Here is a 72,089-nt window from a genome sequence, read left to right on the forward strand (position 1 = left end):
AAATCCATGATCTGAGTAGAGCTCGCTGCCAATCACAACACACTGGGCCAGCTGACCAATCACAGCACGTTTCGTATTTCGGAAGGAGTGTCTTCATCTAACATTCAACCAGACTGGGGAGAGAAGAGCTGTAATAATGTAAAATATGTGAAAATTAAGGCTTTTTTTGAACAATCAAGCATGAAAACATTTAGTACACCCCAAAAACAAAATCAAGACTTTGTAAAAGGGCAAAATAGGACCCATTTAATTTCTTTCAACTTACTATCCCCAAACTTTTAAACTGTAGTATATGGAGAATGAAATTGTCAAATATCAATGTTACATACAATCTCTAAAAAGTACACAGGGAGTTTTTAAGTTGAAATGAACTATTAAGCCTAAAAAATAAATAAAAAATAATACTTGAATGCACTTATAAAAAGTATGATTTTGTCACGTTTTGGGTTTGTTCATGTCATGTTTCCATGTCAAGTCAAGTCAAGTCATCTTCATTTATATAGCGCTTTTAACAACGTAGATTGTTTCAAAGCAGCTTCACAGAGATAAGCGTATAATTTAAGGTAACAGAGATTGTTTTGGCTTTATAGCAGAGTTAAGTTATTTTCCATCTAAAGTTAGTTTTGATTGATTTGCTTCCGTCGCAACGATCATTTGTTATTAAATTAGGGGCCGCTAAGACGACACCATTCCCTCTACACAGACTTTAAACGCGAACCTGTGAGAAACGCTGATGGCGTTCACATGCGCATTTAGAACGGGTTCTATAGTTATGTGCATTTGAAAATACGCAGGTTTGGAATTCCCTACAAGCCAAGCCTAAACAAAGTACTTGTCTTTCCTTATAAATTTTGATAAAGAATTTTATTTTATTTTGTTGCTTTGGGGTAGGAACGCGAAACGAATTTCCCGAAAACGCCTTATCTGTAGAGTGGTAGAGGGATCCTCCATAGGGAGAGACTAGTTGGCACTTCAGCACTGCGTTGTCATCGGGTCCAGGCGAAGGTCCTTCATCAGATCTGGATACGGCCCGGATCCGGCAGGCTGCAGGAAAACCTCGGGATAAACACAGACACTAAAATTAGCGTAGATGCCATTCTTCTCATGATGTAACGAGTACATCAGGATTTATGGGAAGTGTTCCCGGTTCCGGCTGACCTAATCTATGCAGCCTAACATTAAATTATAGAAGTCTATAATGTATTATGTGAATGCTAGGTCAAAGAGATGTGTCTTTAATCTGGCTTTGAACTGACAGAGTGTGTCTGCTTCCCGGACAATGGTAGGAAGACTGTTCCAGAGTTTTGGTGCTAAATAGGAGAAGGATCTACCGCCAGCAGTCGATTTTGATATTCTAGGTATTATCAACTGGCCGGAATTTTGAGATCGCAATAGACGTGAAGGACAATAATGCGTTAAGAGCTCGCTCAAGTACTGCGGAGCTAAACCATTTAGTGCTTTGTAAGTAATCAGCAATATTTAAAAATTTATGCGATGTTTAATAGGGAGCCAATGCAGTGTTGACAGAACCGGGCTAATATGGTCATACTTCCTGGTTCTAGTAAGAACTCGAGCTGCTGCGTTTTGAACCAGCTGTAATTTGTTTATTAAACGTGCAGGGCAACCACCCAGTAGAGCATTACAATAATCTAGCCTTGAGGTCATGAACGCATGAACTAATTGTTCCGCATTTGTCAATGAGAGCATATGGTGTAATTTAGATATATTTTTAAGATGGAAAAATGCAGTTTTACAGATACTAGACACGTGACTTTCAAATGAAAGATTGGTATCAAAGAGCACACCCAGGTTCCTAACCGACGACGAAGACTTAACAGAGCAGCCATCAAGTGTTAGACAGTATTCTAGGTTATTACGTGAGGAAGTTTTTTGTCCAATAATTAGAAACTCTGTTTTTTCAGAATTTAGAAGTAGGAAATTACGAGTCATCCAATTTTTTATATCCGCTATGCATTCCGTTAATTTTATGAATTGATAAGTTTCGTTAGGTTTTGAAGAAATATACAGCTGAGTATCATCAGCATAACAGTGAAAGCTAATTCCATGTTTCCTAATTATATCTCCTAATGGTAGCATGTACAGAGTGAACAGCAGCGGTCCTAGTACTGAGCCTTGTGGTACACCATACTGAACTTGTGATCGATGAGACATCTCATCATTTACTGCTACAAACTGATAACGGTCAGATAAGTATGATTTAAACCATGCTAGTGCATTTCCCGTAATGCCAACATAATGTTCTAATCTATTTAAAAGAACATTGTGGTCAATGGTGTCAAATGCAGCACTAAGATCGAGTAACACTAATAGAGAGATACAACCACGATCGGATGATAAGAGCAAATCATTTGTGACTCTAACGAGAGCTGTCTCGGTACTATGGTATGGTCTAAATCCTGACTGGAAATCCTCGCAGATATCATTTCTTTCAAGAAAGGAACACAGTTGTGAGGATACTGCCTTTTCTAATATCTTTGACAGAAAAGGTAGATTCGAGATCGGCCTGTAATTGACTAATTCTGTAGGATCAAGTTGCGTTTTTTTAACAAGCGGTTTAATCATAGCCAGCTTAAAGTTTTTTGGTACGTATCCTAGAGACAAAGATGAATTAATGATATTAAGAAGAGGATCTAGGACCTCTGGAAGCATCTCTTTCAGTAGCTTAGTTGGTATAGGGTCTAACATACATGTTGTCGATTTAGATTATTTAATGAGTTTAGTAAATTCTTCCTCTCCTATAGCAACGAATGAATCAAATTTTTCCTCAGGGAGGCTACAATGCACTGTCTGATGCGATACTGTAGTAGACGGTTGCATAGTTATAATTTTCTCCCTGATATTATCAATCTTATAAGTGAAGAAATTCATAAAATCATTACTGCTGTGTTGCTTGGAAACTTCTGGGCTTGAAGCTTTATTTTTCGTTAGTTTAGCCACCATTTCAAATAAATACCTAGGATTATGTTTATTTTCTTCTAATAGGGTTGAAAAATAAGCAGATCTAGCAGCTTTTAAAGCCTCTCTGTAAGCAATCGAGCTCTCCTTCCATGAAATGCGAAATACCTCTAGTTTTGTTTTCTTCCAGTTGCGCTCCATTTTTCTGGCTGCTCTCTTAAGGGCCCGAGTGTGCTCGCTGTACCACGGCGTTGGACTATTTTCTTTAATCTTCTTTAAGCGCAACGGAGCAACTGTGTCTAAAGTGCTGGAAAAGAGAGAGTTAAAAGTTTCTGTTGCAATATCGAGTTCTTCTAAGCTATCTGGGATGCTGAGATGGTGAAACTGATCAGGAAGATTATTAATAAAGCAATCTTTAGTAGCAGAAGTGATAGATCTAACATATTTGAAACACGGAGTCGGCTTTGCAGCCTTGGCTAAATGCAAATTACACGAGACTAGATAATGATCTGAGATGTCATCGCTCTGCTGCAGAATTTCAACGGCATCAACATCTATTCCATGTGATAATATTAGATCTAGAGTATGATTACGGCGATGAGTAGGTCCTGACACGTGTTGTCTAACTCCAATTGAATTTACAATGTCTTTAAATGCCAATCCCAATGCACCTTTTTCATTATCGATGTGTATATTAAAATCACCAACAATTAGTACTTTATCTGCAGTCAATATTAATTCTGATAGAAAGTCCGCAAATTCTTTGATAAAGTCAGTATGGTGCCCTGGTGGCCTGTATACAGTAGCCAGCACAAATCTCAAATGTGATTTATCGTTTACACTATATATTTTTACATTAAGCACCAATGCTTCAAAAGAATTATATTTGAAACTTGATTTCTTAGTGGTTTTGAAACTATTACTATAAATTACAGCAATACCACCCCCTTTGCATTTCAGACGAGGCTCATGTTTATAACAGTAATCTTGCGGGGTTGATTCATTTAAAGTAATGTAATCGTTTGGTTTTAGCCAGGTTTCTGTCAAACACAGCACATCTAGGTTATTATCTGAAATCATATCATTAACAACGAGTGCTTTTGAAGTAAGCGATCGAATATTCAGCAACCCAAGCTTTAGCATTTGCTCATCTGTATTATTGCTGTTTTTTATTTGTTGAACATCAATTAAATTTTTAACCTTAGATGGGTTAAAACGTTTTTTGGACTTCCAAATTCGGGGAACAGACACAGTCTCTATATGATGATAGCTAGGTGAAAGAGGCTCTATGTGATGGGATTTATCTGACCTGGGTGACGCGAGGCCGCTAGCAGACGGTCGGTTTTAGCCAGTCTGTCTGCTTCCTGACCTGAGCCCCAGATTGTCATGTTTGAGCTCTAAGACTATGTGCCATATTACTAGAGAGAAGAGCAGCACCATCCCAGGAGGGATGAATACCATCTCTTTTCAACAGGTCAGGTTTGCCCCAAAAACTTTTCCAATTGTCTATGAATTCTATATTATTAAGCGGACACCACCGAGACAGCCAACCGTTAAGCGAACACAATCTACTAACTATCTCATCACTCCTGCGAACAGGAAGGGGGCCAGAGCAAATTACAGTCCTTGACATCGTACTTGCAAGTTCACACACCTCTTTAATATTAATTTTGGTGATCTCCGACTGGCGGAGTCGAACATCATTAGTGCCGACATGAATAATGATCTGTCATGTGATTCCCTGTTAGTCATGTGATCCTGCCATGTGTTCCCTTGTCTGATGTGTCATGTTGTCATTGGTTCATTGTTTCATTGTTCACAGGTGTCCCGTTGTCATTAGTCTGTGTATTTAAGCCCTCATGTTTGCCATGTGTCTTGGTCAAGTATTGTTTCCTGTAAACACTGTTGTCCATGTCCATGTCCATGTCCTTGTCCTTGTCTTGATTTTTCATGCCATGCCATGTCATGTTTTTGTTTCATGTTTGGTTTTGTTCTGTTTGTTAATAAACTGCACTTGGGTTCTTTACAACTTGCCTCCAGTGAATGCCCTTACAGATTTATACCTTGGAAATCTCAGTACAATACAATTATTCCTCAACTGTACTAAAGTACAAACTACAAAGTATGAAGTACAGTTACTCAAGTAGGCTACGTCACCTCCTGCGTACAATATAAAGTAAGGCTATTGTTTCAAAGAGTGGTTTATAAATCTATCGTAAAGCATTCAGTGTGGAAACTTTCATACTTGAGGCTACAATTTTCCTTTTAAAGGGGGGGGTACAATGGTGTTTCATGTATTCAGAGTTGTTTACAGTGTTAAAGAGATGGATTCTCATGCTAAACATGGGCAAAGTTTTAAAAAAATATTTTGGACGAATAACGGAGAATTTCTATGCTGAAAATCTTACTTCCGGGTTGGTACAAGTTTCGGCTGGTTTTTTTTAGATCGTGGATCTAATGACGTAGATCAGAGTGCAACTCCTTATATGAGCATTTCTCTCGGAAAAGCTCGCCCGCGAGCACGTCGACTAGAGGAGAGCGAGACCGCGCACATTAACGCGCTTCAACAGGAAATCATCGGCAGCGCTGCATAGGATTTGTTCAAGAATGTCTCCAAAAAAGTGTGTATTTGGATGTGAGGGAAAGCTTACCGTGTTCAGTTTTCCAAAGAACCCAGTGTTACAGGAACAGTGGATGCAGTTTGTTTTTCCGGGGCAGCAACGGAGTGTAGGAAGTGCGGTTGTGTGTTCTGGTCGTTTCAGTGATGAATGTTTTATTAACAAGGCTCAGGTCGACGCTGGATTTGCAAATCGTTTGCTATTAAAACGTGGAGCGGTCCCAGTGATAAAAGACCCCATTCATGTAAGTACAACTGGATCAGATTTCTGTCTTTTGCTGGAAATCAAGCACTACCGCTTGACTCTATAGCTCCGCCTCCAGGACCTCGGCTTTTTCCGGAGAGAATCGGAAAGCTGTATTTTTCTTTTCTAAATATAATAAAACTAAACACTTTTTTGAGATATTAAGGATGCACTACTACTCTATAGGTACTCAAGATTAACATGAGATTAGGTGAAACTGTGCATGTTATGTACCCTTTAATGTTGAGCTACTACAGTACAGTATGAGTATGTTATAGTATGAACAGCAAGAAGTATGTTATAGTCATTCCCTCAAAATAGCAGCACACTTAAATAGACTGTGTCACATATTTATTTCTCTCTAACACTTGTAAACAGCTGGAGAACTTCTGTTTGAACAAGCGCTCATGTTGCTAAGAAGACAGTCCCAGTGAGCGGCCTTTCTGTTCATTCCCTCCAGCTGACTTATCTTATCTGTCAGTTTATGGAGGACTGTGGACTGATCGTCTCACACACTCAGACCAGAGTCCTGGATCTCTCACACGCTTACGGTCAAGCTCACAATGGCATGTGTTTGGAAAGTTATTCTTCTCAACATTTTCATTGTTTCTGGTGGAAGTAACGTGTTGACAGGTATGTCTTCTACTGTTTTAGAGGTTAGATTTAACCTAAAACTAGTGCAGTGTGCGGGTTTTTTTTAAGTGACAAGTTGTTTATTTAAGAGCAAAGCTTTCGGCAGTGTTTTACCATTATGAATTTATTTGAGCATGATATAATGTTTGGTTTTAAACATGGAAGAAATAAAGCTGATTTTAATACAGTGTGAAGCAAACGTGCAATGAACACTTAAACTTGGTTATGCAACAACTGCTAGACTACAGTACAGTTCAGTGAAGTATATTACCACTGGATTAAAAAATGGCAGAATGCCTCCCACTAGCATGCTATGTGGACATTGTCTGGTCAACAAATATTGTTTTATTTGTATTCATTATTTTCGAACGATTTTTTATTAAATAATTTGATTTATTATTAAAAAAATATTGCAAAATTATTCATTTACTTTTTACCTACACTAGTGTTCAAAAGTGATGTCCGGCATAGGAAAATGTATTAAATATTATTAAAAATGTGTTGAATATTTTGTAATCATAAAGTATAGTCCATGCAAGTATAGTTGTGCTTGCAGTGCAGTCGACTGTTTTATTCCTAATAATAACGCAATGAAATGTGCCATATTGTGCCAACATAATTTTTGGCTTGGTGGTCATACAAAGAAATTATGAACACATGCAAAAAAGTTTTGCATTTAAAGAACGTTTAAAATGAGATTTGTCGTACCTCAGTATAGTCTTGAGATGCTCAATATATCACCAGCCTGATTATTATATCTATGATAATTATGCACTTGTTTGCCACAGGTCATTTCTGGCACATCTCAGACCTCCACTGGGATCCCTCTTATGATGTCGGGAGTAACTCGGCATCAAAATGTGCTTCTAGTGGAGGCCGTCCGACCCCGAATGCAGGCACATTTGGGGATTATTCTTGTGACTCCCCGTGGACTCTGATCAACTCATCAGTGCATGCCATGAGAGAGATCCTGCCGGACCCGGACTTCATCGTTTGGACGGGGTATGAGCCACATGCCCTCTAAACTCACACGACTCTACTGACGTATTTTTGTAGGCAAACCGCAAGTTCCCATCACCCTGATTCCCTTGAAAAAAAAAAAAAAAAAGCCAGTATTTTTCCAATGGCTTCTGGATTAGGCTTTTTGCAGAAACCAACAAAAGTTTATGATTTATGTACTATTGTTCATCGCGATAATCTTGAATTTTAAAGACTAAATGCAATCGGCAGATTTTACGAAAGCTAAACGTAGGCTCAACTACATCACGGTCATTTGTTAAAATGCAACTCCTTTCTGGCCTACAAAAACATGTCCTCCCTACATCACTCCATTCAGTTTTTACTGATTTTAAATTAGCACAATAGATTTTCAACATTATGGGCTCTATCATACACCCGTCGCAATGCAGCACCAAGCGCGACGCAAGTGTTTTTCGCTATTTTCAGCCTGACGCAGTTATCATTTTCACGTCCTGCGCCAAGTTGTTTAAATAGCAAATACATTTGCACCCATCTGTTCCCCCATGGGCTGCTGGTCTGAGAACGAGTGTGTGTTCAGGCGCATTGTTGGAGCGTTGCTATTTTGAGGAACTGAAATAGACTGAGCCACTGACCAACTGAAACCTGGTCTGAAGTCAATGGCGCTGTATTATTATTATTTTTTGTTATTTAAAGGGCACATTAGTAATATGAGCCTATAGGCGGGTCCAACAAGCACGTACACTCTGCTTATTACACACACACTCTGCTTATTACACACACAGTGCAGCAGCACACAAACATGCCAAATATTAAAAATAAAAGGATTCCAGTGTAAAAGGTTAATATTGTGTACATAAAGATATGGTGGAATCCGGCTTGTCCCGTAGATGGTCTGCTTGCGCTTTAACCTCACACAAACACACACACACACATCTTTAACCTCTCGCACGATCCGTTTCCTCGCTAGAGAAGCGTTCAGTTTTTCCGCTTGCAAATTCCTCCATGTAAATAGCGAATCCGCCATGGTGCAACTGGATTTTAAAGGGAATGGGAGAAGAGACTCTGATTGGTTTATTTCACGTCATGCCCAAAACACACCCATTACTCATTAAGAGAATAGGGAAACCCTTTTAGACAATACGCCGGGAGCGCCGACCATTTTTCCCATCGTTAAACTTGCAAAAGTGGATTCGGACACGCCATAAGTGCACTCGTTAAAATAGGGCCATGAGAGTCAAATGTCAAAAAATAATTTTCAGGCTTTTAAAGCAAAGTTTTGGAAGCAAATATAACATGTGTATGCATGTAAAATGATTATAGTAAGAGAAAATCAGCCAACAAGGGTCCAGTACACACAATGTTTAGTGTATGATAGCCTACAATCCCCATTCTTCCATAATATTATTATTATGGGGAAAAGAACAATACTGAAGAATGAGTTGGTGTCTTAAACATTTGACTTATGTACTTTCTTTTGACTGAACTTTTCCACAGAGATGATACGCCTCATGTGCCCAATGAGCAGCTGGGAGAAGAACCCGTCCTGAGAATAATCGGCAACCTCACCCACATCATAAAATCTGTCTTTCCTAGTATGTGTTTCATTAGGCCTATACTAACTGCTAGTTTTTAGGGTTTTTTTGGGGGGGTTTATGAAATTCATTAGGGCCCGAGCACTGATGGTGTGAGGAGAACCCTATTGGATTTGCTCTGTTTATTATTGTACTTCTGTATTTCTTTAGAAACCAAGGTGTATTCTGCGATGGGAAATCATGACTACCATCCAAAGAGCCAAATGCCTCCAGAAAAGAACAACATTTATGAGCAAACAGCAAACCTGTGGCACGACTGGCTGCATTCTGCCTCCAAAGAAACCTTTAAAACAGGTACAGACTAAAGCAGCTCATTATCAGCAATACACCGACACAAAAAAGACTAGAAGACGAGTTTGGTTTGAAGAAGGATGTTATATTAATTGTATTATATCATGAATGTTAACACTTTACAATAAGGTCACATTAATGCATTAACATTAAAGCTGCAGTCTGTAACTTTTTTGTGTTAAAAATGATCTTAAATAAATGTTTGAGCAGGAACATAACCAGCCAGTGTTCAACACTCTCTGCTTGCCGTAGCTCGACTCAAAACGGTAAGTTTGTCATAATGTTTTTAACTCCAGTGGAACTGGTGGATTTCCGCGGGAAGTTCGAGCATGTGTTCGCGTCGTTACGTCACATCTGTCCACATAAAGAAGAGTCTCGGCTAGTCGGCGATGAGTGTGAGGATGCTGGAGATTTATAGCCTTTTCTCACAGCACTGGATATAATTACACTTATCAATTTGATGGAGATCCAGAAAGGTTCAAACGACAATCACCAACTGGAGATTCACCCGCTGTAAAACGCAAAAGACTTCAGACTTCAGAGCGGCTACAGAATAAAAGAGACTGTAACCCTGACGGCCCATGCGAAAACAAGGATAAATATCGGAAGGGCATTAAATGTAGTCACGCAATGCTGATGTTGTTAACATTATCAATTTGATAACAAAGTATAATTTGCACGATTTGATGTGATATGATAAGCGATCGTTAGATTTAATCAGTGTGATTTACTGCTATGCTTTTTCCCCTTAGTTGGCCAGAACTAGTGGATGTTACTTGTTCAGATTTCACATTTTCCGGTGAAAATTCTTATGTTAACTGCAATTGCAGATTTCGAACAGAGAGGGCGACAAAGAGGAGAAACTACGGACTGCAGCTTTAACTAACATTGAGCAATTTATTTGTATTTATTAATCTTTGTTAACGTTATAGATTATACAAATTAAACTGTTCATTGTCAGTTCATGTTAGCTCAGGTCCATTAAATAATATTATGTATTTGTAAATACTAGAATTAACATCAACTTAAATGTTAACTAATGTTAACAAATAGAACCTTAATGTGGTGTTACCATAAATTATGTTATTTTGTACTAATTATATAGCTTTAAAGGATGTCATATAATAATGCTTGTTACTTTTCTGTCTTTCACAGGCGGATATTACACAGAAAAGTTGCTGAATCAAACTGGCTTCAGAGTCATGGTGCTCAATACAAACCTCTATTACGATCAGAACAAACTGACAGAAAACATCAAAGACCCTGCAGACCAGTTCAGCTGGGCTCATAAAGTGCTTCAGGACGCTGCCAAAAATAATGAGAAGGTCACTATATATATATATATATAGCGAGGGAGCTAAACCTTCAGTTTGGTCCTTTATCCACGTATTGTGTGATTCTGTGTTCTGTTTTACCCAGGTTTACATTATCGGCCATGTCCCTCCGGGGGTTTTTGAGAAGAAGCGAGATAAGGCCTGGTTCAGAAAGGAGTTTAATAAGCTCTACATCGATCTCATACAGAAGCACAGCGCTGTTATTCTGGGCCAGTTCTTCGGTCATCACCACACTGACAGCTTCCGCATGTTCTACAGCTCTAATGGTACTGCAAATTCTGCTGTATTTTCTGCATCTTTTTGGACAAATTGGCCATGAAATGCATTTCTCAAAGCATTTTTCTCCCCTTTATTATACATGCATCATTTTTTCATTTTTCTTGCCACAGTTGCCTTTGGCTGGCACACTAGGGACTAAATATATTATGTACTGTGTACAATGTGTTATGGACAATGCCACCGAAGAACCATTTTTGGTTCCCCAAAGAAGCTTTCAGGGATCTCTTCTTAAAAGAACCTTTTTTATTCTTAGAGTGAATAACATTTTAATAATCTAAAGAACCTTTTGCGGAATGGAAAGTTTGCATGGATGTTAAATGCTCTTTATGGAGCCATCGACGTCGATAAAGAGCCTTTTTAACTCTTTCCCCGCCAGCGTTTTTTTTTTTAAAGTCGCCAGCCCCCGCCAGCAATTTTGATCAATGTTTTTTTCTGTTTTGATTTATATGCTGTTTAATGTTGATAATCACGTTATTTTACATATGCATATGATTGCATATGAATGGAAGCTTGTTTCCGCTCCGAATAAAAAATAGAAAAAGTAATTACGACTTTTTATATCACAATTCTTTTTTTTCTCTCAGAATTGCATGTTTATATCTCACAATTCTGACTTTATAACAGGCATTTGGGAGATATAAAGTCAGAATTGCATGACAAAGTTGCAGTTGCGAGAAGAAGTTTATATCTTACAATTGTGACTTTATAACACACAATTGTGACTTTATATCACGCAATTCTGACTTTACATCTCTTTATATCACCTGTGTTTGGTGGGGAAGCGTTTTCTAACACATAATGAAAAATTACGTTTGGCGTGGAAAGAGTTAAGAGAGTATATAAGTATTATGCCATGGCTACTTTCAATGAACTCCTGAGATAAACTGCATAGGGGTGGGCGATATGATCAAAATATTTAACCCCGTCATTTATATGCAACACTTAACCATGTTAGTGATACACATAGCCAAATAGTAATATACTTTTTTTTCACCAAAACTGAACAAAATCTGGTCTCATAGTTCTCAATAATAACACCACATAACAAATGAATAACCCAAATAAACTATATAGAAAACCTCAACTGCTTGATAGTTACATTGTCATAAAAATAGGTATTTTAGCAATATGTTAAAAGTTGTTTATATAGTTCATCCTACTTTACCAACATACATAAAGTATACTCGTGTAAAGCAATATGTACTATATAGCAAATCTCAGCTGTTTGAATGCTTGAACAATATTATCGTCCAGCTCTTATCTGCTAAATGTGACAATAAGCCATGAAGATAAGATATTATAAACATTAACTCTTTCTGTAAAGCTGGTTTGAAACAATATGCACTATACAGACACAGGGGTTGGACAATGAAACTGTTAAACCTGGTTTCAGACCTCAATCATTTATCAGGGTGGTGTAGGGCCTCCTTTTGCAGCCAATACAGCATCGATTAATCTTGGGAATGACAGATACAAGTCCTTCCCAGTGGCCAGAGGGGTTTTGAGCCATTCCTCTTCCAGAACAGTGTCAGGTCACTAAATGATGCTGGTGGAGGAAGACGTTTTCTGACTCGCTCCTCAAAAAGTGGCTCAATAATATTCAGATCTGGTGACTGTGCAGGTTCACTTTCATGTTCATAAAACCACTCTGTCACCAGTCTTGCTGTGTGTATTGGTGCATTATCATGCTGATACACTCTTCAGGGTACAATGTTTAAACCATCAGGTGTACATGATCCTCCTGAACAGATAGTCCTTGGCAGTGATTGGCAGATAGCCCTTGGTATTCCTTGGCAGTGATTGTATTGATCCATCAAGCTCAGTCAGGAACACCATGATATTGCAGCTCAAACCATCACTGCTTCACTCTGAGTCGCAACAGTCCTGGTGTTGAGCCTCTTTAGGCCGTCTCTAACTCCCACGGATGTGGGAAAGACACTCATCAGAGAGCAATACATGTTCTCCCAAGATTTGCACTGTTGGCACCAATGAAACCGACATTTGGCATTGGCACAAGTGATCAAAACACACACTGCGCTAATTAGGTGCTGAGACCTATACATCAATACAAAAATGTACAAAAGGTCTGCGCTCTCAAAATATTTTATTGCAATCAGGAGATAAAGATAACAAACATTTCGGCACTTTGCCTTCATCAGTGTAACAATTTCACTTATTCTCAATGACTATATAGAAAGCATGCTATTAGTCCACAGACTCCAGTTTAAGTCCATCTGGATCAGTGTTGGGAACAATTACACATCAGGAAAAAATGCCATATATAAACATAATCTGCTTACACAGTCAAATAAACAGTTCATAGACTCAGTTTAATTCCATCTGGGACAACAAATAAATGATGGGAACAAAAACACATCAGACAAGAAATGCCGTTCATAACCAATGTGCCCATATAAAAGAAAGGGGAAAAAAAAGATAGGAAACAAGATCATAATCTTCATTTAAACCTAAAGGGGACATGGTTTGTAAATGAAACATCCATCGGCACGAGTGACCAAAGGTTTGGCTGTAGCAGCTCGACCATGATTATTGACTCCGTGGAGTTTCCCGATGAACAGTTTTGGTGGAAACAGGAGTCGAGGCGCACATTTAATTCTGCAGTGATTGGGAAGCTTGGGTTTTATGTTGGTTTTTTTTGGATACAATCCGGAAATAAATGCATTTCAGAGAAAGTTTTTCTCAATCTTTTCCACTGGACAAATAGTATTTTTAATTGCTTCATATTTTTAATGGAAACAGATATTGTGCAGTATTGATCATTATTTGCGCGAAAATATTTCCTCAGACCATGAGTTCTGCTATTATGAGCTAAGCAATCCTCGCTGTAGTTAAAACATTAAAACATTAAAACACAACAAGCCACAGGAAAAGTTTTCAACAGCATTGCATCCACTACAAATATTTCTATTTATTTCTGTAACTTCTCGGTAATGATTTCATGTAGCCTGGTTAAAACCAGACCATTCTCAGTAGGAACTGAGTTATGGTCTGGCAAAACTTCATTAATAACTCATTTCCAAAGGGGCGTCACCAACGGACGTCGCTCAAATGCCTCTGGGCGCAATTGGATAGACCTAAAACCAATCAGAGCGATCGTCATTGTGTAAAGCCCGCCCCAACGTTTCTGATTGGTGCCGCGATTTCGACGGATTAGAAATGGGCCTGAATGAGCTCTTTGCCAGACTACTTGCAGAGCAAATCTAAATTTGCCGGAAGTTGTCTGGGTTTTCCCAGGCTAGATTTCATGTAATTTAAGTGCTTAACTCCATTAATGAGAATGGCATATTTAATCTAAATGTGTATATCAGATGTAAAACATAGTTTAAATCATTCTTTTATTTATTTAAACTGTTATTGTGAATTATTTATTATTAGGACTCATAATGAAGATTTAAAGTAGTTTTCCTTTATCTGCCGTCAGTAGATCACCCATCGGTGTCGCAAAACTGATCTGTCTGCAAAATGTTCGTACGCAAAGCTCAGAGTTTGCGTGGAGGTGCGCAAATTTTCCCATCAAGTTTGTTTTTAGAAATCACAAGGTACTCGTCGGAAGTGGTGTACGCCTCTTTCAGGGCCTGTTTTGTGCGACGCAACGGTTATAAATGAGGCCCCGGATGTGGGCCGGATGTGGGCCGGATCTGGGCCGACACTATGTTGCTGTCTGGGTCTGCTCTACTGGTGTAATGTAAAATCAATGAGAGGATTGGTGCAAATATATAGGCGTGAAACCTCCAACACTATATTGGCCAGTGTTTCAGTTTCATTGTCCATCCCCTGTAAAATTGACTTTAGGCTGCTTTACTAACTTTTCAATATCCTTTTACACAGGATCTCCAATAAGTGCGATGTTCCTGACACCAGGAGTTACGCCCTGGATAACAACACTACCGGGTGTGACAGATGGCGGAAATAACCCTGGAATTCGCATCTTTGAGTATGACACCAAAACACTTGAGATCAAGGTAAGATGGAAAAAATCTGTATTTATATGACAAACCAAAATTTACACCTTCAACATTTCTCACATTATCACAGTTTATTCACTATAGTTTAGAAAATGGTGATAAAATATGAGAAGAACTTTTCAAATCAGTTGATATTTCACTGGTTTTGTCCGTCCTTCTGTTAGACTGTCTCACACATGAATTATGTTGAATATCTGTCAGCTGTTAAATTTAACTACACAATTAGATGATACCAGTTTAGCTCAACCAATTACCAAACAATGCTTCATTTTGTTCAGTCTGTGTGTAAAAAGAGCATTAGCAATTAAAGAAAACACTTCAGCAAAACATGGTCAGCTCAAAGTGTCTGAATAAATTTTGGTCCCAAATTTGTATAAATGATACTGGTAGTCACTGTATGAAGACTTTTTGGGTATAATATGTCACAGTTTACTTTATTTTGTTATCCTCACTTACATACATGAACTATAGTGTCCTGCACTAGTAAAAAAATATATAAAAAATAATATCTGGTGTTTGAATAATTTTTGGTTTGACTATATATGACAAACTTTAAACATATTTACACTTCTTTTCTTGGTGCTTTGCATTCCTAAAGGACATAGTTACCTACTATCTGAACTTGACGTACGCAAACATGGCGCATGCGCGCTGGGAGAAGGAGTACCGTCTGACGGAGGCGTTTCGAGTGCCGGACGCCTCTCCTGCCTCCATGCACCGCGTGATGGAGCGGATCACCAGCGACAAGTGTTCTCTGCAGAAGTACTTTGAGTTTAACTCGGTGGGTTACGACCTGACGGAGTGCCACGCGGACTGCCGCGTCGATCACGTGTGTGCGGTGAGAGAGGTCGACTTCGAGGCCTACGAGCGCTGTGTGCTGAAGGAGAGAGGATCATCTACAGGACCAGTGCTGTTGACTCTGCTTCTGTCTCTGATGCTGAGTCTGCTGTGTTTGAACTGATCACACCACAGCATCATTCTCATTACATTATCCCTCCAGACTGGTGTGTGAATGACGTGTTCTCACCAGTATTTAAAGTAGATGAATGACTTTACTATATACTAGGGGCCAGATTTACTAAACAGGGCAAGTTAGAGTGAGAGCGCAATCCCATAAAAGTTCTGCTCTTGATTTACTGAAGACGAGCAAATGAAAGAACACAGACTGGATCATTTCCATAATGACCAACACAATCCACCAAGATCAGCACACACTAGCGTCTGGTGTAAGACCTGCTTTTCTTGGGCGGTAAATAATGGTGCAAATACCAGTAAAGTGACGAGTGCAGACCTTAGTAAATCACCTTGATTTATGATTAATTTCATTTCATTTATGATTTATGAGCATGATTCATTTAAATTCTCTCCTCCCATAAATCTTGCTCTGAAAGGGAAACTCCTACAAATGCATGTGTAATAATATCAGCCCCAAAAATAACGTGTCTTTAGTAAAACCTGACAGAAGTTTTTAACACCAAAAGACGGTTTGCGCTGGAGCTGTTAGTAAATCTGGCCCCAGATCTATTATGATTTGCTTATATTTATTGAACAGTCTAACCCCAAAATGAAAATGCTGGCATCAAGAAGGTATTTGTGAAAAAAAAATTCAAAAGAATTGAAATTTTTTGGACCCCAACAGAAATTTGGAGTGACATGAGAGTTAATAAATGACAGAATTTTCATTTTTGGGTGAACACTCCCTTTAAAGTCGGCATGAAACTGAAGTTGTAATAGTCTTTTCTTTGTAAATTTTTCTTAATAACCTGTCTGTGGTGAACACAATAGTAATACCACCCTCTTGTGTTTTTTATAAAGCTTTTACTTAAAAAAGGCAGTTGTTATCAAGTGTCTAAATGGGACTACAGAGGTTGACGTGTTGTGTGGTGTTGTCTTGATGGATAACCCGTGTAAGTATCATAATTTTTTGTTGATCACAGACCTTTTTTTTTTTTTGCGACAATTCAAAAGCCTATGGAAAAATCATATTGGGTTTTTGTTGAGGGAATCAGTGTGATGCAAACTTAGGGGTTGGCCTATAAAAACACTTCATCACTGCAGAGCTCTATTGTGACGTATATCTGAGTGAAACGCTTCTGGAACAATAACAAATGTGGGCGGGGCTTGATTTATCCATGCGGAATTGGTTGTGGTTTGCTATTGGCTGATCTCATGTGAGTGACAGGTTGCCCCGCCCTCATCATCAGAGAAGAGATGTTGAATTGTCAATTTTGATTCTTTAAGTTGATGACTTTGGGATAGACTGTAGTTCACACTGGCAGTAACTTATATAGCAACACTTTTTCTTTCACTGTTTTGAATGAGTTGTCTAAGCCGCGTTTCCAGTACCCTTCAAATTGCGCAAATTGAAATTGCGAATTGAAAATACGCTCAATGGAAACATGTCAATTTCGCAAAAACTCGCTTTTATCGCAAAAAAGTTTTTACGCTCGCATGAGGTGGTTTTTCAGGCAATTCGAAAAAGAAATATTTCGCAAACCTGCAATGGAAACAGTTTTTGCGCATTTACAGGTCAGCTGACTTAGAAGGCGCGGTGTGTTTGGACAGAATACTAGACGGAGCTCTTTATTTAATTCATAAAAGACAAAAGAATGGCAGAAATACTGGATTCTAAACATCAAAGACATGCCACAATCAAGACCTCGGAGCAGAAATGAGACAAACCCAGAAACACTTCATATGTGCCGCTCACAGACACAGTAAGGTCTTTCCTTGCCATTAATGCTTGGATAACACGCATACGTTTCCTTCCATTAATAATAATAACGTCTAGTGCGGTACGTGGCTGTGATATAACTTACCAACGTCCGTTGCCATGATTTTTGGAATGACTTCGCGAGAGGAAAAAATGACGTTTTAGTCGCATAACATCGGTTAATGGTTAATCGCCGTCATTTCGCAATAGTTTTTTATCGATATTAAGAAAAAATCGCAAAAGTTTTGCGCGAATCTTTAATGGAAACGAGGCTTATCTATATATATATATATATATTTAAATTATGCATGGAATATTGACAAAAATTATAAATGTTTGATTTTTCTTCTTCATAATGTGACAAATGACAAATGCTTTCCAAAACATAATTTTAACTTTATTTTGGCATAAAATTACATGGATTGAAACAGCTAGTCACTCCAGAGATAAAAGCGCTTTCGATGTGAACAGGACACTGGTGTTAAAAAACATAAACTGCTTCTATCTGTCTATCTGTTAATGTCAATAAAAGCCAAAGAGAACGATCAGTTTTAGCAAACACTTTATATTCATTACCAGTCACAATCTGTTGTAGTAATTAATATTACAAAAAATGTTGTGTCTCTATTTCATTGTCATAACTGATTTATAAATGGCATGAGTGTGTATTTTCAACATATGAAGATTTACATGTTTGAGTCCATGTGTCAAAGCAACAATAACCTGACAAGATGCTCAAGATGAAATAAAAGCTCAGTCTTTGTTGACAACTACACTCATATTTTTCAGTTCGTGTCTGGTTATCAGTGTGTGGTCCATTTACTGTAAAATAAACTGGCATCTGACATACTGATAATCCTTATTATGCTCATAAAAGTATACCGTAAATGTCAAAGACAAATCTTCTGTGAAGCTGATAAAGCTCATTGGACTTTGATGTCACATTTATTGTGTGTGTGTTTGAGGTTGAATTAATGCAGAGCTTAACGAATTGAGAAAACGTGACAAGTGTGATCACATGACAAAAACTTGTTTGGTGGACACGTACGGCTTCATGGCATTCTCAAGGGCTTTTCCGAAGTCTTGAAGCCTGACTTCAGCGCAAGCCGGAGCTGACAGCTTCCCCGCACGGATAAGGACGCAGAGTTCATCCAGCATGTTTCGTAAGGCGTCTTCATCTATCACAAGAGGCCAAAGGTGTTAACGAGTATTTTAGATTAAACTCTGTATAGGTCCTCACACAACAACACAACTCAAGAAAGGCTTTTTCTGGGGGAAACTCACCATGTTTGTTCTCTCTCTTCCATTGGGTAACCCAAAAACCTCTTATTTTCACATCTTTAAAGATCAGTGCACTCTAAAGAAAGAATAATGCTCATATAATTGCAATGTACACCACATCACATTCTATTATAGTGATATAAAGCCAGATATCAAGGTTCATCCAGTGCCGATGAGTGAACGCAGTCACACTCACCACTGGGACGGTGACTGGTTGTTTGGCCATCCCACCGTAGGTCACCATACTCCCTCCATTTCTGAGGAACACAGATAACACTGAATACACACTGCTTATCAAGGGTCCCGTTGTATAGTTAAACATTTATGTCCTATTATGCTTTTTTTTACATTCAACTTTGAGCATGAAAAAGCTCTGCAAAGCTATAAAGCACAAAGTCCCTCCAGCAGGAGTTCTTCTCTATATCAGTGTCAGTGTTTCTGAACTCCCTGAAACGCCTCCATTGTAGTCTTGAGTTTCTTCCGGGAACGAACACATCACAATATTCCTCATTTAAATAATTCATATGCAGAATGAACTGGCGGGGCCTGGTTGAGTTAGTTAGTAGTGTGTTAAACTGGTGGTTATGGAAAGGGGCGGGACATTTCTCAAACACACTCGAAGCGCTCGACCAATCACAACACACTGATCCAGCTGACCAATCAGAGCACAGTGTGCTTTTCAGAAGGAGGGGCTTCATAGAGACAGGAACTAAACAGAGCGTTACTGACAGACTGGGAAGAGAGGAGATTAAACAATGGAGAAAATGAGGAAATACAGTACAATATTATCTATTTATTTTTACACCTTTAGACAGTATAATGCAATAAAACATACGACAAACAACCAATTTCAGATGTAACAAGGAATCTACAAATATTATAATGCATTTTAACTTTGGTTACAATTATTCACGAAAATATATAATGCATTATAACATACATTATGAATACCTTTAAAATGCATTACACACAAAGGCTTCAAGTAAAATATTACTGTTTATCTCATAAATTAGTGTGATGAAGTCTTCATGTTTTTTTTCCCTGTTTTTCAGACAAGTTTTTGCTTCAAATCATGTTTGTAATGTAATGCTTCAGAATAGTGGTGCTCAACCTTTTTGACCGACAGGGGCGGGTGTTGTGAGGTTTTGCGCTCGTGCACGGCTGCCTATGATGGCTGCACGTGAAAACCTTGCAACACCCGCCCCTGTCGGTGATTGGTTGGAACACTATTTATTTTGGTTTTGAGTGTTTGGCTAAACCGGGTGAAAACAACTGTTTTTGTGTGCAGATCTCAGAGCCTAGGCTGCCTACAGAGACGCGGTTTTTTGACGGCATGCTTATGGGACGGGCAGCTAGCGGATCGTTAGGTAAGATTAGATGAATGTGAACATTTATGTTTGGGCCTGAAATCGCTGATACCACCTTTAAGCACAATTAATATTATAATAATATAATACAGTTGTAGACTTGGAATTAAGCCTTTTCCCCGTTATTATTTGATTCACAGGACCGGACACCAGTTATCTTGCCAAGAAAAATCTTTATTCTTATATGTCAGGAGAGAAACTCTGAGAGGATGTTATATTCATGCCAGGTCTATGCGTTTCCGTGTTTCTCTGCCGTAGTAAAGTAAGATTGAGCTTAAATACACAACTGAGCGACTTTCAACTTCCTTGTCAGGTAGAAAAATATGTTGTTTAAAGATGGAAAGTATACATACCTTTAAGCAGAATATATAATCCTCCCAGCTACCCTCCTTGTGTCTAAAATATGTTCCTTAAACACATGTGTCCATGCAATCTATGGTCTAACTCATGCATTTTAAACTTCATAAGATAATACAACTGATTATGAATACTAATAAAGAATAATAATACAGATACATAATATTAAATAATGAAATGATATTCAAAGATGAAATTTTAGTCTTCAACAGTATAATATAATATAATATAATATAATATAATATAATATAATATAATAATATGGGCCATTTACTTTTGCATGCTTTAGAATAATGTTTTTTTTGTTTTTTTAAATCTCTATGGAGAAAATGAATGAGAAAAACACCTCTGCAACGAAGGCTGCTGCAGAAGATCATCATTTTGATGATCATTTCTGCGTATAGATAACTTACTGTAAAAGACGTAACAGCTCTGTGGCGCTCTTTCCTCCAACTCCATTCAGTGCCAGTTTAGGTCGAGGACACGACTGTTAGAAACAATCGCTGAACATGAGCATACATACAGAGTCTCTTTCAAACTCCAGAATGTTTTTGCATGTGGCTTCTATAACACAGATTTCACATACGGACAAGGCAAATACGGCTGTAGCACTAGAATGATCCAGCTGACCTTGAGAAGCTCCTTCTTCGTCTCCGGCTGCCTCAGCTTCTCCTCTGTAATGACGTGTGTGGCTCCCAGCGCTGTCAGTCGGTCAGAGAGATGCTGCACGTCAGGCCTAGAACGGTGAACAAGCTGCTTTACACAATCAACATAACAACAACCTATTTTACTTCCATACATTTCCAAGTGAAAGAGGATATTCAAAAAGAAACTGTTTTATATTCCAGCAGCCGGACTCATGCCTGCACTGAAGAGAAATGATGAACAAATATGAGCGGATTGAGATTAGTTTAATCACTTTAAATGCTTTAGATCTGCATTTGCAAATCACTGTCTGTATTGAGTACTTTGCACAACTTAATTGTAAGAAAATTATCAATAGTTTTGACATCCATGATATGACACTAAATTACACTGATAACAAAGAAACACGCATATTAATGTTTTTGTTAACCCTTTACTTGAAGCCTTTATGTACAGTGCTATGCATAAGTTTAGACACCCATAATAAAGTTGACTAAAAAGAGGAATAAAAAAATCATCTTTTGGAAACTGAACTTAATGCCTTAATTTAAAAAATTAGGAAAAATCCAACCTTTAAGGACACCAATTTTCTTTGTGAATGAATAATGTATCGTAAATAAATAAATGTTCTTCCTTAAAATACAGGGTGCATAAGTTTGGACACCCCTATGTTAAATTCCCATAGAGGCAGGCAGATTTTTATTTTGAAGTATTTAAAAAAAAATTTTTTTTAGGATACTATGCATCCTGATAAAGTTCCCTTGGCCTTTGGAATTAAAATAGCCCCACATCATCACATAGCCTTCACCATACCTAGAGATTGGCATGGTTTTATTTCAGTTAGCCTAATAGCTGGTTTGATTTGCATTGAGAGATGATCTGGAAAGTACTCCATGCCAATCTCTAGGTATGGTGAAGGCTATGTGATGATGTGGGGCTATTTTAATTCCCAAGGCCAATGGAACTTTATCAGGATGCATAGTATCCTGGATCCATGAAGTAACTGGCCTTTAAAAATAAAAATCTGCCTGCCTCTATGGGAATTTAACATAGGGGTGTCCAAACTTATGCACCCTGTATTTTAAGGAAGAACATTTATTTATTTACGATACATTATTCATTCACAAAGAAAATTGGTGTCCTTAAAGGTTGGATTTTTACTAATTTTTTAAATCAAGGCATTAAGTTCAATTTCCAAAAGATGATTTTTTATTCCTCTTTTTAGTCAACTTTAGCATGGGTGTCTAAACTTATGCATAGCACTGTATAACACATTATAAAGGCATTCATAATGTACATAATGCATTATATATTTTCATAGATAATTATAACCAAAGGTCAAATGCACTAAAATATTAGTAGATTCCTTGTTACATCTGACATTGGTTGTTTGTCATGTATTTTAATGCAATGTACTTTTTAACGGTCTATCAATTAATAGATTATGTATTATAACTGTGGTTACAATTATTCATGAGACCATACAATGCATTACAAGGCATAATTAATTCATTAAAATACTTTTATAATGCATTATACATAAAGGCTTTAAGTAAAGTGTTGTCTTATTTTTTATCTGAATAAAATGTAAATCAGTAGTGTGATCTTATACATGGCTCTATTTGAATGTGTTTTATATAGTGTGGGGATGATAAAGCGATCATTAATGATGTGAATGTTTTTTTTTTTAACTGGTTTGTTGAAACGAAGAGTCCGAATTATTTCTCTAATCTAATCAAGCAGGAATAAATAACTTTTAAAAACATTACAGAAAACCAGGATTTTAGAAAGGCTACATTAACAAGAGCCTAAAACAATACCTAACCTAAAGAGCTATTTTTTGGCTATTTATTAATATCTACAGACTCAGTTTTTACATATGAGAAAACATTACAATGAGAAAAATTCTGCACCGATGGATCATGCACAATAAAACCAGGCAAAAGTGCATTAAGAAAGTAAACAGCCTCAGTGATGAGTCGAGGTTCATGGTTACCTGTCTCTGATGACATTGATGGTTTGAATACCCTTAGCAGCAGCAATCTGAATAACAGCCTGTCCAACACCACTGTTAGCTGCGTTCTGGATCACTGTGTCTCCTGAAATACACAGTTAGACTTCGGTGCATGATGAACAGTTGAGCACTGGCTACTTGAGGTAAATGCAAAATGAAAGAACCTGGTTTGAGCTCCTCGAAGTCTGCGAGCATCCTAAAAGCTGTACAGGGGTTGACTCCTAAAGTGGCGGCAGACAGTACAGGAATGTCTTTCGGTAAAGTCACTAGATCGCCAGCCTTTAAAACAGCAGCTGTTCTCCATGTACCTGTGCGGATCAGTGCAGGGCTGTCACATCCTAACATCTGCTGATGACAACACCAGCCTTGTGAATGCACATGAAATGTTCACCTAAGCCAGCATCTCTTGGAATCACCCAGTCGCCGAGCTTGAGTGTTTTCACCTGCTCTCCCACCTCCATCACCTGACCCACACCCTCATTACCCCCCACGGCTGGGAGCTCAGGCAGGAGGGCATACGTACCTGTTCAAACACACTGGGTGAATATGCTAAAAGAAATCTCACTCAAAAAGAAAGAAATATGCCATTTTTCCAATCAATTTTCACTATGCAATGCAAAATGAATAACATTTTCTACACATCGAAATGTGGCAAATGTACATATCGCGATATGCATTTCTGAATGATTTTAAGAGGCTACTTCAAAATCTTGCAAAAAGTCAAAGTTTTAGGTCGACGCATTTAGCAGGACATAAACTGGGCACGCGACCGCCACTTGCTTCACATTAAAAAGAGTTATTAAGTGCAATAAGCTGTGGAAAACAACTCATTATGCGAGCACAGAGAGCCGCATATATTCCAGAGTTCAGTTCTCTTTCATTGCTTATTGCACTCGAAAGGTCAGATACACACACGTCAAAATGTCGGTCACGGCGAGTATTCATGTAAACACAGTCGGTTATCAGATGTGTGTCAATATGATCTGTGCATTAGGTCTTAAAGTGAGTGACAGCAGCCTAATACAGTAAACCTGCACTGTCTGTCAAACAACAAGAGAAAATCACTCACTGCTCCTGACTGAATAACCTTTGTAGCTTTAATATGAATCACTGTAAATTTAATTCATGCAGTGTTTTAGTTTTACATTAGATTATTCAGTTTCTGAACTGTTTCTATGCTATTGTTAAACAGATCAAATGTAGGCCTACCTAAAAAAATAAAGCACTGTTTATTTCATTTGCATCTTTGTTTTATTGTATTTGCCTATTGTTTGTGATTCGTCTCTTTATTCTTATTCTTGATAAAGAAAAAATCTACATAGCAAAAATAACTAATCGTCCACCCCTAGTTTCAGGTGTTTTTGTTTACCTGGATGGATGTTCTTGAGTTTTCAGGTTGATATATCTATATATTACTATATATTATCAATATATTAAGTTGACAGTTGTTGGTATTTACATAGTTAAGTATTTAAATATAATTTAAATTAATTTTACATACTTAAAGCAATATTGTATCGCATATCGACTATCACATTATTTTACAAGGTATCGCATATCTCAATTTTCTTCAATATCATGCTGCCCTACTTAAACTTATACATTACCGTAGTGTTTGTCACTTAAATTAACTTAAAAAACACATTACTTTCCTCCAAAATCGCACAAAAAAATTAAAATAAAATGAGAACAATGGGAATTATAAAAAACCATAAGTAAACCATTAAGACAAATTACGGAAATTTGAATTTGAAGGAACATGTTGTGAAAATAATATTACAATGCAAAATGATCAAAACAGCCTTCGTTTTCCTCAAGCAAAATATATTTTGATTTGCCCAAACATCCTGATTATGTCAATGACTTGTATTTGTCAACAGGAGTCAATGTATCTTTAAATGCATACATTTATGTATTTATTACACCTATAGGTCATGCATTATTTATTAAATTCAATAAAATCATTTGCTCTTGCCTTGAAGCATATTTAAATCCGAGGGGTTGATGGGAGCCGCCAGCATCTTCACCAGGACACACTCAGGGCCCACATGGGGCAGCTCCAGTGACTCCAACCTGTCAATCATTCAGGACACGCAGTTAACTTTATACAACTGTCAAAGTGTTATTATCTATGGATGTGACACGCTTACTGAACAACTTGTGAGGGCTCCCCGTGTTTTCTGTACAGAAGCGCAGTGCTGTCTTGAACTGCAGACACAGAGAAGTTGTTTTTAGTGAGGAAAGCTCCATATCTGACCGGTTCATTGCATGAAACAGGACCCAGAGCACGGTGATGCCGCCGGATTAAAAAAGATGCAACTCGTGATAGTTTCATTTTAAAGTTGTGATATTCAACGTCTTGAGGCGTTTAAATCAGCACACGAGAGCATCAGTCCGTGTTTACTATCAAGTAAGTGGCCATGTTGTTATCGTAAAGCCTGTAGTAAATGCGCAGTTCAATGAACAACACTCTCCAGGAATCCTACTATCCTGAAGGTCCTGCTAATAAATATTAATTAGCAATGGTCACGAGATCGCACACGGCCTGGACTGTCCAATCATAACCCAAGCCTGTGTTTTAGTATCCTAAACTTCGTTCATTGGCCATCCTAGCCAGCGCCCATTTACCATTATGGCAAAGCATATGGCAAGCTGTTTTAGCATCTAACGCCCCCTGGATCTACTAGTCGCAATTTAGATTTGACTAGTCAAAAATCCAATTCTATATCTATTCTGCAATTTTGACTCATCATAATAGAGTGGTGCAGGGATGACGCACTTTTGTAGGCTGATATGTCAATATAAAACATCTATGACGTCATTACATATATCTAAAATAGTATTTAGTCTAGTCAAAACTTTAGACATATCCCGAATTAAATTTCTTACCAGTCCCATTTATTATTGCAGATATCTCTAATTATCATTTTGATTAGTCAAATTATAATTATGATTCGTCGAAATACAATTGTAACTAGGCTATGTAAAATAAATGTATGGATAGTTTTATATGCAAATTTTGCCTGCCATAAAACTCCTTTTGGTTCGCGTTCCTATTCCATATTTGATATTCATGAGGTGATGCCAGAGTAGAATTGAAAATTTACCATTGTGTTGGCAATATACGCACACCAAGTTTTTTTTTTCTAGTTCTAGTTCAAGTCGCTGAAGGCTGATAGACTTTTCCATGACTTGATTATTCATTTTCATAACAGCTCGAGGGCTAGAAATTTGCAATCGTAATCAATAAATTTCAATTAATCAATTGCAATTGTTTTAATCAATAAAATTACAATTACAATAAGACGAGTAACAAACATTAAGAAAATAAATTTTGATTTAAAAATTTGCCATAGCTATGCAAATACTTGATGGAGCTATAGCTCCCGCATGCTTTTTTGTTTGATAAGTTTAAAACAATCAACATAATAAGAGAGTGAATAAAATGGCAAATGTAAGTCATCAGTCTAGCAAAAAAAAAAGTAAATCAAATAAACATGTACACCATTGAGGGAAGAAGTCACAACCAGTATTTTTTCTCACATTCCACTAAATTTATTAGATGACAAAAACCATTGAAAACTTCACATTACATTCAAGAAGTGATTCCCAAGTTCAACAGGATAGTCAAAAACAGCATTAGCACATCTAAATGGTGCAAAACGTTGTACGATACCTTATTTTATTAAATACTATAAAAACAAGAACTGAAATATAATTGCATAAAGGAATGGATTAGATAACGTCAATGTTTCCAGTTTGGAGGAGGAGGAGGCAACCATAGCATTCTAGTTAGGATTTCCCGTTTGATCCACAAATCACAGAAAGTTAATCATGATGGTATGGGACTATAATAAAATAATATCATTCTTATCACTTCGTGTGAAATCATGCTTGATACACTCCCTGAGTTCAGAGTCATGGTTCAACACAGCTAACGTAAAAGGCATTTATAGGTCAAATAGCGACTGAGGATAAAACATAAATCTGTCAGATGAGGCCGATTGCAGTGCCGTCTTTAGTACAGACAGAGAAATCACAATTCTCCACAAATGAAACTGCACGGAGCAAGAAATCAGTGCGATGAAAACAACCGTACGCAAATAAAGCTCATCAGTATCACATGATGGTTGAGGTATTTCGGAAATAACACTGAGAAGCTTGAGGTAGGAGCCGGAGTCTCTTTTACATTGTGGAGAAGATGCAGAACACGTTGCTATAAATAAATACTATAAGGATAATAATCGGATTACATAAACAGTATGCATATATCTATATATTAAATATGCTTTAAAGTCTTTCAGCTCCTCCTGTAAAATGGGAGTAAAAGGCTGTTAAATACATTCCAAAACAATACAGGCAAGCTTGAGAACGGAGCCAATGTCTTCAATGGGCAACATTTGTTCAGAAGAATAACTTATTTCTCTCTATCTCTCTCTCCAAGAAAACCCCTGAGGCCAATTGTCAAAGACAAATAACAAAATATATCGCTCGCAAACATACAGATCAGCAGCATTTAAGACCAGATAGCAAATATCAAGCCGAGATTTGACTGTGGACTGAAGCTTAGAGATAAAAGTGTGATTGATTATTTACTTTCATGTCTAATAGAGCGTGTTGTTGTTCTGAAGATAACCACAGATCACTAGTGACAGATCTTGAGCCGCTGGTTTACAAGAGCCACGTCAGCGGTTTTAACATTCATTCGGTCCCTGGTGATCAGGACAGTCTATTGCAAAATTGGCAATTGCCAAAATCCCCAATTCAAACCCACCACCAAAACATTTTCATAAAAGCATCAAGAAATACCAGAAACATTCAAATCAGTCAATCATCTGTAAGAATAAGACGTTTGCACCAATCGCCAACTTCATGAGATATGAGGTAACCACTGCAGAAATACACCAAACACTGAAATTCCTGAGAGCAGCTCTATTCCTGAGTGTTAGACCGCTAAAAAAAGTGACATTCTTCTTTGCTTTTATAGACCTGAGGAAGTTCCAACAGCAGCATTATGCATTAGTTTTTTCCAGTATAGTGTGATATGATTGGTTTTCTCAGTTGGCGGGTGTTGGGGAATGACTGTGCTCCTCTTCCTCCACTCTGAGACCCGCAGATGTTCCCTGAGAGCCCTGTGGCGACTGCTGGGCTTTGGCGGGACAGTTGGCAACCATGTGCGCGACACTTTGGCAGAAATGGCATCTTTTGGGTTGGGGAGGCAATTTGCACTCTTTGGCATGATGGTCCAGACCGCCGCAATTGTAACACCTGTGGAAAAATTATAATCGCAAATGTATTAGTGATTAAAAACAATCCCCATAAGAAAAATACTAATTAAAGGGTTAGTTCTGTCATGATCCTGCCATCTAGTCTTTAATTTTCCCTGGTCTTGAGGCAGGATCATGACAGACCCATGTTTTATGTGTAAGCACATGGCCATTTGTTTGGGCTGTGTGCTTGCGTTGTCTCGTCACGTAACCCCGCCCCCTTGTTACCCTTGTTTAGTCATTATTAATTAATCTGTGTCACCTGTTGTTATCATTAGTTTCTCCCTATTTAATCCCCTTGTGTTTGCTGTCCTGTGCCGGTTCATTGTCATTCTTTATGTGAAACCAACCGTGAGTAACCTGTTGAAAGTCTTGTGAAGAGTTTGATCCTGTCTTAGCTGTTAGTTTATTTTTCAGTTTTCTGTCTGAGTCTTAGTCTAGTCTTGTTAGTCTTATATAGTCGATCCTGTCTTGTTTTGCCCCCTCGTGGGTTTTGTTTTCCCTGTTTTTCTGTAATAAACGTAGTTCACCTGCATACTGTCTGCATTTGGGTTCATCTCCTTGCACCATCATAACAAGTTTACCCAAAAATGACATTTCTGTCATTAATTACTCGCCCTTGTGTCGTTCCAAACCTGTAAGACCTTTATTCATCTTTGGAACACAAATTAAGATATTTTTGATGAAATACGATAGCTTTCTGACAGCATTTTATTGACAGCAACATTATTTCAAATTTCAAGGCCCAGAAAGGTAGTAAAGACATTGTTAAAATAGTCCATGTGACTCCAGTGGTTCGCCTATTTTAACGATGTCTTTACTACCTTTCTGGGCCTTGAAATTTGCAATGACATTGCTGTGTATGGAGGGATCGGAAACCTCTCAGATTTCATCAAAAATATCCTAATTTGTGTTCCAAAGATGAATGAAGGTCTTACGGGTTTGGAACGACATGAGAGTAATTAATGACAGAAATTAAATTTTTGGGTGAACTAACCCTTTGGGCCCTATCTTGCACCCAGCGCAATTGACTTTGTACACAGATGCATGTATCATTCCTATTTTGCACCTGACGCACAGCGGACTTTTCCCTCCACAGACTCACGTCGGTAAATTAGGGAATGAACTTGCGCTCCCGGGGGCGGTTCAGCGAAAAGAGGCGTGTTCCGGCGCAAACGTTCCCTGGTGCTATTTTGCAGTTTCAGAAAACAATTCCGCCACTGACCAGAAAAAAACTAGTCTAAAGTTATTTAGCCCAAACCACACCTATGAATAATGAAACTACATCAGACCAACCCATTTTAGATTTGCGTCGGGCCGGTATAATAGCAACAGTGCCCGAGATCCGCCCACAAAGTTACTTGCGTTTCGTGTTTGATACTTGCGTTTCAGATCGTTAAAATAGGGCCCTTTAAGTGAAAGTGACTTACAGAATTACAAAACCCTAAAGGGACATGGTGGCGGGAAAAAAAATTGGGATAGAGGAAAAAGTAAAAACGCAAAACATTTGATTTCTTTGCGAGCGAATGCAGAATTTCAAGGGGAACACAAAACAACTGCGAGAGAGCACAAAAGCATTGACGTATTTTCATCATCATGTCCATTACTTTAAGGGCTCCGTAACTTATTGAACAGTTTGGGGCATATAAAATAGTTAGTGAGTGTGTTTGCATGTACAACAAACTGCTGGTGACCTTCAAAAAGCAGCCCTTTCTAAAATTTTCATTTTTATGAGATAATGATTTGTGTGTGTGTGTGGCTTTTATGGCTTATATTCATTTAGCATGATATAGTGAGAATCTGGAGCTCATATTTGAGGAGGAAAAAACACCTAAGTTTTATTCAGAGGCTCAAACTGAGCAAAAAAATACGTAATTGGGTGCAGCTGCTCTATATCTGACAATAATATGTCGTAGTAAGATAATATCTAAATGCTTAGTTTTAAATCAAAGATCTGTAGATTTAAAATATAATGCAATACAATGCAATGATGATTGAAAGATGAACTAATAAACTTTCCTTAAAAGCCTGATGGATCATCTTCAATGCATTTTAACATGATATAATAAATGATGTATGGATAATCAAGTAAGCCTACAATACGTGTTCATCTTGACATATTACTAACAATATATAAGTTATTCTTACTGTACGTTTACTTTATAAAAATCTGAAAAGATTTCACAGCAAAAAGACTGAAGAGCTGAAGGTGGACGTTTTTACAAATATCCTATAAAGTATGAACTATCAATCAGACAAAAGAAGGCATGTAGTATATTTAGAGGCCTTTGCGTATCAAATATGAGGGCTAAAGTTCGCTGAGCTGTGTGAGCACAATTCCAAATTTCCAATGAAAATAAAACGTGGCTCTTTTACTCTAATAAAGTGTATTGTGAAAGTGTTCAATTCATGGCCAGGCTGTCAGAGTTGACACAAGGAGCTCCCGGTGGCATATGGGTGGTTGGTTTGGGTCATTGATGTCCACTCAGCTGAGGTCATGTGGGCGACTGACCGCAGGGCACAGGGGGTTTACAGGCACTGACCCGAGGCCTTCATCAGCACAGTGTGGCACGGGCCGACAGCCGGCGCCGCGTGCAGAAGCCAATGACGGCCTTTGTTCGAGAAAAGCTGCAGCAGCAACCTATGAACTATGACCTTTTGCAGCCCTAACCCCCAAACACCCCACCCAGTCCCTAAACACATGCAGTTTCCATGGCGATGCTGACCCCTGACCCCTCTCGGGCACCTTCATCTGTTATCAATTAAACAAACTGCGGCGTCTTCTCTACATCCTGAGGTCGAAGCAGGAACTGAGTGTGTAAGACATTCACACTTCATTCTGGCGTGTGAAAAACAAGTGTGATTAATTGTAATGAAAGTGCACTTGTAATCTTCAAATCTTGTAATAATTGTGTAATCGTAGTAATACTTCAAACCTCTCTCTCTCTCTCTCTCTCTCTCTCTACATATATATATGGTAAATACAATTATTTTGATGTGTTGACTCACATACTAAAGCACATGTAAAGTACTTGATTATAATTTTATCTGTAGTGTGTTTAATATTAAATTTAAAGTTGATATATTTTAAATGTATCGAGCCTTCACTTCCTCATTAAAAATATACTGTACATCTCATACAACTTTCAATAGAAATTACTTTAAAGTATATTTTAGTTTACCATAAATGCTTGTCAGTAGTACATTCACTTTAACCATATTTTTAAAGACAATATAAATAATTATGAAATTAAATATAAAGATGTCCTTAAGTCCCACTTAAAAGGATCAAAAAAAGAACTTAATTGCATTAAATATAAATATAAACTACAATATATTTTCACTTGATTTTAAATAACATGCAATTAAGTGTCTAAAAAAAATCCATTCAGTTCACACTTAAGTATATTCTTAAAATGTATTGTTTCTGCAATAAGCACTCTTTTTAGAAGTATGCTCCTTCTTTTTTCACAAGGGCTGCTTCAGTAAAACAGCGAGGCTAGTCCACTGAGCTGATGAATAATCATGATGGACAGATGTTAGACCTTCTTAAAGGGGTAGCGCGCTTCAGGGACGTATCGAATGCAAGACCGTTATAAAGATCAGCGCGAAGATACTGTCGACGCAGAGTCTTTCACGATAATCAGAATGGACTGACCAAATCATACATCTATAACATCCATCTGGAATAAATCCCTCGCTTTATGAATGCAAATGGAATGACTAATAATTCTGAGGTATAATTCTTTTGCACATTAAATTGAAAACTGGGTGATCATCCTTGTAGCTAAAATTGAAAGTTGCTTTCAGTTGTAAGCATTTTTTTTAACAACCTCAGGATTGGGGGATTTCCATCAGGTATAAATGCATCAGTGACCAGGCGTTTTAACCAGTTATTGATCCGGGTCACATCGACGGCCCTAACCGAGGGCAGAGGTGGGGGAAGGGGGGAGATTACCGAAACACATTTTTTCTTTGAGAGATCAAAGAGAGGGACTTCAGGCTCTCCATTATGAGCTGCTAAAACAAACACACACACTATAGCACTACTCACTGAAGTGAAGTGACAACAGGCAAACGTTACCTAAAGGATCAGTTATTTCTACCTGTAATATAACATAGTGACAGTGTTTTTACATGTGCAACAAATACTGATAAATATAAAAAATCAGGTCATTGAAAAAAATGTTCCTTTGCTTTTTTCTATTTGAACAGTTTCATTAATTGCATGTGCACATCAACAATGCTGGCAGGGTAGCAATAAAATGATTCAACGTCAAAGCCAAACCGGCTAGTGGAAAATATGTACGGCCCTGAAATGCCTTCCAAAAAGAAGCAGGGTTTGACAGTAAATGCAAGCCTTAAGGTGTGGTCACATATCTGAATTTTAGCAAAATTTTGCAGTCAAACCGGTCCTCTGTCAATATTGTAGTGATGGATGAAGCACAGCTCGCACAAATGTCACTGCCAAACCAAGCTAATTTTGCCAAATTGAGTGATCAACTTGAACCCATTGCGAAATCTTTCACTCTAAAGGCACCGATATGGCCTTGTTTACACTGCAGGTCTTGATGCCCAATTATGATTTGTTACCTTTATCCGATTTTTTGACCGTCCGTTTACACGTTCTTTCAACTGTAACCCATATCCGATTCATGTGTTTACACTTGCCATACTATCTGAAACATCGCGCATATGCTTAAAGGGTTAAATTATCTTGCACAGATGGACGAACGTGAAATATGCTTGATGCTGCTAGCTCTGCGATATATGCGAAGTTCGCCAAACATCACCATGATTTTGAGGAGGAGGACGAAAAGTGCCATCATTGCAGCCAGTGCATATGCCTCAGTTATTGTGTGCAAGAGAGATCTCAGGACTGGTGGGAGCATATTGTGGCGGGCTTTAACGAGAAGCAGTGGGTCCCAAATTTTAGGATGAGCAAGCCAACCTTTGATATGTTGTGTCAACGTTTGTCCAAATTCCTCTCCTATGACGACACAACCTTTCATCCGTCCCTTTGCAGATTCGCGTCGGGATTTCTCTCGACATTAAACCACGGAGACGTTGCCTAATGCCTCCGAAAATCCGATCTGCCTGTTTACATGACAGTCGCATTGGCACATATCCGATTTATTTCCACATATGAATGAGGCCTGAAACCGATCTCGAAATATCCGAATGCATGCGTTTTTTTCCTGTTTACACGTTCATAGAACACATCCGATCTGTGTCACAAAAAATCTAGAAAATGAAAATGAGCAAAAAATCTGAATTGGGTCACATTCCACTGACAGTGTAAACGAGGCAGTTGAAATCGAAGAACGAACATGTGTGGTGTCATTTTAAACAAAATACGGCCAAAACAAAGTTTGTTTAGTGTTTGTTTCAGGAGTTATGAACAGCTTGCCAGAGCAAACTTTCCAGAAAGGTTCATTGCTGGTAAACTCCATTGCACTACCATTGGTCCACGGTGATGATGTAATAGGTAGGTGTGGCTCTGAGCCTCCACCTTGTTTGATGTGAAAATCTTTTCCGATTCATTTCTTCTGTTCAGATACAAGTAAAAACATGACTACACTCAGGGCCAAAAATTAACACTTGCCAAGCGCCAAATGCAAGTAAAAATCAGTGTTGGCGAGAATGTGAAACAGTGTCAATCGCCAGTTGGCCGGTAACATTTTTATATATTCTAGCAATGCAATGTTGTGAAAACATGAACGTGAACAAACGTGAACGATGATCTGGACAGTTGACAGGCCAGTGCAGCAGCATCACGAAAGTTTAAGCCTTGCCAATTGAAATATTCAAGTTTAAGAAGACGCGAAGAGGAACTCAATTTGTTACACGATATGTGGGAAGTTTTCTGTGCGCAAACACCCGAAATGTGCCTCAGACTGCGCACAAATACTAATTTTAACTTTCTTAAATCTTCTTGCGCTTGAAAATGCCCGTTTTGGCGAGTATCCTCATAAACAGTCAGTTATGTCTTAAGTGAATGTAAACAGTAGAGAAAGAAAATGCATGTGTATCAGTATATTGAATCCCGCATGAGGTCTTAAAGTGACAGCAGTCTAATATATAGGCCTGTCTGCTGCCGTCTGTGTCCTTACTGTTTATCAAACATCAAAAGACAGAAATATCTCTCACTGCTCTTGACTGAATAACTTTAATAAGGATTAATCTATGTTTAATTTATACAGTGAATAATATGCAGTGCTAGTTTACAATTGATTACTTTTTTTAAGTTTCTGTACCTGAAAATTGTACATTTTCACTGGTATGGCTGGTAAAATGTCTTAAGTCACCGGCCACCGGCAAAAAGTTCACTGGAGAGCCGCTTTAAAATAGAAACTGAATCTGTACTTCTAATTGAAAGAGACACTGACACTGTTTTCCGTGTTTAATACTGTAAAGCTGCTTGATTTGAAGCGATCTACAGTATAAAGTGGTATATAAATAAACGTGACATGTCTTGACTGCTGAATTGCAGAGCTGGTGCAAACATATCCACATCACTATGATCAGATGCTTTCTGAACTGCTGTTTTCTCACTGTTTTCTGCACCATTTAGGGGTAAGCAATATACTAAAGTGTACCTTTTAAAATGGCTTTTGTATCACTTTCTTCTGAGACTCAAACAAGGCATCCAAATGGCACAAGACTTAAAATAAAGATACTGGATTTTTGTTGATAAGAAAGACCCATGTTTCTCAGTAAAGCCCCTTTCACACAGAGATTCCGGAAAATACACGGATAATGTGTCTCGGGACAAATTCCCAAGATCGTTTGATTTTGGTTCATTCACACTGCCAGTGATTTTCCGGAATCTGTGAGTGCGTTCCCGTAAAGATCCCGTAAAGACACGTGACGTCAGGATGTGTTGTAGAAAGGCCAGTCTAATCTTCCGCTACGGCTCTTTCCACTGTAGTCGTGCACTTGGTGGATTTTTTTACCCAGCGTCTTTAGTTTGCTAATGATCTGCGCTTTCGATCTCGAGAATTGTTTTCCGGATCCGTTCGTACACTAATGCATCGCGTACCGCTCCACGAAGCTGGCGAACGATCTCAGCTTCAGTGCGGACAGTAAGGAGCTCCTATTCTCGGCTTCATTCTAGTTTGCAGACATTTCTTCGTTCTTTCTTTGTTGATGACGAACACAAACTTTCTTCTAAGAGCAACAAAATACCCTTTACGGCATTGGTTACGCATTCCGGGACTGATCCCAGCAATGTTACTAGGTCCCCATCCCAGGTATCAATCCCTGCATCAATCCCGGGACGTGTTTTCGTTTAGACAGAAGGCACTCTAGCAATTTTACGGCAATTTCCCGGGATCAACGCGCTGTGTGAAAGGGGCTTCACAAAGAGGAAAAGGCCCTTTTGCTCACTGCCCCAGCTGTACAAAGACTGTTTGAATGGTCATATTGTAGCTCTGAGACGACTCACCTGTCTCCTTTGGCTCGGCGCTTCGGGACGCTCTTGCCTTTGGGTCTCCTCTCACTGCCCACACAGTGAGCTCCTCCAGGACCCGTCACCCGCAGAGACTCGAGACCCTTGGAGGACTTCTTGAACGTGAACTCGACCGCCTCGCCCTCCTTCAGACTGCGGAAACCCTCCATGTGCAGTTTACTCTGAGAAAAGCAGCAAAACATTCTCAGCACTGCCACTACACCAAATCCACATTCATTTAGAAACTGAATTAATTACATGCAGAAGGCAAGAGATTGCTGTAAGGTTGGAAATGTGAAACGTCTGGTTTCAGCACTGTGTTTGTGTTTGTGTAGAGGACAGTATTTAAAGGAGAACTCCAGTCAATTTTAACATTGAGCTCATTTTTTTGTCAATTTGGAGTGCTGTCAATACAGAGAACAACAACAAAAATCGGTGTTGCCTACACCGTGTTATCCTCTTTTTAAAATTTGCACCCTGTTGACTTCAATGGGGCAATATTTAAACCTGCTTTTAGCCTCTTAACATCCTTGATGTGTCATTACAAGTGCCCAGCCAATGTGAGTGATTCCTTCAGAGTCAACACGGGTGAATCTGACTGCAGTAGATGTGAAAGATATGAATAAAAATTAAGTTAATTCGGCCAGCGCTCATACCTGTATTTACATCCTGTTTTCGGTTGAAGTCCATAGTAGTCGATTGTCGAGTTCGGGCGCATGATCGTACGTACTAAACCTATGCGCGTGAACTCGACAATCATCTACTGTGGGCTTCGACCGAAAACAGGATGTAAACACAGGTATGTGCGCTGGCTGAATAAACATTACTTTTATTCATATCTTTCACATCTACTGCAGTCAGATTCACCGTGTGTTCTTAATGTTAAAATTGACCGGAGTTCTCCTTTAAGCACAAAGACCCAGAGAGCACTGCATCCATGAGGTCACCGAGGTGGTCCGGACCTCGCTATTTTTCTGAGGTGTACATAATAAATGTTGTGAAATAATTGCCTAATATCGCATTAACACTACTTTAGTGCTGCAAGGATATTGCACAGAACCAAGATCACCAAGAACACCGCTCATCAATGCCGAAATATTGTAACTTTCTGGTTTGCTGTGATTTGGTATCAACACTAAGGTTTGCACTGGGAAGATTTGGGATTTGCATTCTTGGACATTGTTTCCTATAGTGTGGTCAATGAACTTTCAACGTCATTATCCTTGTCATCGTCGTCTTCGTCGTTATCATCAATCAACAACAGATAAGACTTTCATTTCTATGTTGCTGGTTCTTGAGTGGTAAAACATGTAAGATCTTCTGTGTGTCTATGAAAGGGTTTTTGAACGATAAAAAGATGCAATGAATGAGAAGTATTTATTTATTGTTTTCTGCATGTCACAGACTTGTTAAGGTTGGTAATAAACACTTCCAGAGTACCTTAAACAACATATAGTTAGTGATTCCCACCCTGTAAAAACAGATTTATAACTAGTTCTTTTGTGAGAAGGAAGCAGTTATAATATTTTAGATGACCAATCAAATCAAAGTAGACAGGCGCAAATTCTAGCGCAACCCAACGCTTCAGTAAATGGTCATAAAGTGCAATAAAATGTATGTAGCTAAACTAAACATTTCATATTTGACAGCTGTTTTAGGATAGAGATGGCAAACTAAAAACCTTTTGTCTAATTTGCCATTTTGAATTGAAAAAAGGCCTTTATAATTTACGTGATTCATGTAATGTAATAATTAGAAACTGTCAATGTGAGGGAACAAGAAACATAAACGAAGCCGTGTTCATCATGTTAGGCATGAGATTAATAATGAACGTGTGCGTATTGTAAATACATATTATAAACTTATTTACCTATAGTGTTCATAGCCTTCAGTAAATTAACTTGGCTAAGAAAATGATTCATAAAACATATAAATGTCAGTTTACTTTCTTCACGTGGTTTTAAAGCTATTTCTTTTCATTTTTTGTCTTTCAAACGTCTTGAAATGCACATGTAGATCAGAAAAATCAACATTATTTTGGGGGAGCCCCCCTAACTAGCCCAAATTTGGGACCGCAGTGATTTTAAAACGGCCCTGTGCGCATCTGTATGTGTGATTGTGTGATGTGCATTCTTATGGGATATGAAAGAGAAAGCGACTGATTTATGTGTGAAAAGCCCATGCTTCACCATCCCCCGACCCAGGTTACAGCATTCCTGATACACACACACACACACACACACACATCCCCCCACAGCACACACACGTCTCACTCACTGACTGCTGGGAAGGATGCTGAGGCAGGGGTCCACAAAAATTCTTCAAATGGTTGCTTGGCTTGAGGGCGAACATATTCACTGTTATGAATGAGCTCTTGGCAAAGTGTAAATGTAGAACCGGAACTAAATATTTAAAGTCCCCCGTGGTGAAAATCCAGCTTTTAATGTTGTTTATATGTCTTTATATGTTTTTAATGTGCTTTAAGACAAACCATGTGTAAATTCATAAGTCGACAGCATTGCTGAGTATTTTCTCCTTAAAACTGCAGTGAACCAAAGACAGTCTCAAAAACACACTTTGAAATCGCTGGTGTTTCTGACGTCACAAACTACCTTGTAACCAATCAGATCAACGTGTGATCGTCAACGAGTGGATCTCTGAGCTGAGTGAGTGAGTGGAGGCGGGGCTCATTTGCATATTCATAGAACCACATATACTAAATGAGGCAAGGGTGTCGAGTTACATTCAAGATATTTTTAAAACGTTTAAATATGTCATTTTGGTGATCAAAGATGAGTTTTTATAGGCCAAAACCTGGAAACGGCTTCGCATCTTAACACTTCCGCTTCCATCGTCCTGAAGTCAATGGGTTTTTGGTGAAATGCTTGAAATAAGGTCTGTGGTGAACACAAGCTCAAGATATTTTCACGCTTTATTCTATGACATTAAATACATCTGTAATACCCTCTTGTGATTATTTTTAATATTTTACTTGTCTATCATGTCTAAATGGACTGTCAGGGACATTAAACGTCATCGTGAAATGAGTTTATAGCCTTTATGTTTAGCTTTTTACTTCTGTATTCAGGCTTTAAAATCCAAATAAATTCACTCTTTTGCAAAGATTATCATGATGAACAAAAAATGTAAGAATCAAACTTGTGTTGGTCACAGAGCTTATATTCTGCAACAATCCTATTGTTTTTTTTTTTTTTGTTAAAGTCCCTGTGTAGTCAGTAATTCTGTTCCTTTAAAACTCATCTTTGATCGCCAAAATTAAATATTTAAACTTTATTTCCTTGAAAAAAATTCTTCATGCCTTAAAATAACTTGAATATAACTTTACACCCTTGCCTCATTTAGTATACGCGGTTCTATGAATATGCAAATGAGCCCCGCCTCCAGAAGTGGCTTGAGAAGGTTTAGAATATATTGCAAGAGTAGTATGGACCACTTTTGTGTTCTTTGAAGCTTGAAAGCCTATTGTCATCGCATTCAACAGAGCGAACAGCGCAGTCCTCAAACAATTCACCTTTTGTGTTCAGTGAAATAAAGAAAACCATACAACATGAGGTGGGTGAATGATGATGACTGAAATTTGAAGCCTTTTACAAGTCATATTCATAGATAACCTTGTAGTTTATTAGAAGTACAAGATATTATAAATCTACCGTCTGCACAGAATGGCATTGCATTCATGCATTAAAACAAATGCATTGCTGTTCTTCTTAATGTTGCCTTTCAAATTCTTCTGCCACCAACCAATGGCAGCAATGTTTTGTCATACAGTAAATGCTTTACACAACTGTAGACCTTATCGTGTTGATAAGCACAGCGAGCAGAAGTAGAAGAACATCTTCTAGTATATCATGAAACATCTAAGGGTCATATTTAAAAAAAAAAAATTATATATTGCATATGACCAGTGAGGTTGTTTGCATTATTTTCATGACTGTGAAATGCTCTTCCAACTGTCAATAGCTTACAGTTATGCAAAAACAACAACACATACATTCTCATTACTGTAATTCATTACATACTTTTGTAAAGTAATATTAGGTGTCCTGAAATGAATTGATACTCATTTGAATTAAATCATCTTAAAAGCCATTGTCTCAGGACAGGATGATTTTTATTATTGTATTACAGTAATGAGAGTGAGCTTTTTTATATTATACTAAGAGAGAATTTAACGACAAAATGCATACAGTTTTTATTTTCAGCAGGAAAGATAAAAACATTCAAGCTTCAAATGAACATAATCGGTTTGTCTATTCCTGGTTAACAAAAGTATTATTTTCCATGAAACCCCAAACGAATAAAAAGCATGGCCATCGAGCACAAGCATTATATCAGTTAGAGTTTATGCAGCTTAGTGAACATTTAGCTGAGAATTAAGAAACCATCAAAGTATTCTAGTTCTCTTGGATATTTTATATAGGATTTTAAGAAATAAGGCAGATAATTCAGCACATTAAATGTCTCAAACACCGTCAGTGGATCATTTGGCCTCAGATGACTAGCATTACAGGTTGATGTGATGTAAACGGCCCCACGAGGATCTGTAGTAGTGCTTGTTTTGAGGAAACACTGTTGGTTACAACTATGTTGTGACAGATGCGGTGTTCCCTTTCAAGTACGTCCATTGTGTGTGGGTCAAAGTGACCGTTAACGTATTTCCCTAGACACGTGTGACCCCCAACCCCCAATTTCCCTTCCTCCCACTGACATCTCACTGACACGCTTTAAAGCCCTTCCTACAGTAAAAACCCTAAGAAGAGAGCATGTCGACTGGATCTGTACTGTATGGACATGGATGATCCATTAGGTGACGGACAAATCACAAGCAAGCAGGTTTTGACATAATAAGAAGCAAAACGCCACAGATACAGAAAGGATCTGTCACGCTCTTCTTCTTTTGTTTGCGCTCACAAAGACCAGCAGCGGAGTTAATGTTGTGTAGCTGAGGCCTAACGTGTGTGCAGCACGTGTGGATCATCAATGAATCTGGACACTGTCGCCTTTGGCTTGCTTAGTTGGGCTTTAAAAGACACCTAACATTCAGTGATATTATCGTGTTGACCGCACTGACACTATTGGATGAGAACAAAACTTGAGCTGAATAATGCCACTATCGTCTTCTGTAGAGCTGCTTATTGCGGAATTGAACTTGTTTCATTATTGGATAACTTTCCACCATTATTGAACTGAACTGAATCAACACTGATCTGACTTGAGCTGAAAACTTCTTTGATGAAGTTTCATAATCATTAATTCTGTTGTTATTTTCCTGTTTATTACTGTGAAGATGCTTTGAAACAATCTGATCTCTGGGATTTAACCATATAGGGCCTTTAAAATGAAGATGCCAAAAGAAATGTTCGTTTAAAAGCAAAATATACAAGACTATTAAGATATCTTTTATATACTTCTTGAGTTACAGGCATGCAAACTTGAGGACTCGGTCAGCGTTGGCATACAATGCAACAAAGATTGCTAAAGTCAACAGTATTTTCACAACTAATAGACTTACCAATATCTGTGTAATTATAATATAATAAATTATTATAACATAAAGTCCTTTACCCCCCATGTAATTTGTCTCCAAATCTCAGGTGAAAATTGTCATTTTTACCCCCTCTACAAAATAGTTGATTACTCAGTCAATATACATCCATTACATTTAATATTTTGACTTTCATCACTATTTAGAATATCTAAAATTTGAGAAGTGTCTGAAGTTTGGTTAATTTGACATGGAAAAACCCTATATAAATAAAGGTGACTTTATTAACAGTTCCTACTTTGTCTATGTTTAATGGACATTTCATGTTCTTAAATATTTCTAATGAGTTTATACTCTGTGAAACAAATGTCCATTTAACCTCAATTTTGCATATGTATAATATCATTAAGTTGTATTCTGTAAATAAAGGTATTATATCAAACATCAGTTTTGGCCATTGAAAAGCCCAGTCATCCTCAGTTTGCTCACTGACAGGCATGAACAGCATGTCCAATACTACTCTTAATCTGCTGTTCATGGGGATTGTGATATGCTAAATGTGCCGAATAATACTAAATGAAGTTGCACGTTCCTGGTCTGTGTGAAGTCACAGCAGCTCTCGGGACACAAATGGCCACCCAGTTGGTCACTCGTACAAAGGGGCTCCTAAATGTTTCCCCACATATCTGTGGCTAATGACTTTATGACAGGAAACAAGATTAAAGGGGTCATCCTTGAAAGTGCTCTTGCTGACAGGCCAGACTATTGTTTTAAGACATGACACTTACATGGGAAATGAGAGGTGAGAGAGAAATACTAACCATACCAGGGTGGATCAATGCAATTACTGCAGAAGTTCAGATACTTTGGGCAGTGAATCTGTTTGCCTGATGTTTGGACAATCAGGAGTGATTGGATTTGCCATTTAAGAGCAGACTAAGCCATTGTAGATTTCAGATGTTGGCTTTCCAAAGCATAAAATGTAATACAACACCCATTGAAATAGAGCTGCAGGGATAACGTATATTTTTTTAAGCCAAAGCATTTTACCACTTTTTGTTGAGGGAACCAGGGTGATGCAAACTTATGGGTTGGTCTATAACATTATTATTGGGACCTAAACATTATTATCTATTTGATCTAGCTGATTTAAAACTAAATAACCTGCTGTGCATATGTTTCTCAGCACTTACCTGATGGACAAACACGTCAACTGGAGTTTCTAAAGGCACACCGTCTCGTCTGGTCATAGATAGGAATCCAAAACCCATCCGAACATTGAACCACTTGCATACACCCACACCATGGTAGGACTGAGGGTCTTCCTCGGCGGCCTGCCCCTCCTCCTCCTCGGTTTTTGTACACCCTCCTGCAAAACCATTTACATTTACCATCAGAGGGGAAATAAATGCATGCGGACATGTGTGTGCATGTGAAATTTCAAGATTCGAATATAACAGAAAGAGTATAAAACAATTGCCCTAAAAGACCTAGAAACCATCAGTGGTTGTATTAAAAAAAGAATGACAAATATTATTTTAGGCCTGGTTTCACAGACAGAGTTTAGATTAAGCCAGGATTAGGCCTTTGTTCAATTAGGGCATTTCAGTAGAAAAAAAACAAACATTACTGGTGTGCATTTTGACACAAAACAAAGGCAGTGACATATTTTAAGATTGCTTTCAATTAAAACAGTTTAAACATCCATTTTAGTCTGGGTCATATTTGCACGTTTACGATTAAAGTGGCGTAAACTGTAGGATGAAACACATTTTTATTTAAGCAGAATAGCAATGTAGTATTATTACTATATATATATATATATATATATATATATATATATATATATTCTCATATTTTTATTTGACAAAATAATTTAACCTACATCAGAACATGCTGACGTTTTATAGTGCAGAAAGCTGGAAATAGTTAGTAGTATGGCAAGCCGTTTTGACTTTTCTTCATTCTCCGGATATGAATTCTTGATATCAACAATTAAATTCTTCATATCTGTAATTGTATTTTCACTAGTTAAATGTCACCATAGGCTGCCATTCAAACTCAATTGTTGATATCAAGAATTGATTTTCTACTAGTTGAAATTCCAATTTCACATATCAGAAATACAATTTCTTACTAATAAAAATCATAATTTTTGATATCAAGGTTAATAGTGCAAATGTCTATTCTTGATATCAATAATTGAATTGCAACTATTAAAAAAAAAATCATTTTTGATATTAATTAGATTGTCATTAATCGAAATGTTAATTTCTGATATCATGAATGTGAATGTTACTGCTAAGAAAGCCATTTTAAATATCTTAAATTACTCTCCTATTTATTGATATCAGAAATACATTTTCAGATATTAGAAATAACAAGTGTAACATGCTGAACATTGTTACATGCTGAACATAATATACATTCCAGATAACGAATTAACATTTCAACTAATGAAAATTGAGTTCTTGATATTATTTTTGTTTACAAGTAGGCAAACAACGTAATTGTTGATAGCCTATATTATTGGTCTATATCAATTTAAAAAAAAAAAACTATTACTTTAATAATGCCCTCTTGGTCTCACTGGCAACACATGCTGGCTCTTTAGGTGTTTCTCTCCAAAGTGATGGAGACTTTCCAAATGTGCGCTAACATGGTGAAACCCGACGAAGAAAACACTCTCGCCCTGTTCGCTACTTCACCTGGATAGTCCTCTTGTAAATCTGAACCCATGGTGAGCGGAATGAAATCCTTCCCTTCTGCGACCAGCACGGGCCTTAAACCTTCCTCAAGTCTCATGTAAAACATACTCTCACAACTCAAGAAGAAACGGGAGCAAAACAAAGAGGAGCTCCACGATAACCTCACTTACACGAGTACACGAGGGAAACCACACGGAAACATGAAAGACAATGCAGGGACCCCCAGCCCCCCACGTCCCCTAAACAAGCAACACCTTGGTGTACCTTGATGAAGAGGGCCAGAACCTCGAAATTAAAATGCCATACCCTCTGCCATGGGCTCCACTCTGTGCCTGTTGAGTTCGGGATGTTTGCGTTAAATCTCGTTTCTCCAGGTGATCTCTCAGGATCGGTCACTGCTCTGTACTGATGCTTCTCATGCTCGACCCCCTCTCTCCCTCTCTCTCTCTCTCTCTCTCCCAGTTTCGGTCAAGTCCACGTGATTCCCAATCACTCTCCCTCCAGGATGACCAACACATTCCTCAATGGATCCCCCCAAATCCCCCCCACCTCAAGCCAAAACAGACCAATCACACAGAGAGAGTCCGGCCCCCAAATCGTCCACACATAGGTGACCACAACAACCCAACATTACATGTTCGTTTGACACTTTGGAAAAGGTGAACATTAATGAGCACGTTCTCAAGCCGATTATGCGTAATAAGCCGACAATGCATATGGTCATGTAAACCCGTTTTCCTTTAATCGGATAAGGTTAAGCATAAACCGATCGGCAAAGCTCGATTTTTGTCTTTTACAACGATATCGCCCGGCATGTAAACACTATTTCTTGTTCACTATTTCTTCTACCCAAGAATTTTTTTTTTTTTTTAAATGTGCTCTCATCAAAATACTGCATGAAAGGATATGAGTCCGTATTTTAATAAGCTAATTTATGGGAGTCAGCCTATATCGGTGTGCATGTAAACGTGATCAATGTTGCACAGACAGGATCAAATTTTGCATCGTCGTTCTTTGGATATAGGCTATATAGGCTATATGTCATACCGATATATTTTTTAAGAATTCTTAACAGTGTGTTTGTTTCATTAACTTGATTTTTTTAGATGTTTCTAAATGAAATGGTCTCAACATGTTCAAAAAGCCATGCTGCAGCTACTGATCATTTGGACCGTGGTTTTAAACACATGTAGGCTAGAAGGATTGCATCGTCAAAGCATAAACCAAAACTTTAAGTAGCCTAATTTAAATTGTCTTACGGCAAAATTAAGAATTTAATTTTAATGTCCAAACATTCAAAACATTCTAGTTGAGGATTCATGTGCACCACTTTACAAAATCATCGTGTTTACAACAATTGTATACCTTTAACATTTAAATTGTATGCAGTTCGTAAATATTCTCATTTGTTTATTAAACAATAGCATTGTGGAATAAAATCTAGGCAAATTATGAAATGTTGCATAAATTAAATTTAATTAATGCAACTTGTTTATTGTTCCGTATGATGTTCGTGCACGCGCAGAACAAACAAAACATAGTTTAGCCTACTGTCATCCACCGACCTTATTTATTCAATAGCCTATGATTAATTTCACAGTATTATTGATCAGTATAATAATCGCAATGAATTTGTGATCAGGATAAATGTAGGCTAATCGATCTTTTGAGTTTGATACATCTTTCGTTCTTAAATGCGACATTATCACGGGTTTTATATTGACGATGAAATGATGAAGATGGCGATGATGCACTGAAAAAAAAGTGGTAACCTAAAAATAGCATCTGCACTAACTGGTTTAATTCAAACTAAAAATAGGCCTATATTTTACATCACCGAACCAACCTATAAACATTTAAACTATTTTTCGGGTTGAATCAGATTTTTAAGGAAGCCTTACAATTTCAGAGTCTAACTTACACTTCGCCTACAATAATAATCAAACGAAAAAATAATTGCGCAAATGTATAGGATCTATCCAGATGTTAGTCGTTCTTTCATCAGTCATAACCGTTATTAAATCTCGTTTGCATATAGCTTTTTGCTAATTGAATAACTATCAAGTCTGTCATATAACGGGCATTTGAGCGTGTGTAGATCCAGCTCCAGCAACCAAATGAATTCCTTCTTTGATCAGAGATGCAGGGAACAGAAAGCACAGCTGTCCTCCCCCTCCAAACAATCAATAATCAAACAAGAACGCCAATTGATCAATGCACTGTTGCTATGGTGATGCAACAAATAACCTATCAATAACCCCTAATTAAGTTGTTTTTTTCAAGCTAACTTACTGATCTACTATATAAACTTCTTCTTCTTCTTCTGAGCCAAACTTTAGACTGTATCTCCTCCTAGAGCTTTAACTCTACAACCAGCAAATCTTCTATCTATCTATCAATTCTTTATTCCAGACCCTTAGGTCCATATCACAAAGTAAAAGAAACAGAAAGAAAATAATAACATACAAACATAGATTTACATATATACACCATCATTATTTAAGAACATACAAACTTGAGTTCCAGTGCTTCCAGAACCAGGAATAATACCTTGTATTACTTAATACAGGATCATTTAAGACCATTATGACTGTATTCCTCGAGTCACATCGACACATGAAATTATACATAATTCCTTAACACAGCATGCAATGAAGGAGCATCACTAGAAACAAACATCTGGCTTGCACTTGTCCACCTTGGGAGTTTAAGCAAAATTCTTAATGCATCATTCAATGCCACCTGAAGCTTTCTCATTTTAGCTTTACTATATCTACACCATAGATGTGCCGTGTAAAATGATGTACAGTAAGCTCTAAAAAGTGCTATTTTGACATCACCTGTGCACATATACAGTGTTCGAGCCAGCATATTTGCCTGTCCATAACTTACAGCACTGGCGCTGCACATCATCATCATCATCGTTTAGATCAGGGGTGGGGAACGTTGATCCTGGAGGGCCGCTGTCCTGCAGAGTTTAGCTCCAACCCTGAAAAAAACATTTGGCTGCCTGCAACTTCAGTAATCCTGAAGACATTGATCAGCTTCAGGTGTGTTTGATTAGGGTTGGAGCTAAACTCTGCAGGACAATGGCCCTCCAGGATCAACGTTCCCCACCCCTGGTTTAGATCATTTCTAATAATGTGACCCAAGTATTTTATTTTATTTTACCACATTTAACACTTGGTCACCTAAATAAAAAGATGGAAAGTTTTGCTTAATGTCCTCTTTAGTTTTAACAATCATAATCACACTCTTTTTAGTATTAAATGTAATATCATACAGACCATAGCTTGAATATACGAAGCAACTGTTGTAGTCCAGGACAGAATAATTACATCATCAGCATACATCAGATGGTTAAGACAATCACCTATTAATAAGACTATTACCTATTAAACATCCGGTTTTACATTTATTTAACTCAATAGAAAGATCATCCATATACAAATTAAAAATAAGAGGTGACAATATTCCACATTGCCGAACCCCATTTGTCATATAAAAGGGTGCCGATACCTTCCTACCCCACCTGACTTGTATGGATTGATGTATAGACCAATAATATAAAATCCTGATCAAATATGGGGGAACCCCTCTGTCTTGTATAAACAGCGTAGTGTGATTAATGCGATCAAATGCCTTAGATCTAAAAAACAAAAAAATGTGTTCGCCCATGACTTGAAAGCAGAAATGCCATGTTCTTGAGATATGACGCTTGCGCATTATTACATGATCATTGTACATAAATGTAATTGGAACTAGATTAATAAAGTTCGAAGACAAACTTCAAGTTGGCTTGAAAAAACTTTGCCAGAAAGTAGTTTTAAAAGCTTGAAGTTGAAAGGTTTTTAGTTTGAAATAGTTTAAGTTTTAGTTTAGTAGTTTTAAAAGCCAGAGATAGATAGATAGATAGATAGATAGATAGATAGATAGATAGATAGATAGATAGATAGATAGATAGATAGATAGATAGATAGATGCTGAGGTCAGTTACGCTATTGAAAAATTGGCATTAAATAAAGCATGTGGCCCTGATCTAATAGCAGCAGAACATCTGAAGTATGTTAGACAAAAACACAACTCTACTTTATTTAAAATAAATATGTGTATTGATATACAGATTTCTATTTAGAGTCTGCAATTACCCTAAGCAAAAATTAACCAAACGCAAACTCTTCATAGCTCATTTTGAATCTCCTTTAAATAATCATCAGCTTTTTTTTAATTTTTTTTATAGAAATCTGAATTATGACAAGTTTTCTACAGTCTCAAAGACATATATTCTAGGTAAAGCTTTAGACATCTGAATAACACTTAAAGGGATAGTTCACCCAAAAATGAAAATAATATCATCATTTACACCCTCAAGTGGTTTCAAACCTGTATGAGTTTAGAAGATATTTAGAAGAATATGGATAACTTAATAGTATGGGGGGGAAATAGTAGCAGTTATTATTAAAATAATATTCACATGCTTATTCAGTGCTAATCCATCAAAAACATCATTCAAACAAAACTAATTTAGAGAAGCATTTTTTGATAAATATTTTTTTCTTGTAGCCTTTATGTATAACACATTATAATGGTATTCATAATGTATGTTATGCATTAGATATTTTCGCAAATAAATTAAAATGCATTATAATATTTGCAGATTCCTTGTTACATCTGGCATTGGTTGTTTGTATTTTGTTTGTGTTTTAATGCATTATACTTTCTAAAGGTCTAACCATGAATAACAATGAACAGCAAATGATGCATTTCCACACAGGACTGTTGATTAAACTGGACATGATTAGAACATATCCAGGGTTTCTACAGGTTTTATGAAGGTCAATTTAAGACTTTTTGAAGTAAAAAAAATAAAATTAAAGGGCATATTGCAACTATGTAAAGTTAATGCAGGATTTAAAAATGTTTTGCAAGACATAAGGGCACAAATTTAGTAGAAAACGTGACAGTTTCCTTGACCGTGTTGAAAAACCGCTTTTTTTCAACATTGCGTCATATTACGTCACGGGAGGGAACCGTTTGCCTAAGGCTGGTATTCAGTAGGAGCGGTCGTGATTCAGTGTGTTTTCGGCAGTGTTGCCAACTTAGCACCTTTGTCGCTATATTTAGCGAGTATTCAGACCCCTCTAGAGACACATTTTCAAAAAAGCGAGGAAGCGACTAGCGACAGATCTAACAACCTTTTTCTGGTGTTATTGGAGACTTTTGGAGACTCTCTGACGTGAAAGCACATATCGTTCTCACTCTTCTCAACGAGCAGCGGGTGCTGCCGTGGGCCCCACCCCGTCCCAAAGCACTCACAGGGGTCCTGTCCTCGCGCAGCAGCTGCAGTCAGGGCAGGAGATGTTCACCCCTCCGCCTCCAGACTGAAGCCGCCGCTGGCTGATCCCGCCCTGGCTTACATTCAGCACGGGATGTAAAATGTAAAATGTTCTTTGTCTAAAACAATTAAATCACTGCACAAAAATAAATCGCTGCATTTTTTTGACTCACACAGCCTCAGTCACTTACTCTCGTCCACTGTGTGTGTGCCTCTCTGTGACATAGACAACCATTTAATGACCAGCAGCATGTTAGATGACTAAAACAAATAGATAAAGAGGAGTATTTTGCTGAATATGTGCACTGCACTTTTTTACATATTTATTATATTTTTACTTGTGTCATTACATAATTGTTATTATAATGAAAACCACATTATATTTGATTTAATTAGTTATTTGTAACCTTTAATAATACCAGCTGATAGGGCTCTATATGGTTACATAGCATTATGTGAGATTTTTTTTTTTTCATGAGAAAAAAATAACATGTGGGCTATCTACTGTAGCCTTCCTAATATTTATCCAAAATTAGTCAATATTGAATCAAGATTTAAATCAAATCCCAAGTATTGAATTGAAATCGTTAAATTTGTGTTAAGCAATACAAACAGTAGCCTACCAGTCATTGTACCATGTAATCATTGTAACATGTTGTCACTAAACTTAATAAAATTCAGTTTAGTTACCAAATGTTTTGACAATCACAATTACACCTTGTGATGCAAGTTTTATTTTATTTTTTAAATCCCCCCCCCAATCCATCTGTTTCTCATGTGCAATTCAAATATCGTGATAATACCGTATACCGTGATAAAAGATCACTCAATTAATCGCAGCATGAAAATGTGATACCGACACATGCCTACTCAGGAGTGGGAATCAAACCCTGAATTCAAAGGCTGGTTAAAGCTGTTTATTGGAGATAATACATGGGCATTCTGTCTGTATTGTAAGGCTGATTTCAATGCCAAACTTAGCGATGCAAAAAAACAACTCAAAAACACCTTATGATAGTTCCACCCAAACGGCAGAAATGATTAATGGTGTTCTAGCACCATACTTTCTGAAAAAGTTGGTCGCAGATGTGGGTGACCAGCGTTTCAGCCTCCTCCTCGATGAGTCCACGGATGTAAGTGTTTCCTGGGGGTCAGGGCCGGAGTGGGGCCACTTTTCAGCCCGGGAGTTTCAGGCCCAAGACCGGCCCACTTTTTCCATGGTGGAATTCCAAATTAGCACTTTTTCCAAATTGGATAAATGAAGCAGCAGTTCAGCTCTTACTATTGTGTAGTTTGTATTAATACCATGGTTCAACAAATAATGTAAAGGTTAAATAATAATTCACTTAGACTTTATAAGAAGCAATTGCGACTTTATTTCACACAATTCTGACTTTATATCTCGCAATTCTGAGAAAGTCAGAATTGCGTGATGTAAACTCGCAATTGTGAGATAAAAAGTCGCAATTATCTTTTAAAATGTTTTATTCTGTGGCGGAAACAAGCTTCCATACCTCCTGGCCTCTTCATCCCATCCATCCTCCCTGACGCGTACCGTTACGGTAGGCCCGGCCCAGCTATCGGCAGGCCGCGGTATAGCCTACCTGAGAAAACGTTTTGGAAAAGACGGGCTATGGACCCAACCAACTCTATAGGAGGGGAGGGGAGAACTCCCTCACATGGTACAACCCATGCAGAGGCTGCGCGCTGCGGTGTCAGAATGCGGAACGTGTGTAGCCTAATGTAACTAACGTGACAAATGTGAAAAAAAAAAAAAATCCTCGACCGGCCCAAAAGTGAAGCGGCCCACCGGGAATTCTCCCGATTCTCCCGATTACCCACCCCGGGCCTGCTGGGGGTTGTGATAAGACACTTTAGTGACACCAAGCAGACAATTGTCTCAACATTTCTGGGGCTTGTTGAATTGGAGGGAGGAGATGCCAGATTTATAGCCCATGCTGTTGTGGCTTTCCTCGAGAAGTGTGGTCTAAAAAAGAGAAACTCCTGGAGATAGGGACTGACAATGCCTCTGTTTTGACGGGGATTAACAAGGGGATCCATAAAGTGCTGAAGGAAGAGTATGGCCTCAAAGATCTGGTTCTTATTCGCTGTGTTTGCCACTCTCTGCAGCTTGCTGTAAGTCATGCTTCCAATGACACCCCGTAGTGTGGAGTACTTGGTACGAGAGAGGCAAAAGGCCATATATGAGACCATCAACTGTGGGGAAAAATCTTTACAGATAACCAAGGTGTGTGCCACACGTTGGCTCTCCATTGAACCTGCGGTTTTGGACCAGTGGGAGGAGCTTAGGCTGCATTTCTCAGTCACCAAGTCCAGTGAACACTGCTACATGGCTGAGGTTTTATATTCCATGTATAGTGATCCTCAAAACATTTTGTATCTGACCTTTTTGAAGTCAGTGCTGGGTGAGATACAGTTGGCCATCAAGGCTTTTGAGGGAGAGCAAGTAGATCCTCTTAAGCTACTTGACAGCTTGGTTAGCCTGATCAAGTCTGTGAGCAGCAGAGCACTGAATCCACTGGCAAATATTGATGTACTCAAAGGGCCACTAGATGGATACATCAGTCCCAAACCTTACCTTGGTTACCTTTTTGAGTCAAAGGCAGCTGAGCTCCACCTTGTGCCTGAGGATGAAAACAATGTCCGAAAGCGGTGTGTAGCCTTCACCATCTCTCTCACTGAGTTGAGGGTGAGACTGCCGGACAACATTGAAGCATTGCGGTACATGTCAGTTTTCAATGTGGAGGAAACTTTAAAGCACAATAAGAGCCCTGGAGAAATAGAAATAATAGCCAAACTCCTCGGCTACTCCCCTGCAGAGATAGACAAGATCGTCCAGCAATGGCGTGCCATCCATCTTAGTAAATGGAAAGAGACAAAAAACACACTGGGTTTCTGGAGTGAGATTTGGAAGTTCAGAGATGCAGCAGATATCAACCCGTTTCAAGAACTTGAACATTGTATAATATGTATAATGTTCCAATGTATAGAAAAATAATGTAGGAACTAGATTTAAATATAAACTTCTAAAACGCTATTTAGGCTTCTAGAGTCGTTTTGTGAGAAAATTTTACTTCCTCATTTGAAAACCGCCAAACCGGAAGTTACGTAACGGGAGGGCGTGCGGTCAAAGTAAACAATTCAAAAAGACTTTCTGGTCTGATTTAATTTTGTGTAAGGGTGAAATGAGACTCTTTAAGAGCCGAAACCGTGAGAATCAGTCAAGGTCTGTGTTATGCAAAATTTCAGCATCAGACCTCTTTTTTTGTCATGGTGAAATGTGATGCCAAAAACACAGAAAACAGACTTCTGTGACTGACAGAACAAACACAGCTCAAACTGAAAATGAGTTTTTACATATGATACGCAGTTTTCGCGTGCATTTGATACGCACTTTATTGCGTGTAATAGCCTATACACGCACCCCCACACTACTAATCCTACCCATGCGTATCATATGCACGTAAAAACTAATTTTGGCGTATAAATCGCACGATAAACACAATGCGTGCAATAGATACGCATTTAGTGTGATCGGGTTGTTATTACAGTAGAGAGACTACACACTTATTTATTGTCCAAGCTGATTTTCATAATGTTTCTATCTAGATTACTATATTTTTTTAATGGCATGCCTAGCCTACTCTAATATTTGTGCAAGAAACCCAACCCTTAATAATCTTAGCTAATTATTGAACCTTATATAATTATTAAAGTCCAACTGAAATCAAAATTGACCCTAGGCCTATATACTATGTTAGCGCATATAGTCTTGTGGTGAAAAAATAATCCGTGCAAGTTAATACACAGAAAAAATTTGTTTGCCGTCGTAATCTTTAATCAAAGTCTGAAAGTTTACTTCCGGTCTGGAATGGCGTTCCTTCTGTGGTGATGTGGGTTTGACGGCTTGGGTTGGGAAACGGACACTTAACCACTCCCCTCAAACCGTTAAGCCTGTTTTATACTTCTGCGTCGAACTGCCGCCGTAGCTACGTCGTAGGCTGTGTGTAGCGCGTGTACCCTACGGCGTACCCTGACGTGCACCTCTCCAAAAATGTAACAACGCGTCAATTCTACGCGGACACAAGCGCGGTGATTGGTCTGCCAGAACCCCTCCCTCGGGGTTTCACATGCTCCCTAGGTGCGCGTCAACGCGGACAACGACACAGAAGTATAAATTAAAACCAACACGTTGCCTACGGCGTATAGGCTCCGGCGTAGGTCCAACGCAGAAGTATAATGAGGCCTTTTTAGTCTGTTATGAGTGAGAGATGGAGAGGAGGAGCGCTAGAGTAAAACCCTGCCCTCTGTTCAATATTCCTTTTCACTGGGAAATACGTCACAACACTGGAGAAAAGTCGTTTGCAACTTCCGGTTCACGCGGACTTTAATAAGCTTTTGATTCTCCTTTGGTTCTTATGCTGCCTTCACGTGCTATGGAAAAGATGATATTTTCCACTTGTGAACTGGTATTTACCAGTGTGTTGTGTTCAAGTGCTTTTGTTGTCGTAATGTAGTACCCGCAAGGTCTGTGTCAGTAGAGTATCTTTTTTATCTTTACAAAAAAAAAAAAAAAACGTAAATGTGGTGCTTTCTGATGATTAAAACATAATTAATCATTTAAAAAAATAAAACATGACATAAAATGATTAAATATGAACCAAGGAAATTGCGGCGAAGTTGAAAATTGAGTGTTAACGCATTATATTACAATCGTTAATGACACAACATTGTATACTACAAAAACTATCCGCTAACAGTATTCACGACTCTTGCGTTGCTTTCCGCCATTTTGAAAAGGTCAAAGGTTATCTCATCTCGGCAACTCGTGCATCAAAATATTCTACGAGTTGCCCAGTGGAAAATACCACATGAGGGGGTGTTCATGTGCATTTTCCATGTCGGCTTTGGTATTTACCATAATTACCATAGCACGTGAAGGCACCATAAGTTACTGACACCATATAAACCTATAGCTTATCACGGGTGATTATTAGTGATCTCAGAACTGTTTTAGTCATTGTTTTTGCATGTCACCTGAGACTTTATCCAGGTCCACATCCATTACCAGTGCAGACGTGACCGTTTTCATGAATAATCTCATTATCTGAGCTGTTCAGCAAGGGGCATGTAAGGCTCCTATAGTGCTGCTATTCCTTATTCTAATAAAAAAAGAAGAAGAGGAAAAAAGATGAACTATAGACTCGATTTTTCAATACTATGAAAAGCACTATGAAAAGTTTTGTGCCATGTGAAAGAAATGTGCCATAGCCTATGTGTTAGCCAGTGTGTTCATTTTAGTGATGGGAAAAACTGAATCTGTAGAACCAGGTGATCTGAAAAATGATTGAGCATTTTGAAAACAGCATTCTGGGGACATCTGCTGGCAAATGCGTGTAAAAGACTTCAAATTCAGCCACAGAATACTACAGAAATTACTTGCATATATTTTCATATAATCAACAATACAATGGATGTAAAACCTTGAAGAATATGTAGATATATGTGGGACCTTATAGGGTTAATAGTTTTTTAAACAAAGTTTGGTTACTTAATTTTAAGGTGTAATTATACATTTACGTGAGTAATATCAATTTACTAAATGTACTTAGCCTACTATAGGGTTAGGATTAGGGTTTGGTTTAGGGGTAGTAGCATGTAATTATGCATAATTTGTTGTAATTACTAGTAACATGTAAAAAGGACACTCTACAAGAAAGTGTTTTGTTCTCAATTGTCAGTAAGCACTTTATTTTACAGTCCTATTCCCCAGAACTTATAATAGTAATTGCAATGACTGTGTAATAACTACTTATCCTGAACCTACCTCTAAACCAACCTTAACCCATAGTTACCTTATATTACCAGTACTTTCTTAGGCAAGAAGCACTGTAAGTACACGTAAATGCACGTACTGTACAATAAAGCGCAACTCAATTGTCTCTAATACAATATTATTTGTAACCCTATAAGTATTTGTATGGTTTTATATCTCATATTGTCTATGACAAAATAAGCCAGCATAACTGTGTTGTTATTCATGAACCACAACACCAGAATTATTTGAATGATTAACAATACCATTTGGTGGAGAAAACCTTGATGTGTGGTATTATTTTCGAGAATCTTTCAAAGGCAAACATGTAGACCTATTATAGTTTCAGGGCTTGCTGAACAGGGCAAACCAACTATAGAGATAACAAAGATTGATATGATTTATCAAATATATGATTTTTCTTATCAATAAACTATCAATTTATATTGTAATTAGCCTAAAGGCTATGATAAAAAAAGGCTTTTCTGGAAATAATATTAATTCAATGCCAATGGCACGCTCCCTCAAAACTTGCGACATCTGTGGCATTGTGCTGTGTGATAAAACTGCACATTTTAGAGGCCAGCCTAAGGCACACCTGTGCAATAATCATACTGTCTCATCAGCATCTTGATATGCCACACCTGTGAGGTGGATGGATTATCTCGGCAAAGGAGAAGTGCTCACTAACACAGATCTAGACAGATTTGTGAACAATATTTGAGAGAAATAGGCCTTTTGTGTACATAGAAAAAGTCTTAGATCTTTGAGTTCAGCTCATGAAAAATGGGGGAAAAAACAAAAGTGTTGTGTTTATAATTTTGCTCAGTGTATTTTTATTTTCTTTTTTATTGTAGTTTGGAGGAGGACAGGTGACCAACTAGGTGATCATCATATAGCCTATATTTTATTCCTGGGTAATGAAAAATATAAGTAACAATATTTGGTGTGACCTCTAACAGTGATTATTGATTATTAATAAAACTTTACTAAGTATTTGATGAAATATTCCAGCTCCAGATCCAGGAGAGCTGCTTTCACCCAGACGGCTAGTCAGGTTTGGAGACCGCGATCAGAAACTGCTGCCAAACACAACCCAGGCATTGAGCCACGAGCAACCTGGATAGCTAACTGGATCCCTCTGCGTTTCTGTGTAAACGGATCAGGCTCACAGGAAGAGGGAGTGATGGAGTGGCATCGAGCAAAGCCCAGAGGATGGACGTCTATCCAACTCATATAAGAGACCTGCCAAATGGCCTCACAGAGGTCAGAATGGGCTTGTATTAATGCCCAAAAGAGGCCGGATAGACCTGGCTGTAGATCTGCTGGACCCAGTGGTACAATGCTACATGGATAGAGAAAAACAAAACTAACTTGATCCTGAACTAGATCCATCAGAATCCCCCATGCTACATGTTGAATATTAAAAAAAAAAAAAGATTAGATAAATGCCAGGAGCATAAAAAAATATATAACAGTAGACTGTTTCCACCAAAATTTCCCTTGTGGTGATTTTGTGGCATTTGTTTTTCAAATGTCTTTATTTTCCTGATTTGAATGCTATATAAATAAGCTCTATTATTTTGTAATCTATATTGTTGCTTTCTTGCCATGTCCTTGTATGGGCAAGGGAAACCAACATGTGGTTTCAGAGAGAGTGTTTACATTGCTTCTGGCAGCTTTAAACTCTCTCTGGCTATGCTCTGACTGATTTTTTCAACTCAATCAAAGGCTTTAGCTTCGTGTAACTGTCAACTGGCACCGGCCTGATCTCTTTTCAGGCTTCAATAACTCAATGATAAATTGCTAGTTGAGATGCCATTTTCAATGTATTTCGCAGGGACATTTCTGGTGCAGATTTTGCATATTACCTAATCGGCTGGCTCTGGACCCTTGCTACGGGTAGGGCTGTCTCTGTCACTTTATCCATCTTATTCCTACGCCCCATTATGCTTTGTGCGAAGTATGGGTGTAACTTCCGTTAAGCTGTAAACAATCAGCACCGGGACGAATATCGGCGCGCGTTATTCGCCAGCGTTTTTCAACGCGTTTTTTGTGTTCACACCCAAGCGATTTTCGCTGACGATGAGCCGAGTGAAGATGCAAATTCATTCCCTGACATTAGATGGCGCTTAATGTAAAACAGAAACCACTCCATAACAGTTCTCTTTTATCAAGATTTTTGTAGTCGCTGTCGCGTTTGTCATATAGTTCTTTATGTTCTGACACCAACGAGACCAGCAGCTCTACAATCATCTTGCCTTGCATCTTCCTCGTCTTATTTCTTCCCGGCAGTGTAGACGCTACTTGGCGTATATCTTCTTCACCGTTACGTATGTGTGCACGGCAAGACCGTTTTGTGTTTGAGCGCCCCCAAGTTGTGTTTTACTGTAACTTCAGAAGCTCCAGACACATGAACAAAAGTGGCAATCTCATTGGTCGGATAGTTTTTGACGCGGCGCGTCAAACCAAAAAAACGAACCCGAGGCGTTTTTAAAAAAAATTACGCTTTTACGCGTGCCGTTTTTAGCGCCGGTGTGCACACTCACATTGGCGCCCTTTGTTTAGTCACGAGGCGTTAAAGGGTTAGTTCTCCCAAAAATGAAAATTCTGTCAGTAATTACTCACCCTCATGTTGTTCCAACCATGTAAGTCTTTCGTTCATCTTCGGAACACAAATTAAGATATTTTTGATGAAATCTGACGGCTGCATCACTCCTCCATAGGCTTTCAGAGGGACCGAAACTCGTCGGCCCAGAATAGTTATTAAAACATCGTTAAAATAGTCCAAGTGACTACAGTGGCTCTACATTACGTTTATCATGCGACGACAATACTTTTTGTGCGGAAAAACAACAAAAATAACGACTTTATCCAACTATTAGTGTTCTTCAATGTGGGCCTCTGACGAGAGTTCACGGGAGCGCCACGACGCATGCGCGAGAACTGAGATTACGGCGTTCTTCTTCTTCTTCTTCTTCGTTCTACAGCGTGCGTCTTCCTCTGCTTATAAACAGACAGTTTTGCGCTTCCGGCAATGTCGGGACGTCATCTTGTACATAGATATCATATTATTATATGTTATCTATGATATTGTACAGTAAATGGCGGTAATACTCCTAAAGAGTGAGAAGTCAAGAAGAACGCCGTAATCTCAGTTCTCGCGCATGCGTTGTGGCGCTCCCGTGAACTCTCGTCAGAGGCCCACATTGAAGAACACTAATAGTTGGATAAAGTCGTTATTTTTGTTGTTGTTCCGCACAAAAGGTATTGTCGTCGCATGATAAACGTAATGTAGAGCCACTGTAGTCACTTGGACTATTTTAACGATGTTTTAATAACTATTCTGGGCCGACGAGTTTCGGTCCCTCTGAAAGCCTATGGAGGAGTAATGCAGCCGTCAGATTTCATCAAAAATATCTTAATTTGTGTTCCGAAGATGAACGAAAGACTTACATGGTTGGAACAACATGAGGGTGAGTAATTACTGACAGAATTTTCATTTTTGGGAGAACTAACCCTTTAAACGCGCGAAATTCGTCCCGGTGTGAACAGGCCTTTAATCAAGAATGTCCATTAACTTCAGAATTGCGTGATACTATTTCAAAGTGATATCCGTCATTTTGTCAGTATATGTTGTCATTTCTTTCATACTATTAAAGCGGAATGCAAAGGGAAAAAAGAGAATAATCATGAGGAAAAGAATGCAGTGACTGAAAAGAGCTCTTGCCATAGATATTCTTCACGTTAAAATACCAGTTACTGTACGCTATTCACATGATGTCTGAAAATAAAACATGAAGGAAAATTGACAGCTCATCCAGTCAAACTGACGGATCAGCTTTGTTTGTAGGGCAACCTTATTGAAAAGATTCGTTTCAGAAGTTCCCCAAACCGGAAGTGCCACTCATAATTCAAAACGCGGTAAGCTCGTCAGGAATAAGGTGGATAGCCCTCCTTGTTTGCTGAAAGACTGCATGGATGTCTTTCTTTTTTCTTAAAGTTTAGTTTGTTTTTTCAAGTGGGATGGCTATTAACCAATCAGAATCAAGGACCGAAACTATAATTTTTTAAAAATTCTATAACTTGGGATCTTCTCTCACCAAGTACAGACTTCCAAATGCATCAAATTTGGATTGCGGCAGTGAGCACAACTCCTCTGTTATTGTGTAGGGCTTCTGGCATTTAGCAACTCGGTAGGCTACTTCACTGGAAGCTATCTGGACACTGTTGGTTACCTAAGCGAGTCTGACCTTCGTATTCTTATAATGTGTAAAGGTCTCTGTGTTAATCATATGCTTTATGTATATTACTGTGGTAGACACCTTGGTAAATACAATTGTTTGCACAGCCTGGAGCATTAAATTCTGTGCCTGCTGTTGTTCTAGAGAACCTTTGTTGATCCAACAGGTTTTCAGAGGATTTCATTTGGTTCATCAAACTGTAATGGCAGGGATCAAACCCAGGTCTCCCACGTTTAAAGTCTCAGAGTTTGCTAACTGAGCTAACTCACAGATGAATGAACCTTAAGATCAGAAATAAAATGTGTTGCAGAGCAGGCATAGGATTCCAACAAAATACAATATTTACTGATCTAAAAGTGCAACAAAACAGAGGAAGCTAAGTTTCCAAAAACACAACACACACACAAGGGTTAAAATAACCCCACTAAACAATGCAGAATTTAGCTTGTAGTTTGAAACATAGGGTCAAGCCTGAACACTAAAGACGTTTCTCAATATGTGTTCTTGGGGACTTGTGAAACGTCATCAGTCGCTGCCCAAGTCCTCAAAAGTACTGTTCCAATTCAAAGTTCACATTTAGCCAAGTCCAGTTCAAATCCCCAGATGTGTTCTTGATCCGCCCCTTTTACCGAGGGTGCATCGAGAGGTGACTTGAGGTATGGACTTGAGTCAGCCAGGTATCCCAGAATGCATCTTGCACCAACTAGCATGTGTCAATAGCGTAGGAGAAAACCTGTGTAATTCAAAAATACTACCATTATTGTGTCACAAAATGTAGTTTTAAGAGTTTTTCAGGTGAGAATGTAGTTGTTTAAAGCTCAAATCTGTGGTTTATTTATAAATCCTATTTGAAAATTTGATCTGACGCTTTCAGAGTTGTGTATCCAGTTTCTCAGCGCTCATGTTCCCCGCCGAGAACAGCCTGACCCCAGCTAGTCCTTCTGACGTTTGCCACTGGCTCTGATGTCTCTGTAGTGGTTAAACATATAATTTGTCTTGTGTTTATCTAACTGTCATGGTTAGGTTCAGTTATGTTCATTCTTAGTTTCGTTTTAGTTTGTTTCATAACATGTATTCCCGTGGTTGAGTTTCCTTTAGTTCATCTCACTGATGACTGGACAGCTCATGACGTTATAAACAGTGAAGCCACCGCGCCGCCATATTGGTATTCCCTAGTGAGCTCACACCTTCTATTGAAGCAATAGGAAATGTTATGATTCGACTGAGAAAACATTGCCTAACGAGACACCGTTTTTAAATCTAAAGTATCCCTGTAGATTCTTACAATGCAAACACCCTAAGCATATTTGTGTAAAGTCAGAAATTGTTCCTGCTTATTAAAAATTGCTTTGATACTGGGGAGAGGAGCTTGGATAGTGTCTGTAGGCCAGCAGGTGTCAGTAATGAAGAAGTGTTTTATTTTGTGATTTGCCCTTTGAATAAAGAAGCAGCTTACCTCCTCGTTAAAATACACGTTTAAAAATATAAAATTTAATTTTTAAGTGTCCAGTGTTCGTTATTCTCTTATGGGACTTCCGTGTAGCTTAAGATCAGTGGTATATAGCTAGTTAAAACCCAAAAACGTTAACTAAAACGGCAATTTCCATCTGAATCCACATCTCTGAGTTTACAAGAAGAGATTCAAAATTCACGTTTAAATCCTTTTTGATCACTGCCGAGTACCGTACTAAGATGTAAACGTTTATTACTGAAATGCTGGAAAGTATTTACAAGAACAATATTTCATCTCAGCTCCACCTCAGCGAACAAAAATGGGAAAGAGAAGAAAGCACGTCAAATTTTTGAAAAGTTTATTGTGGCAGCAATATATGATACAGTTTTAAAATATGTAGGCTAGGCTATTATAGGCTATTATAGTTTGGATTATTTTGTATAATATCCAATAGTCCTAATAAATGTAATTTCAACTATTTCTGAAGTGCTTCTTCAATAAAGATCACCGCTTTCTCACATAAACAGCCCCTGCACGAGAGAATAATTGATTCTCGAGCCATCGATATCAAACAATTCAGCAGCATCGCCACGGACAGCACCGGGTAACATCGCACGTAAGAAGGAATATCTTAAGCAGCTTTCTAAGGTATGGTTCGGGGAACACACTTAGGAACATAAACAACTTTGGTAAGATATATCTTTCGAGTCTTCTTAGCGCGCTAAGAGTGAGCGTTATCGGGGAACCGGGCCCAGGTTGTTGCTGGAAGAGGTGTTAGTGAGGCCAATAGGGGGTGCTGTGGTCTGTGTGGGTCCTAATGCCCCAGCATAGTGACGGGGACACTATACTATCAAAAAGCACCGTCCTTCGGATGAGACGTTAAACCGAGGTCCTGACTCTCTGGTCATTAAAAATCCCAGGATGTCCTTCGAAAAAGAGTAGGGGTGTAACCCTCGGCATCCTGGCCAAATTTGCCCATTGGCCCCTGTCTATCATGGCCTCCTAATCATCCCCATATACTGACTGGCTTCATCACTCTGTCTCCTCTCCTCAAAAGCACTATATAAATGTAACGAATTATTATTATTAAGTACATGTTCAGGAAATGCATAAAACAAATTGTAGCCTATAATGTATAACGGACTCTGCACGAAGCTCTTTTGAAACTGTCAAATTGTGTCGCTATTGTACACTTAATTGTGATTATTGCTGCTCTGAGGTTTCTTATAGGCTACTGTTGACTGTTTTATCGTGTTTTTTTTGTTTTGTTTTTTTGAAGCATTAAGGTCTTGGCACACTGAGTCCGAAATTTTCGCATGCGTTTTTTCGTATTCGTGATTCGGTGGCTCTGAATTATCAAAACACCATTCAAAATGCTTGCTACGGATGCGAAAAACGCAGAAAATCGACACAGAAAAGGTGTTTAATTATCTGGTAGAGTGATTGCTTAAAGCAACACTATGTAACATTTTTTTACCTTAAAATAATGTTTCCAAAATCGTTTTAGTGGTTCATCAAGTCGTAACAGGGTGAAAAGCACTTAGGCCGTGTGTCCACCAAAGCGTTTTTACTCGCGGCTGGCGTGTTTTTTCAATTGTTTTCAATGGGAGCGCCGCGTTTTTAAAACGCCATGAGCGTAACGCGGCGCTGAGCGTCTTTTTCACGCTGAAGCGCTGAGCGTTAGGCGTTTTTTACTGGTCGCCGAGAGTTGAAGAATGTTCAACTTTTGGTAAAACGCAGCGCTCATCACTGTCACTTTTTACCCAACCGTCCAATCACAGTGGAGGAGGGGCGGGACTAATACCACACCGACCAACCGCGTCCGCCACATGATTCTGCTTGTACAACGTCAACAGATGACAACAACAAGCATAATAACGGAACAAAATCAAGAGCCAGAGAAAATACATTACATTGTATTGACATTTTAATATAGAATCAACACAGAAACAAAATATGTGTGAAATGAGATACTAGTAAGACTTTCGCGGATATTCCGTATCATAACAAGCAAAGTGTCTTGGTCTCAACCGTCTCAACTGAAAAAACGCTGCGCTGCCAAAACGCTCTCAAGCGCTCACAGAGCGCCTAGCGTTTTTAGCAGAGCGCCTAGCGTTTTCAGCTGGCTAAAAACGCTTTGGTGGACACACGGCTGCTTTGCGGTCCTTTATCTGCTATAACCACACTATGCAAGTTTGTCAGATCGAGTCGCGAGACATAAGAAACTACAAATTTGACTTGCTTTACGGCAAGCGTTACAATAGTCATTATTTAGTTTTTCTAAAATCATGCATCATACTCTACCTTGTCTGTGGACGTCGTTCATTCCAAAGCCGGTGCTGGATAAACAGTGAGCTTGCGTGCAACAGTAGGCTGCGGTAGGCTAAATTATTTACGACAGCGGTAATGATAATTCCACTTCCAACCTGTAGGGGGACCGAAGAGGAAAATTTCCATAGTGTTGCTTTAATGCCATTGTAAGACGTGCGTTTCCTTGACAGGATAGCGCTGAGATCTGGGTCGATTCTGACTGGATTCCCCTTGTATTTCACCTCATGCTGCCTTGCCCATCGCAGTAATTGCTCCTTTTCTTGGAACCTGTGAAAGCACACCACAAATAGACGTGGTTTACGGCCATCAGCTGGCTTTTGACCGGGTGATCGATGAGCTCTCTCAAGTGCTGGTGGCTTGTCGAAGACCTCCATGCCCGTCATCTCTAGCAGCATCTCGGCAATGAACGTAACGGGATCTTGACCGTTTTCGCTCCCTTCCGGAACGTTCACAATCCTCAGGTTAGCCCTTTGCGATCTATTCTCCAAATCTTCAATGCGGTCAAGGAGAGATGTGTTCTGCGCTTGCAAAGTTTTTATTGTATTTTCGGCCATATTTCATCTTATTACAGTGAAGATTGTCAGAGCACATGTGCACATTGCTTGAACCACATATTAGTATGTTTAATATTTTTAAAATATAAATGAGAAGAGGCAGGGTTGTGTTTTATATTTCGTTTAGTTATACATATACATGCAGCAGTGAAGATAATCAATGTACGCTTTGCCTAAACCACATTTGTGCGGCTATTAATATGCTTAAGATTTTTTAAATGAAAACGAAAAGAGGCAGAGTGGTGTTTTATAACATATTTAGTTTTATTGACTTTATATTGGTGTTGACAAAACTCAACCAGAAACAGGTTTGCAACATAATTGGTAACCATGGCAACAATGAAGAGCATAAACATGGGTAACAAAGGAAACAGGAGCAGAACGCAGTTAAACAAAGTGATACAAACTAAAAGTTCACTAAACAGAACAAATCTGACCCCGGACTAATATGGTCATATTTCCTGATTCTAATAAGAACTCAAACTGGTGCATGTTGGACCAGATGGAGTTTGTTTATTACGCCTGCAGCGCATCCACCTGGTAAAGCGTTACAATAATCTAGCCTTGAGGTCATGAACGCATGAATAAACTTTTCTGCATTTGACATTGAGAGCATATGTCGTAAATTAGATGTATGCAATCAATCTTGATAGTATCTGCAGTATCAATCTTGTAAGTAAAGAAACTCATAAAGTCAGTTATGAAAACTAAAAGTGCCTGCTAAGTGAGTAGTATATGGAATGGTGAGAAGTATATATCTTAAGGTAAGATCATAGTTTGAAGGGTGCTCACACACACACACACACACAGCACGCAGAGCTTGAGAAGAGAGTCTGAAGATGGTCAGTTGGGCAGTAATGGAGAGGAACCTGTGCTGACGAGAGCAGCACCTGTTCACAGCAGGAGGTCAGGATGCACAAGACTTGGCAACTGAGCGTATAATAACCACAGAACAAGAGCAGATATTCCACATCAGCAGCACACTCTCACTGAGTGTGATTCACCAAAAGAAAAAGATAGAATCCTGTTTTTATAATCATGCTTTTATGGAGACTTAATACTGATTTAGCTATTTGTGTCAGAACTGTGCATTTAGACTTTCTTTGAAAATGACTACATTACATAATTGAGGTGGCAAACTGGATGAAGAATTGTATTCTATTAGGAATTAGAATGAGAACAGAATAAAATGTGTACAAAAAAGTTAAAATTCATTAATGTATGGTTTAATAATTTAAAAAATGTTGTCCATAGATGGCACAAAACCTCGTCTCAACACATTTGATATGCTCTTCTTAATTTTGTTATTTCATCTGAATATCAACATTTGTGAGATTTGAGGTTTATTTTTTAGGCATTTATTGACTTTTTACAGAGTAACCCAATATTGTAATGCATGACTTTTAAAAGTAACTTTCCCCTACACTGATTTTAAATGATTATCCGTGCACATCATCATTTATTTGTTTAAATTCGTGTCCCCTTGTAATCTTTACCCATCTCGCCATTGATGGAAATTTCCGGCTTTCCGTGTTTTCGCTGTTATACGGTAGGGGGCGCTATTGCATATCTTCTGAAAGATCTCCTGAACAAAACACATAAAAAAAAGAGCATTGCTAAAAGCATTGCTTATGCACGTTGTTGCCTCTGAAAATTTTGCTTCTTTTTTTTTTTATTAAACTTACACTACCCACATTAAAGTTTTGACCAAAAAAAAAAAAAAAGATGCTATGCTTTTTTTTAAAGCAAAGGCTCTGTTTTTTTCTTTTGAAATATTGCTTGTTCAGACATTCATACATGCTGGTGGTGGCTGACAACTTGCAAACACTGGCTGGGAAAGAGTTAAAGGCACAGTATGTAAGTTTTGGTCTCTTATTCAAAACAATAATAAAGGCTTGATGACTCCGTGAATGAGTGTGGAATCATGGGAGGTGGGATTTTCCCTGAACTTCAACTTTGTTACAGTTTCATTTGATAATGTAAAATCACATTATTTAATTTAATTCTAATGAAACAGTTGTGAGTGCTGAATTAGGCTCCGACTCATACAGATCACTTTATTTGACGGATTAAAAGTGTGGGCAACGCAGCACTGTTTTGTTTGGTAAAAACAATAAAAGACATATGAGTGTGTTGAAAATTTTGTTATAAATCTGAGTGTGTGTGTGTGTGTGTGTGTGTGTGTGTGTGTGTGTGTGTGTGTGTGTGTGTGTTAACTCGATGAGAACTTGCTTCCCACTACAGTAATCAATATTAGAACATCATATTAACAAAAGCTGGATGACTTGTGTTGCTAAATGGCATGCAATTGATTTTATTTTATATAATATATTGTATGGCAGAGAAAATGGTGTATTACTATTACTACAAATAAAGCTCTTATTAAGTGTTAACCACTTAATACAAAAATAGTGTTGTCTCTGAGGCATGGTACAAACATGTTAATTTATGCAATCAACTTGTATAAATGAGTTTAGTCAATATTTCAATTAAACTGCAATTAAAATGTTTGTGTAGTACAAAGTTCTACTAACTTAATATTTGAGTTTGTTAACTAAAAAATTGATGTTTTTGATGTTATGCCAACATCTCAAGGATTACAGTCCATCTGCACTGAAAAGGAGCTCATTCTTAATTTCTAAATTCTGCACAAACCTGACTAGATTTTAGATGCATTTCAATCTGGAGTGTGAGTGTAATGCCGTTCTCCGAGCAGAAGGGGGCAGCAAGCCACTTTTAGACAGCTCATGACTGACACCATGTTGATTTCCCCCCCCGAGATTCATTGTTCTAAGAAACAATGGAAATTAAAATAGTCAGAGAACATTTGTTCATTTGTCCTGTTTTGAAGAGTATCAGTACAGTCATATTCCTGATGTATTTATCGTTTTACACTGTGCATCTACAGGTTGTCATGTTGTTGATGAATATGCATTGCTTTGCACAGTTGTGCTATGTTTGCTATAGCATATACGCAGAGGAGCACTTGGAGGGCTGTTGTTGCACACTGAAGTGCTTGAGCATTGTAACACAGGTGCGAGTGGGACTGGGCAGGTCAAGTGTTGACGCTGGAGTGAGAGTCGCTCGGATCCTCTTTGTCTGCACTTACCCAGAGATCAGAGAGCTCAGACATGAAGCCTGCTAAAATTATCACAATACTATCAGCGCCACTCAACGTCGAGAAAACTTTCATGGCTTTCCTTGAGAAATAGCTACTTGTTTTTATCAAATACTTCATCACTGTTATTGACTCTTGCATGATCCCCTTTCTCTCTTATTCTCCCTCTCTATATCTGTATCCTTCTCTTTTTTGTCTCTCTCTCTCTCTCTCTCTCACACACACACACACACACACGAGATCTAAGCGTAACAGCACAGGGTAGATAATTACAATTTCAAAATCATTTGCCAGATCATTACCACCTAATCCCCTGTTTCATCTTATGAGTCACGCGTCTCATTTGGCATGGTGCTGGACAGCTCGCAGGCTTTTTTTCTTCTTCTTCTTCAGTTTTTTTCCTCATAAACACCACTGTCTCTCGTCTTTGACCGTGCAGGAAGAGCCACGAAGAAATGGACACACACTCATACACACAGACACCAACACAATGTAAGAAAAGTGCAACAAGTTTTCACTTCAAATAGTTGAATCTTTTTTCTTTTTTGTCTTGTCATATATTTACATTTTATGAAATCTGAATATTAGTTTGACAATATAATAGTTTGATCCCTATCTACAGCATGAGTGATGTCCAGCCTAGGAACATTTACATCTTCACCCTTTATTTTACTAAATACATTTGTAACGATATTGCATAGTTGTTGTTGTGCTTGATAACATCATTTTTGGTCAGGCTGTCATACAAAGAAATTATGAACACATTCAAAAACAAGAGAGAACCAACCAAATATTAATAACTGATTATGATGTAGTCAGTGTATGCTTTTGTGAGCTTTTTGTTTTTTTTTTCTATGCATTTTTTTTCATAGTAAAATAAAACGTGTAGCTCTAGTTTGCCTTTTTTTTTTTTTGCCAAATAATTTTGTCAGATAAATACCAAGTTTAGTGTTTTGATCTTCCCTCATATTTAAAATATTTCAAAAAATACATAAAATACGATCCTCCTTTTTGATGGTTTAATCAAACTCTTTTTTTTTTCTCATATAAATGTAATGCAGTGAAAGTGTCTAAAACATTTGTTTAATTCCATTCCATAGTGTTCACTTTCATTCACTGTCTCCATGGCAACAGCTCTGAGCAAATCTAATTGATAAGGATGCCACCATCTAGTGTCTAAATATTACTGTTTTTTTCTGATCTTTTCTTTGTCTGGCACTGATCATTTCCTTTGTTCCATGTTTTGACTAAATATGTCAATTTTAATATAATGCTGTCAGTGATATTTGCAAACCATCAAAAGCAATGATAATATTTTATGTGCAATAGTATTAGTCATTTAACGAACTGGCGGTGTATAGATTTCTGTGTCTGCAGTGCAGGTTTTCTGATGTGGACTCGGCCCAGAAGGGCATAGCAGTGGCTGTGACTCGAGAGGTCAGAACTCAATAAATCACATTTGACCTCTGACCTTCAGTTCAGAGAGGAAAGACAGATCAGTGACCCCATCACTGTCTCTGACCAACACCTCACCAGTGCCGCTTCACACGCTGCGTTTGATCGAGGGGAACAGATATTTGAGTTGAATTAGCACGAGAGCTGTTGTCTCATGCTATAATCACGTTCCAGCTGCAGTCACAATCAAGGCCGTTTTATTTGTGTAGTGCGTTTCACAATCCAAATTGTTTCAGGGCATGCAGCTTCACAGAAAATTGTTACAATAATGATTGTATTAGCAAATTACAATGTTAATAATATCACGCTGCATTATGGGATAATAACGTCAATAGTTGTGCTTTGCGCGTTGGCCTTTATGGATTATTGTTCCCTTTGGATGGGCTACTTTAAAATTAAGTTAACAATATTTTTCTCCCAGCTATTGTGACACAAATGGCTGCATAGAGTTACAATAAGATGGGTTTAGTGATTTAGTTTTGTGAAATAATATAATCATGTAAAAGGGGATTATTGGTGACAATCAATCATTTTTGTTAGATACAATTATTATTTGAACATTAAAAAAACAAGCTACGGTAACACTTTATTTTACAGTGTTATTGTTACATATGTTACATGTAGTTTCTATAGTAATAACTATAAATTATGTATTAGTACATGCAACTAACCCCCAAACCCTAAGAACATGTAGTTCATTATTATTACTCAATACTATAATTACACTTTAACACAGCTTAATAGTTACTAACCAAAGTTACTAAAAGAGACAACAAAAAACAACAGCACAATTAACACTTTCATTTTAATGTGCCACTGTTAAATGTTTAAACGTTTAATTGATTAATATTACTTAGTACTATTAGTACTTATTTGTGTAATTACAATGTAATGACAGCACATTTAAAAAAAAGTGACAAAAAGAGCAACAAATATTAATAAAATGCAACCACATCATTTTTTCCTCAATATTTTTATTTCCTTTTTTCACAGATTAGAACTCAAAAACAACATCCATTCATTGAGAGAATAGATTAACAACATATAAAATAATAATAATAATAAAAAAATCAGGAAAAGACAACAAAAAAAAAAAAAAACAGCTCAGAGAATACAAACTTCCATTACAACATATTAGCTCACATTATGGATATACAAAGTGCTATCTGTAAAATCCAAACAACTAAATGTTTGTAACTCTATAAGGTCCAGATAACTTGTGATAACGGCTCTCATATATTGTGAAAAAGACTGTTTTTTTGAGTGGATTAGACATGTTATTCCAGCGGTATCAGTTCCATTAACACTGAATGCCATCCTCTCACAGAGGGGTTTCTGTCAACAATCCACTGCAGAACAATGTGTTTTCGTGCTGCAAAAGTCATGATATTGAAAGGTCTTGTAATAGCCACAGAAGTTAAATGATCAGGCAAGCCCAGTAACAGTGAGAAGGAGTCCAGTTCCAGGTCTATACTGAGAATCTCTTGCATTTCATGAAGTGTGTTATTCCAATTAGGGCTGCACGATATTGGAAAAAAAATTACATTGCGATATTTTTTTCCCAACGATATATATCGCGATATTGCGAGCCATCAATCCAGGCTAAAGTCAATAATTACCATTCCATGTTATTAATAATTTCACTAATAAGCAAGCTTCATTACAAGTAACAAAAAGGCCACTTAATATTTTATTCCAGAAACATATTTCTCTCAGAATTCGGTGAACGTTCTACGCAGGACCTAACGTTCTTCGGGTTCTAGGACCTGAAAAATTATGTTTTCTGTGCTGATTCAGTGACGTGTTCATGTAAACGGCACCTAGACCCAGCAAAAGTAATGATTAATAATATGTAAAATATTACAATGAGACATTTTAATTGTTTATTAATAAACAAGTGTTTTCTGTAAAGATGAAGTTGACAATATACTGACTCGCGATCTTCGCAGCAGTGATCGGGAGAAATGCACTTTTCATACAGATTAAATATAGCTATATTTTTTTTAATGGTTCTGTTTAAAAGTAGAGATTTCTGTAGATAATAGATATATTTCTTTCTTTCTTTTTTTTTTTTTTTTTAGGTGTGTGAGGCGAGTAGGCTACCTTTTACGCTGAGTTTCGGTTCATGGATCATAGCTTAATCTCGGGTTCAGGCGCTGGCTGCCATATTTAATTATTATTAATCATTATTAAATCCAGGAAATTGGATAATGAAATACTGATTAAAATTAAGATACAATTAATACAAAACGAAATTCGTTTTAAAGAAAGGCTTTGTGCTTTCTGTTTGAGGTCTCTGTGAAAGTTTTAAAGCAGTCTTTTAGTGTCGCTTTCATAACGGTCGCGTCCGTAATATCACGTAACATTGTTTTTTCCTCATAAATGCGAACACGAAAAATAAACGAATGTTTAAAAAAGACAACCATCCACAACTTTATAACACTCCAGCAAAGTAGCCTACCTCTTTTTGGTCAACATCCTCCTTTTTGTAGACGAAATAGGCTAGTCCCAAATAGCTGATTTTGACTTTTTTTTGCGGCGGATCCTCTTCGTCGCGCATTTTTGAATGTTGGCTGTGAGCGCGGTGAGCTGCGGCACAGCGAACCAATCACTGTGCAGGCACGCAGGCACGCAGAACGCGTATGTCACCCCAGCAAAAAGCCATACAACAAACTCGTGTTTACTGTGTGCTACCGTTCTCTTATGGGTACTACTAATACCCTTCACATCGCATGTTCCGGCATTCGCACATCGCGATGTCGATGTTAAAACAGAATATCGTTCAGCCCTAATTCCAATAATTCTGAATCAGACGACAAGACCATAAACACTGAGTCAGAGTGACAATTTCGGTCTTGCATTTGAGACAAAAAGGGGAAATGTTTTTAATTTAAAAACATTTTTTTTTTAGCTTGCTTTGAAATAGATGCTGTACGAGGCATCTAAAGCAATTAAGCTAAAAAAAAATGTCTCTGATGATACACACATTTTACATGTGAATTTTAATTTGTTACCATCAGGGAGACGATTCAGGGTCTTGATGTGTAAGTCTAATCGTTATAAAAACTCTTTTGTGCCAACTGCGGTCAAAATTTTAAATAGAGTTTTTCAAAATTGATGTAGGATGCTGCTAGTTTTTATTATTGGAATGTTGTTATATTCTAATTATTGTATGTTATGTACCGTGTTGTGTGTGTGATCGAAGTTGTGTACTGGCCGTGTCATGTTGTCCAAGAGAAATTTCCCTGGAATGGGACAATAAAGTATAAAGTAAAGTAAAGTAAAAGCATTTCTACGATTAGGAGATATATGTAAAGTTGAATTGCTTTTGTACAATTACAGACCGATATTGTTTTAGCATTTTCCCAAACTTTGTCCCAAGTATCCTCATCAACTGGAACTAAAAACTCCGCTTCCCATAATCTCAGAATTCTCTTTGTGGACGTGCCCGTTCGATTAGGCTACTTAAAAAAGACAAATCTTTTACAGATGTTTGAAACAGTCATTTCTCAATTAGAGATATTTCAAGATTATCATTTGATGTTGTGCTTCTTTAAATAAACTGCCTAATTTGCACAAATC

At 38.0% G+C, this 72,089-nt stretch overlaps 3 protein-coding genes across 4 annotated transcripts; 1 reads left to right on the forward strand and 2 right to left on the reverse strand.

The window, feature by feature from the left end:
* The first annotated feature begins 6,102 nt into the window (after positions 1-6,102).
* smpdl3b (sphingomyelin phosphodiesterase acid like 3B) lies at positions 6,103-16,697 on the forward strand. The gene is made up of 8 exons (XM_079894233.1): positions 6,103-6,410; positions 7,199-7,412; positions 8,886-8,983; positions 9,134-9,277; positions 10,430-10,599; positions 10,694-10,874; positions 14,737-14,870; positions 15,472-16,697. The coding sequence occupies exons 1-8, from the start codon at positions 6,341-6,343 to the stop codon at positions 15,832-15,834; spliced, it is 1,374 nt and encodes a 457-aa protein (XP_079750359.1). The 5' UTR covers positions 6,103-6,340; the 3' UTR covers positions 15,835-16,697.
* Positions 16,698-17,882: 1,185 nt separating this feature from the next.
* mecr (mitochondrial trans-2-enoyl-CoA reductase) lies at positions 17,883-25,711 on the reverse strand. The gene is made up of 10 exons (XM_079894243.1): positions 25,401-25,711; positions 25,226-25,323; positions 23,642-23,773; positions 23,415-23,558; positions 23,233-23,335; positions 21,222-21,327; positions 21,005-21,078; positions 19,064-19,124; positions 18,871-18,943; positions 17,883-18,764 (listed from the first exon to the last, which is right to left on the reverse strand). The coding sequence occupies exons 1-10, from the start codon at positions 25,583-25,585 to the stop codon at positions 18,601-18,603; spliced, it is 1,140 nt and encodes a 379-aa protein (XP_079750369.1). The 5' UTR covers positions 25,586-25,711; the 3' UTR covers positions 17,883-18,600.
* Positions 25,712-27,916: 2,205 nt separating this feature from the next.
* lin28aa (lin-28 homolog Aa) lies at positions 27,917-44,689 on the reverse strand. Of its 2 annotated transcripts, none has more exons than XM_079895681.1 (4): positions 44,488-44,689; positions 42,667-42,842; positions 35,965-36,149; positions 27,917-28,518 (listed from the first exon to the last, which is right to left on the reverse strand). In XM_079895681.1, exons 1-4 carry the CDS (start codon positions 44,495-44,497, stop codon positions 28,308-28,310), a joined length of 582 nt encoding a protein of 193 aa, XP_079751807.1. In that variant the 5' UTR covers positions 44,498-44,689; the 3' UTR covers positions 27,917-28,307. The 2 variants fall into 2 exon arrangements, with proteins under 2 accessions (XP_079751807.1, XP_079751806.1); XM_079895680.1 differs by lacking the exon at positions 44,488-44,689 and adding an exon at positions 44,182-44,231.
* Positions 44,690-72,089: the final 27,400 nt, after the last annotated feature.

Source organism: Squalius cephalus (genome assembly GCF_949319135.1).
Source record: "Squalius cephalus genome assembly, chromosome: 15".
Lineage (NCBI taxonomy): Eukaryota > Metazoa > Chordata > Actinopteri > Cypriniformes > Leuciscidae > Squalius > Squalius cephalus.

Excerpts from the sequence above, each read along its gene's own strand:
- mecr (XM_079894243.1), bottom strand. The coding sequence starts at position 25,585 with ATGAAACTATCACGAGTTGCATCTTTTTTAATCCGGCGGCATCACCGT. Across the intron at positions 23,774-25,225 it reads GGATTTAAATATGCTTCAAG|GTACGTATGCCCTCCTGCCT; the intron begins GCAAGAGCAAAT and ends GTGTTTGAACAG. Across the intron at positions 23,336-23,414 it reads CTTCGAGGAGCTCAAACCAG|GAGACACAGTGATCCAGAAC; the intron begins GTTCTTTCATTT and ends TGTGTATTTCAG.
- lin28aa (XM_079895680.1), bottom strand. The coding sequence starts at position 44,212 with ATGGGTTCAGATTTACAAGAGGACTATCCAG. Across the intron at positions 42,843-44,181 it reads TTTACAAGAGGACTATCCAG|GAGGGTGTACAAAAACCGAG; the intron begins GTGAAGTAGCGA and ends ATGGTTTTGCAG. Across the intron at positions 36,150-42,666 it reads TTGACGTGTTTGTCCATCAG|AGTAAACTGCACATGGAGGG; the intron begins GTAAGTGCTGAG and ends TGCTTTTCTCAG.
- smpdl3b (XM_079894233.1), top strand. The coding sequence starts at position 6,341 with ATGGCATGTGTTTGGAAAGTTATTCTTCTCAACATTTTCATTGTTTCT. Across the intron at positions 6,411-7,198 it reads TGGAAGTAACGTGTTGACAG|GTCATTTCTGGCACATCTCA; the intron begins GTATGTCTTCTA and ends TGTTTGCCACAG. Across the intron at positions 10,600-10,693 it reads CTGCCAAAAATAATGAGAAG|GTTTACATTATCGGCCATGT; the intron begins GTCACTATATAT and ends TGTTTTACCCAG.